This window comes from Chrysemys picta, unplaced genomic scaffold, assembly GCF_011386835.1.
Source record: "Chrysemys picta bellii isolate R12L10 unplaced genomic scaffold, ASM1138683v2 scaf114, whole genome shotgun sequence".
NCBI lineage: Eukaryota > Metazoa > Chordata > Testudines > Emydidae > Chrysemys > Chrysemys picta.
In genome coordinates this window covers 1-71,557 of record NW_027052821.1, presented here as the reverse complement: position 1 = coordinate 71,557, position 71,557 = coordinate 1, and the positions used below count along the sequence as shown (strand labels likewise).

General features: G+C 50.2%; 1 long non-coding RNA gene and 1 pseudogene across 1 annotated transcript; one reads left to right on the top strand and one right to left on the bottom strand.

Annotated features, from left to right (window-relative positions):
- Positions 1-19,955: 19,955 nt before the first annotated feature.
- Positions 19,956-66,272, top strand: LOC135978093 (class I histocompatibility antigen, F10 alpha chain-like; annotated as a pseudogene).
- Positions 65,706-66,566, bottom strand: LOC135978094 (uncharacterized). The gene is made up of 2 exons (XR_010595518.1): positions 66,171-66,566; positions 65,706-66,119 (listed from the first exon to the last, which is right to left on the bottom strand). It is a non-coding gene; the product is annotated as an uncharacterized LOC135978094 (long non-coding RNA).
- Positions 66,567-71,557: the final 4,991 nt, after the last annotated feature.

The following is a 71,557-nucleotide window of genomic DNA, read 5'->3' as shown; positions in this document are numbered from 1 at the left end:
AACTAGGAGAAGAAGAACTTGACTCAAGCCAGGCTCACTCTCTGCTCTGACTCTGCCTCCCCAAGAGGAACACTCCTAACCCACAGCCCCTGCAGCAGCAGATCCTACAGCCCGTCGGAGCCAGCCCACCTACCCCTGGAGTCAGGAAGCTGGGGTCAGAGGTCACTTACGTCAAACTCAGGGAGGGTGATGGTGGATCTGAGCAGGGCCGTGCTGCTCTTAACGGCCCTGGCTCTCTCTCGCGGCACCCTGGACACGATCCAGTAGTTAATGTGCTGTGAGGAAAGGAGGCATTGCACTGACTGCCCTGACCAAGGATGCCCACTGGGGGCCCGGCTAGGAGGACAGACTGGAAAATGGATCTAAGAGTGAAGGTAAAATTTCCCCCATCCCTCTCATCGGGCTCACCTCCAAGATGTATTGGAGCCTGTCGGTGTCTGGGGACTCTGCCAGCAGGTTCCCCAGCATGGCGTCCAGGAGGTCTGGCAAGACCCTAGGCAGATCCTGAAAGCAAGGGAGAGCCATAGGTCAGTGTTAGGGAAACTGGGGCTAAACTTGCCACAGGATGGGAAGTGGGGTCTCTGGGAAGCACTGGTGAGACCCCCAAACACATATCCGGGCCTCTCTCATTCACATCCCACTGCAGGCAATTAGCAAGGATTCATGGCAGGATGACAGCTGGCTCTTCTATCCATGACTTTAGCATGATCTACCTGCACTTGGGTGGTGTCCTTCTCCATGTCCAGGGTGAAGACGGCGTGCAGGGCAGCTCGGAGGAGGTGGGTCTCCAGCTCTGGCTCCACGGCAGGTGTCATGGTGCTGGCAAGAGAGAGGAGCCGGTATTAGACTGTGCAGTGCGGGGATGGGACTGGCACCAACACGCAGGTGAAACTGCAGGGAAATAGGCACAGGCTGGCAAGAAGGGAAACTGAGGCACCGAGCCAGGGAATGACAAGGCCAAGGTTTCTCAGACAGACAGTGGCAGGGCAGGAATAGCACCTGTTCCCTGGACCCTGCTGCCCCTCCTGTATCTGATCTTGGGAGTGAGCCTCTCCCCAAAGCCAACTCCTTCAGGAGCCCATAGCAAAGAGACCCCCCCAGACTGTCCTGGACTCCCTGAGAGGTGCCTCCCCCCAACTGGAGCACCAAGGACCAAAGTGGCAGCATCTAGTGTCAGTGGGGTTCATGTGGCTCAGGCCAGACCCCTGGGCTGGGGACCCGCTCCCATAGCACTGATCGAGGGCCTGGGCCCAGGGAGTTCACAGCCCCGCCCTCACCTCTCCCTGAGCCCAGCCTGGCTCCTCACCTGGAACAAAGCTGCGGCGCCCATCGGCCTCGCTGCTGCCTGAGTCCCAGGCACTGCTGCTGTCCCATGGGGAGCGGGCCGAGCTGCTGGTGGTGGGACAGGGATCCTCCACCTCCTGCCCTGGGGAGGCTGGAAGGTCCTCAGTGACCGGGCAGGGCGATGCCTCCGGCTGGGAATCAGGGCTGGGCTCCTGGGGCTGCTGCTGCCCACACAACATGCCCCAGAGTCACCCTGTCCGGCTCCCCTCCTGCGCTGGGTCCTGCCTGCCCAGCCGCAGCCTGGCCCAGCTCCATTTCGACCTGGCCTCTCCCACCTCGGCGCCTGCGCTGGGAGCGGGTTTTCTCCGCCAGAAGGCTGGGCACTTCCACCTCCTGGCCTGGCCGGGAGCTCCTTCCCCGCCAGTGGGGACGGAGGAGCCGCTGTGCTCCTGGGGAAGATGGCAGCTGCTTCCCTCAGGCTCTGGGGCCACCTGCAGAGCCTTCTTCCTGAACCTCCTCAGGAGCCTGGCCATCCTGGAACCGAGCGGGGAGCGGGCGTGAGTCTGGGGTCAAGGCAGCCTCTCACTAACCAGCCTGTTTGGTCCCTCCCCATCCCTGCCCCAGCCAGAGCAGCTCCTCCTCCCCGCACAGGGATGCATGTAATGCAATGTACACGGAGTTCATTGCATGATCTGCTTCCTGCTGTTTGGTTCTGGGCTGTTGGAGTACGGGCTTGCAACCATCTGTGCACACATATTATACTAATTGCATCTAGACCACATCTCCCTAGTTTGTTTGTGAGAATGTCCTTATTAACACCAAGATGGATCACATCTACTGTTTACCCACTTCCACTAGGCCCGTAACCCTGCCAAAGAAGGAGCTAGGATTGGTTTGGAATGATTTGTTCTTGACAAGTCCATGCTCACTAGTCCTAAGAACCAAATTGTCCTGTAGGTGCTGACAAACTGATTGTTTAATAAGGAGTTCCAGTATCTTTCCAGGTATGTTAATGGATGGGAAGACGTTCTTTTTCAGGGATCTCTGACGAGAACTGGGGCACAGCACTTAGTTTGTTGAGGCCATAAAATGGAGACAGGCACCTCTTCTCTTCTCCCAGCACCCCAGATACCTAAAAGGGTGGGACTCACATCCCTCAATGGGCTTTAAAAAAGACAATGGTTACAATGTGGCCCCAACCATTTCTGGTTTCTGCAGACTAGATGTTTTAGCAAAGTTTAGAATTCCTTGGTGCTCAACACCGTGAAACTCCCCTTTCTCCTTCACAAAGGGCTTTTACACCCTTTATCTCACCCAGGCTCTCGACTGCCCAAAGTTGGAGAATTGTCCCTGTTCCCACTGCAGAGCACCCCCCACGACACACACACACAGTCCTCCTGGTGGTGGGAGGGGAACAGAGGAAAGGACAGAAGACGTAAGAGATGAAGAGAAAGGAGGGAGGGATGGAGGAAAAGGTAAAACAAAAAGGACAAACCCTAATGTCCCCAGTGATTCTAAGGGACAAAATCCCAGGTGGGGAATAAAATTCGACCACCTTAAGCTAGTGTTTTCCATGCCTAGAATTCAGCTGGCGCCAGATGCATCAGACTGAACAGGTTCCAAACCTCTCGGAGGCTCTTACCTTCTAAACAGGGACGTCTGTTTTCTAGTAAAATCAGGAAAAAGAAAAGAGAAAACTCAAAAGAGGTTCCTCCTGGCGCTCATGTACGTGAACCTAAATACTCTCTCAGTCCTCAAAGAGAGACCTCAAGAAGGAGACTTGCTGAATCAAAGCTACAGGGGACTCTGAGGTTTCCCTGGCCCTGCGCCCCTGTCCTGCCTGGCTGATGTCAGCATCTCTCTGTGAGGTCACCACCTCCCCAGCACCTTCGACCAATAGGCTGAGGTCCTGCAAATGGCCTTTGTGATGTCACTGCCACACCCACTCCTCCCCTGCAGTGTTAATGTCCTGCCACAGGGCAGACACTTTGGAGGTTTGAGCTACACAAAGAGGAGACACTTAGATCTCAAAAATTAGATAAGATGTTTCAGTCTGAGCTAAGTAGTTGCTGCTCTTAACAATTGCAACATAATAAAATACAAATAAAATAGACTATTTCAGCCATTCTATTATGTCATAATCTGATCTGAATAAACACGATAGGACACCTCATCTTATGCACTGCTCCTAGTGACACTCTCCAATAGATCCCCATCCTCCACCCGCCGGGAGGTAGGTAGGAGCGGATTGTTATCCCTACTTGAAAGAGGGAGAAGCTAAGGCTGAGAAAGGAGAATTGACTTGTCTTAGGTCACACAGCCAGTCCGTGGCAGAGTTGGGAATAGGACCCAAGAGCCCTGATTTTCAAACTAACCATCGGATCTTGAATTTCAGACATTGAATGATCTGAATAAAGTGCTCTCAAGTGAGTTCCAGACCAGCAAGAGTTCATAGTAATTATTCAGCAAGTATTTTAGGAGAACTGGAATGGTAGAGAAAATAATGAACTGCAGAGAAGCAGCAAAATTTGTCGAACATATGACTGGTTATGACTATTTACTTGGTCTTAAAAGAAAACAACAGGGACCTGAGTCTCCTCCCTGTCAATAACCCCCTGCTCAGCCAATCAGGGTAGAGACCGAGGGGCGGGAGGATGAGGGTTCTCACCAGAGAGCCCAAAGGATGGCCCAGGTCACCGCTGGGGATCACTGTCTGAGCACTATTTCAGCCCCACATTTTTCGGTGGACCTCCCACAATGGGAGTTGTAGAGCATCCCCCACGACACACACACACCCCTCCTGGTGGTGGGAGGGGAACAGGGAAAGGACAAAAGAAGTAAGAGATGAAGAGAAAGGAGGGAGGGATGGAGGAAAAGGTAAAAGAAAAAGGACAAACCTTAATGTCCCCAGTGATTCTAAGGGACAAAATCCCAGGTGGGGAATAAAATTTGACCACCTTAAGCTAGTGTTTTCCATGCCTAAAATTCAGCTGGCGCCAGATGCAGCAGAGTGAACAGGTTCCAAACCTCTCGGAGGCTCTTACCTTCTAAACAGGGACGTCAGTTTTCTAGTGAAATCAGGAAAAAGAAAGGAGAAAACTCAAAAGAGGTTCCTCCTGGTGCTCACATACATGAACCCAAATACTCTCTCAGACCTCAAAGAGAGACCTCGAGAAGGAGACTTGCTGAAGCAAAGCCACAGGGGTCTCTGAGGTTTCCCTGGCCCTGCGCCCCTGTCCTGCCTGGCTGATGTCAGCATCCCTCTGTGAGGTCACCACCTCCCCAGCACCTTTGGCCAATAGGCTGAGGTCCTGTAAAAGACCTCTGTGATGTCCCTGCCACACCCACCCCTCCCCTGCAGTGCTACTGTCCTGCCAAAGGCCAGACACTTTGGAGGTTTGAGCTACTCCCTGTGGATCACCCCACTCAATGAGTGTTCATTCTAGGAAGCAAGCCGGCTAGACAGTAAAACATCACGAGTTGCTCCCAATGCTACACTCGGTTTCTCAGAAATGAGTAGAATTTATGGGCAGCAGAGACCGTTAGAGCATCTAATCTGACCCCCTGCATATCACAGGCCTCCTGTCTACCACAATAGCTACTTTTGGGGCAAACACATTCTGGAAAGGCATCTAGTCTTTATTAATGAGATCAAGAGATGGAGAATCCACCACTTTCCTTGGTAGCTTCTTCCTGTGGTCAATCATCCTCGCTGTTGAATATTTGTGCCTTATTTGTCATAGGAATTTGTCTCTTTTGCCCTTCCAGCCATTGGGTCTTGTTCTGCCTTTCTCTGCTCGATTAAAGAGCCCTTTAATACCCAATATTTTCTCTCCATTAAGGCATTTCAACACTTCAGTGAAGTCACCTTTCAATCTTCTTTTGATAAGCTAAACAGGTTGAGCTCTTTCAATAGCTCACTAGAAGGCATTTTTCTCCAGCCCTCAGAACATTTGGTGGCTCTTTGCTGCCCCAGCTCCAATTTCTAGGACCATCTTTTTCAAAGGAGGACACCAAGACTGGAGGCAGTATTCCAATAGCAGTCTCACTGCTGCTGTGTCACCTCCCTATCCTACTCACGGCTCTGCTCCTACGTCTAATGATGGCTTTAGCCCTGTTCACCACAGCATCACATTGGGAGCTCATGTTGAGTGGCTTCTCCACTCTGGCCCCTAAATCCTTTTCAGAGTCACTGCTTTCCTGGATACACGTCCCCATTCTGGAGGTGTGGCCGGCGTGCCTTGTGGCTACGTATAGGACCTTGCATTGGGCTCTGCTCAAACTTGTTTTCTTTGAATGGGTCCAGCTGGCTGAATGAGCCAGATCGCTCTGTATCACTGCCCTCTCCCCATCAGGAATTACCACTCTGCCTGTAATTTGTCACCCCCCAATCTTATCTGCAGTGATTGTATGTTTTCTCACAAGTCATTGATAACAATTATTTTAAAAAATTAGTCCTTGAGAGCTTCTTCAGACCCTTAGTACCCAGGACCTGCTCCCCACAGCACAGTGAGAAATGCTGTCCAGCCCTGCTTGTACATAGGGGATAAGCACAGAACAAACGTACCTTTAGGAGCTGTGTTGTCCATAGGCTCTGAACAACATGTGGGGGTCAGCAGATTACAAACGCACGACAGACCTGTAGTGTAGACAGATCCCAACTGTGTCTCCGTTTCCCACCCTGTAAAATGGGGAGAACAAACAAAACCTTGATTAGCTCCATTTGATAGCTGGGGAAACCGAGGCACCCAGCGGTGCAGAGACTCGCTCATGGTCCCAAAGCTAGGAATAGAAAACAGCAGATCTGATAGCCAGGCCTGGGACCTAGCCCCAGTTATCCTGGCCTTGCTGCTCTAAGTTTAGTCACAGCCTCCATGTCTTTTCCCCCGTGTCCCTTAACCCCACGTCACTGCAGAAGAGAGATTTTCTGGTAGCCAGCTGGCTCTCCTGCATGTGGATGTCGTTCCAAAAGACGTGCTCTGGCTCAGTCCCATGCTATGGTTGGCTGAAGGAACCACTTGGTCACATTCTAGGCCCTGAGTTATACAGGAGGGGCGACTAGATGCACAGAATGGTCCTTTCTGACCTGAACCTCTATCAATCGCTACATTTTCTGCTGCCAGGAAGAGAACTCTGGACCTATTTTCTCTCATTCACTTTCAGTCGGAATAATTTCAATCCAGGCCAAAGGATTTCCTCTTCCATTGTGTCTTCAGCACCTTTGCGAGCAACCAGTTACTGTTACCCACAGGTTTCCAGTTTCAACCTGTCCCAGGGTGAGATGGCCAGGAAAGGGGTTGGAGCTCAACTGCACCTGGCCCAGGTGATGCAGCTCCCTAGGGTGAAGGGAATAAGTGTGGGGGTCACGTGACAAGACGCAGCCTGTGACTAGGACCCAGGCCTGCTGAGATAGAAGGGCAGCCTGTGCTCAGCCAGGAGAGAGACCCCAAGGGAAGCAGGCATGGGAGGGGCTTGGAGCGTCCTTTAAAGGTCAGGGACAAGCTGGGAAGGGGCCAGGCTGAGCACTAAGGACAAGGCCCTAGGAGGGAAAGACAGGGCAGTATAGGAGATGGGGCAGATAGTCCAGTTGGTTTCGGCTCCCAGGACCAGACACCCAGAGGTGAAGGTGATTGTCGGGGCTTCTGTCCTTCTTCCCCAGTGTAGATTTGATAGTGGAGAAGACTGATGCCGTAAGGGGGAAGTGAGTTACCCCCAAGGTCACCCAGTGAGTTTATATCACAAATGCATACTCGGAAGGATCCAATAGAAACATGGATTTTCCAGTCTCTTCTTTTCCAGTCCCCAGGGCTAAGGTAAAACCCCTGCGGCCCCTCCCCATTCTGCTCACCTCCAAGATGTGCTGGAGTTTGTCTGTGCTGGGGGTGCTGTCAGCAGGATCGAGAGCTCGTCATCCATGTTCTCTGGGCAGGCCTTGCCGTGAGCACCCCCATGACCCCAGCCCACACCCCCAGACCTCTGCCCTGACTCCTGCACCCCCCACACATATCCAGTCCCCCCACACCCCATGCCCTGACTCCTGCACCCCCTCACAAACCATCCCGATGTGTAGAAAGAATAGTAAATATGGCAGGCGACCAGCTTGGCTTAACAGTGAAATCCTTGATGATCTAAAACACAAAAAAGAGGCTTACAAGAAGTGGAAGATGGAACAAATGACCAGGGAGAAGTATAAAAATATTGCTCAGGCATGCAGGAGTGAAATCAGGAAGCCCAAATCACACTTGGAGTTGCAGCTAGCAAAAGATATTAAGAGTAACAAAAAGGGTTTCTTCATTTATGTTAGCAACAAGAAGAAGGTCAAGGAAAGTGTGGGCCCCTTACTGAATGGGGGAGGCAACCTAGTGACCGAGGATGTGGAAAAAGCTAATGTAGTCAATGCTTTTTTTGCCTCAGTTTTCACAGACAAGGTCAGCACCCAGACTACTGCACTGGGCAGCCCAGTATGGGGAAGAGGTGACCAGTGCTTTGTGGAGAAAGAAGTGGTTCGGGACTATTTAGAAAAACTGGACGAGCACAAGTCCATGGGGCCAGAGGTGCTGCATCCGAGGGTGCTAAAGGAGTTGGTGGATGTGATTGCAGAGCCATTGGCCATTATCTTTGAAAACTCATGGCAATCAGGGAGGTCCTGGATGACTGGAAAAAGGCTAATGTAGTGCCCATCTTTAAAAAAGGGAAGAAGGAGGATCCAGGGAACTACAGGCCAGTCAGCCTCACCTCAGTCCCTCGAAAAATCCTGGAGCAGGTCCTCAAGGAATCAATTCTGAAGCACTTAGAGGAGAGGAAAGTGATCAGGAACAGTCAGCATAGATTCACCCAGGGGAAGTCATGCCTGACTAACCTAATTGCCTTCTATGAGGAGATAACTGGGTCTGTGGATAAGGGGAAGGCAGTGGATGTGTTATTCCTTGACTTTAGCAAAGCTTTTGATACAGTCTCTCACAGTATTCTTGCCAGCAAGTTAAAGACGTATGGGCTGGATGAATGGACTATAAGGTGGATAGAAAGCTGGCTAGATGATCGGGCTCAACGGGTAGTGATCAACGGCTCCATGTCTAGTTGGCAGCCAGTATCAAGCACAGTGTCCGAAGGGTCAGTCCTGGGGCCAGTTTTGTTCAATATCTTCATTAATGAACTGGAGGATGGCATGGATTGCACTCTCAGCAAGTTTGCAGATGACACTAAACTGGGAGGAGTGGTAGATATGCTGGAAGGTAGGAATAGGATACAGAGGGACCTAGATAAATTAGAGGATTGGGCCAAAAGAAATCTGATGAGGGTCAACAAGGACAAGTGCAGAGTCCTGCACTTAGGACGGAAGAATCCCATGCACTGCTACAGACTAGGGACTGAGTGGCTAGGCAGCAGTTCTGCAGAAAAGGATCTAGGGGTTACGGTGGATGAGAAGCTGGATATGAGTCAACAGTGTGCCCTTGTTGCCAAGAAGGCTAATGGCATTTTGGGCTGTATAAGTAGGAGCATTGCCAGCAGATCGAGGGACGTGATCATTCCCCTCTATTCGACACTGGTGAGGCCCCATCTGGAATACTGTGTCCAGTTTTGGGCCCCACACTACAAGAAGGATGTGGAAAAATTGGAAAGATTCCAACGGAGGGCAACAAAAATGATTAGGGGGCTGGAACACATGACTTTTGAGGAGAGGCTGAGGAACTGGGATTGTTTAGTCTGCAGAAGAGAAGAATGAGGGGGGATTTGATAGCTGCTTTCAACTACCTGAAAGGGGGTTCCAAAGAGGATGGATCTAGACTGTTCTCAGTTGTAGCAGATGACAGAACAAGGAGTAATGGTCTCAAGTTGCAGTGGGGGAGGTTTAGGTTGGATATTAGGAAAAACTTTTTCACTAGTAGGGTGGTGAAGCACTGGAATGGGTTACCTAGGGAGGTGGTGGAATCTCCTTCCTTAGAGGTTTTTAAGGCCCGGCTTGACAAAGCCCTGGCTGGGATGATTTAGTTGGTGTTGGTCCTGCTTTGAGCAGGGGGTTGGACTAGATACCTCCTGAGGTCCCTTCCAATCATGATATTCTATGACTCAACACAGTGAAGTGCCTGGGTACTACAAGCCTAAACCCCTGGTCACTAGGGAGAGCAATGTGGGTCTCTGCCCAGAGAGCCATGATGTCTAGATGCCTGAGAGGATTCCTTTAGCATAGCTCGCTGGAGGGTCACAGGGGCAATTACCGTGAAACTGTGACACCTGGTAGGAGGGGAGGGGAATTGGGGCACCCAGAACCCTTGGTGGGAGGGAGGGGGAATGGAGGACATGGAGAGAAGTGACAATGGGGGTGCAGACATCCACACAGGGCTGCTCGCATGGTGGCGGGGAGAATTGTGGACCCTAGTAGAGGAGAAGGAGGAATGAGGGGACACAGAATCCCTGGCAGGGGGGAGACTGAGGGAAGTTGCAGGGAGTCTCTGAAATAGAAGGGGATGGGAGGGTGGCACACAGTAAGCTTGTGAGGGGGAACAGAAGGATGCAAGTAGCCCCTGGGATGTGCAACGAGCACGGCCTACACAAGCTACGGAGTGTGCAACCCCCTAGCACATGACATTAATGTTTCTCTGTCTTTACTGGAGATACCTCGCCTGATGCATCCTAAAGTTACATTTGCCTTTTTTATGGCTGCATCACATGGGTGGCTCATAGTCATCTTGCAATGAACTAATATACTCAGGTCTTTCTCCTCCTCTGTCATGTCCAACTGATAAGACCCCACTTTATAGCAGAAATTCTTGTTATTAATCCCTGAATACATGACCCTTCACTTTGTACTATCAACATTTCAACCCATTTCTATTACTCCCGGACTCTAGGTCATCCAATTCTTCCTGTATAACACAACAATCCTTCTCTACATTGACAATGTCTCCTACATTTGTGCTATCAGCAAGTTTCATTAACTCTCTCCTACTTTTTGAAAATATAATGATCCCAAGACTGATCTTTGAGACGCTCCATCATTAATCTTCCTCCAGCCCAACAGTTCTCCCTTCAGCACAACCTGTTGTGATCTCCCGTTGGACAGTTTAATACAAGAACTAGAAGGCGGATAATGATCTCCATATTCCCCAACTTAACTAGTAATTTCACATGTGCTACCATGTCAGATGACTCACTGAAGTCCAGATAGATTAGATCTGCTGAATTTCCCTTGGCTAAGAACTCAGTTATTTTATCAAAGAAAGGTATCTGGTTAGTCTGGCACGATCTACCTTTGGTAAATCCATGTTGCATTTTTCATTTACCTCCATGTCTTTAATAATTCTTTTCTTCAAAATTTGTTTAAAAGCCCTGCATTCTAGTGAGTTCAGATGAAGGGGTCTGTAGTTGTCTGGATCATTTTTTTGCCCTTTCTTAAATATAGGTATGATGATAAGGTACTGCCCTCAATTTGATAGATTTATTAAAAATCCTTCTTAACTCCTTTTTAAAAAACTTACACACACTCACACACACTCAGCCTGCTCCTGCTCCCACTGAAATGAATGGCAGCAAGACTGGACCCCGAACCAGACATAACAAAATAGTGAGATACAATAATAGAGTAAATATGAATGTACAAATGTAGGGCTGGACTAGGGCTTTATGGAAGTTGGTTGCAACCTTCGCCCTGAACACACTAGGTGACACTCCCCTGTCCTGCCTGCTGTCGTAGGGATGAGCAGGAGGAGGGCCTGGCTATGCCTGCTTACAAGAGGTATTTGATCGTCCAGGGAATGGTGGTGGCAGACATTTCTATGGGAGCAGAAGCAGCAAAAGAACTCCACTGAATTGCAAGGTAACATCAAACAGTGAGCAGCACAGTCACTGTCCCATCTTTTCCACAGGAAGGGCACCAAAGGCAAGAGATAGTTCAGTGATTCTCCAACGTTTGTACTGGTGACCCCTTTCACACAGCAAGCCTCTGAGTGCGACCCCCCTTATACATTAAAAACACTTTGTTATATATTTAACACCATTATAAATGCTGGAGGCAAAGCGGGGTTTGGGGTGGAGGCTGACAGCTCATGACCCCCCATATAATATCCTCACGACCCCGTGAGGGGTCCAGACCCCCAGTTTGAGAACCCCTGAGATAGTTGATGTCTCCGGTAAATTTGTGCAATTGGCAACATTCTAGCTCCTCTTGTTCACACCTGCGAGGAGGGCACCAGAGGGTGTGAAACAAGCAGTAGCTCTTGGAATGATTGGGATTTGGAGGACTATGTGTTGTGTGTGGGTGTGGGGGGGCTTTGATTCCATCTGAATTACCCCAGAGGCAGAAAGACAAGGCTCTGCTGTCTTTGCATTTTTGCCTCCTAAAGGAACTGGGCTACAGTGTGTTTAAGGGCAGCTGCTGTGATGGTAGAACCAACCGGAAGGGAAAGAGTTTCTCCTGCCTGGTCATTGCAGGAAATGTAGCAAAAGCTGCTAGTGCTCCAAGGGGCAGACAGGGCAGGCCGGCTTTGCTGAGGTAAAGGTGACTCTTACAGACTGCCATGAATTCACAGCTGAGATACCAGGAAGCACTAGGACAATTCTGGCTCCAGCTGTGCTGAAACGTCTGGTCTAGAAGACTGACAAGATGAAGTAGGTAGGTGGAGCAAACACACAGAGGGATGCTTTGACTCGCTGGCTGTGGACAGCATTTGACTGAGACACTTGGCACATGCATTAGCTGCCGGTACTGGTGCAAGACGTTGGTGCAGCGGTACTGAACAACAGACACATCCAAAGGTCCCTGCTACGGCTGTCATTCACACCATTTGCCATTTCACGTGCTCCTGCTACATATCCCTGGGCAGAATCCTGCACGATGTGCCAGGAATCCAGTGATACCTGGGGGCATACTGTGTAGTATGGAAGGCACTTGAAGAAGGGTTTTCAGTGACTGAGAACCAAGGCGTGTGTCTTCAGGAAAATGAATGTGAGTTCTTCATGTTACCCGTGGAATCTGAAAGACATCACAATAATGCTTGTCGCCTGTGCACATCACCTACAGCAGAAGAGTCTCTCTTAATGCTCCAGCACCACAAACAGGTTTTTGCCTAACCTAGCAACAGGTAATCCTCCTTGACCCATTGAATATCAAACCAAATCAGTTAGCACAGCAAATTCCGATTGTGCCTCCAGAGAAAAAAATTAATTCTTGCCCTTGTCAACAATTATCAGCGTCTGGTTGATAGAGATAACTGTGTTGCTATAAAATCTACTTGGTCTCTGTAAGGCATTTCAGGTAGAACCACGTGACATTCTGAATAAAAACTAGCACTATACAAAGGCCATATGGCATATATTCAGTGAATTAAAAGCTGGCTAACTGACAGATCCCAAAACATAGTTTTGAATAGAGAATCCGTGCGTGCATTTCGAGTCGGGTCCCACAGTACTAGGCCTGAAGGTATTAAATATTTTATCAATGATGTGGAAGAAAGTATATGATCATTACTGGTAAATGAGATGACACAGAGATTGGGCAGGTGGTAAATAATGATGAAGACAAGTCACTGTTACAGAGCAAACTGGACTGCATTGGTAAACTAGGTGCATACAACATAGAAACGGAGGAATATACGGCTGGAAGGGACATGGAGAAGTCACCTAGTCCAGCCCCCTGGGCTGAAGCTGGACTAAATATATCTAGACCATCCCTGACAAGTGTCTGTCTAACCCGTTCTTAAAAACCTCCAATGAAGGGGATTCCAAATCTCCCTTGGAAGCTTATTCCAGAACTTAACTATCCTTGTAGTTAGAATTATTTTCTTAATATCTAACAAATTTCCATTGCTGCAGACTAGGCCCGTTACTTCTTGTCCTACCTTCAGTGGATATGGTGAACAATTGATCACCATTCTCTTTATAACAGCCACTGCAGACAAGAAATTATCGCATGTTCATACACACTGGAAGCATAAAATCAGAAAACCTACCTGGAGATCAGGCAAGAAACCCAAAACAGTTATAAAAACATTGGATGACAGCTATCCAGCACAAAAATGAAAAGCATAAAAAGGAGTGAAAAACACTCAAAGATCACAAAATCAAAATCACAAAATAACAAAATTGAAAAATTAATTTTGAGTTAACTGAAACATTTTGGTCAATTCAAAACAATTTTTAGAAGGCTACGGAGTTGTTGCTGTACCTGTGAGGCCTGTCAAGCCTGAAGATGGGGGGTCCCTAAAAGGGAGGATCCCTGCTCAGTGCAGGGGGGCCCTCTGAAGGAGCAGGAGTGCAACACAGAGCCCTTTGGCCCCTGGAAGCAGGGATTGCAGATCAGGGGAAAGGTTTGAGAGCCTTGTCCACCTAGGCCCCCTCAGAAAGGAGAAGCGCCAGGTCGTTTCTTTCTTTGGCTTCCTCAAGGTCTCAGACGATGCTTTTTGTGGGCTGCAGAAGCATGCTGACTTTTTGTTGGCACAAAAGGGGGCTGATGCCTTGAACAAAACAGCTGTGGGGCGGTGCCCTGGACTCTGAGACAGGAGCAGTGGCCACCCTTTCCCTGAGGGGTGCTAGAGACGTATATAGTCTCTCTATAGAGACGTATATAGAGGTAGTGCTATTTGGTTAACAGTGTATTTGTTCCAATATATTGACAATACTCAGAAATGGGAGGTGATGGTACCTGAATACACTTTTGCATAAATCCGGCTTTATTGAGATAATATCTTAAATGTGTACAACTTGCCCTTTCACCATTCAGAGAAACCAGAAAGAGAAGCAATGATCTGTATGCTAAAGAAATGGAAGAATCACAAAACTAGGTGGCAGCAAGAGACCAATTGCCTGTTGATGGACCAGGCCGCTCAAGACCGCACTATGTTGCGGGAACTGGTAAACCAAGTGAAGGCCCTTACGGAGATGAACCACAGCCATGATGGAGCGCGGCACATACGGGCCAGCAATCGGCTGCAGAAAATGACATGGGAGGATGATGTAGAGGCATATCTCCTGGCCTTTGAGAGGACAGCCCTACAGGAGGCCTGGCCTCGAGATCAGTGGTCTGGCAACCTCGCCCCATTCCTGTGTGGGGAGGCCCGAAGTCCTACTATGATCTGCCTGAAGAGGCTGCAGCAGACTACCCCCAGCTGAAAGCAGAGATCCTGGCCAGATCTGGGGTAAGAACCGCAGTGCGGGCCTAGCAGTATCATGAGTGGAGGTACCAGGAAGACAAAACCCCGCGGTCCCAATTATATGACCTCATCCATCTCGCACGAAAGTGGCTGCAAACTGAGTCCCGGAGTCCAGAAGAGATACTAGAGATTCTGGTCATCGACCGATACATGAGGGGACTACCGCCAGACCTTCGTGCATGGGTAAGCCAAAACGAACCCTCCACCTATGACGAGATTGTGGCAATGGTAGAGAGGCGAAGGACGGCAAGGGAACTGACCAGACCAGATAAGGAAGAGGCACCCGGGTTAAACTAGCAGCACCAGGCCCTAGAGTTCGAGTGACTGGGCCACCAGGAGGGCCCAGGTGGAAAAAGAGAGGGGCTGAAGGCCCACCAGAGGCCATAAAGAGTCAGAGCACTGAGGGGGAAGAAGATTGTGATGTTAGACTTCCCAAACCAAGAGACCGGGGAACACCCAGGGTTCCATACAGATGTTATGCCTGCGGGGAGTGGGGACACATAGCTGCACAGTGTCCCAATGCCGAGGAGCCTATGTAGTGTAACCTGGGGAACTGGGCAGACCCATGCTCCCTAATCCACCTTGTGGGGGTCTCACTAACCCCACATATGTATACCAGACCAGTGAAACTAAATGGGGTAGAGACCACGGCACTGGTTGATTCGGGGAGTGCTATCACGCTTATCTCAGGGAGGTTTGTGAAGTGTAGTCAGTTGCTGCAGGCTAAACGTACGGGGATAACCTGTGTCCATGGGGCAGTTAGTTACTACCCCACCATCCCAGTAAAAATCGAGATCCAAGGGAACACTACTGAGGTAGCAGCAGGTGTAGTCCCTATACTCCCATACCCAGTGCTCATAGGGAGGGACTTCCCAGGGTTTGGAGACTTACTCCCAGTAGGGGGATTGGAGAAAGATGGGGACCCTAAAATTTGTGAGGCATCCACAGTGGACTGTCAACCTCCAATCTTCTCTGAAATATCCCCAGATTTGTTCTCCACTCCCAGACAGGGTAGAAAGACGAAAAGGGAAAGACGGGCAGCTAAGGCCTTGGGAACCCGAATATTGACCCAAAGCCACAGGGTTGCTCTCATAGGTAGGCGGACCCGAGCAGCTGAACAGGAGGCCGCCCAGGAGAGAGAAGCACTTGAGTCTGACCCCCACCCTAATGCCTCTGAACCAGTAGAAGCAACAGAGATTGGCCCCCTAGATCTCGGGCAGATTAGCCCCGGGAGAGGAAATTTTGGACGGGACCAGGCTGAAGACCCAAGGTATGACAACATTAGGAAAGAAGTGACCAAAATAGATGGGGTTCCCATGGAAGGAAAAACCCAAGGACCTGGACCCTACTTCATAATGAAGAAGGATCTCTTATACCGGGTCGCCCCAGTATAGGGGCAGAAGGGACAGCATAGATTCATAGATTCTAGGACTGGAAGGTCCTAGTACCTCAAAAACACCAGAATGCTGTATTAAGCCTTGCCCATAGTCATCTTTTTAGGGGGCATTTGGGGGTAGAAAAGACCCTGGCACAGGTCCTACGACGATTTTTCTGGCCCGGAGTACATGAAGAAGTGAGGAGGTACTGTGTGTCCTGTCCAGAGTGTCAGCTGCACAGTCCCTGTCCCCATTTGAGGGCACCTTTAGTACCCCTTCCCATCATAGAGGTCCCCTTTGAGCGAATAGCCATGGACCTAGTGTGACCCCTGGAGAAGACGGCTCGGGGTCACCAATATATACTTGTTGTTTTGGACTATGCTACTCACTACCCAGAAGCCATCCCCCTGCGGAACACGGCCTCTAAAACAATAGCCAAAGAACTGGTGGGGATCTTTGCCCGAGTGGGGCTACCGAAGGAGATACTAACAGATCAAGGAACTCCATTTATGTCGAAGCTAATGAAGGACCTCTGCACGCTGCTCCATATACATACCCTGAGAACTTCAGTCTATCATCCGCAGACTGATGGGCTGGTAGAAAGGTTTAACCAAACCCTCAAGGCTATGATAAGGAAGGTGGTAAATCGGGACGGGAAGGACTGGGACACCCTACTGCCTTACTTTATGTTCGCTATCCGGGAGGTACCTCAGGCCTCAACTGGGTTTTCCCCCTTCGAGTTATTATACGGGCGCCACCCCCGTGGCATACTAGATATCGCCAAAAAGATCTGGGAAGAGGAACCCAGTGAGGGGAGAAATATAATAGAACATGTAATGCAGATGCGAGACCGGATAGCCAGGGTCACCCCTATTGTACGGGAACATTTGGAGAAGGCACAGGAGGCCCAGCGAACCCATTACAATCGCCAGGCAAAAGTGCGACAGTTCCAACCAGGGGATCGGGTTATGGTGTTGGTACCCACGGCAGAAAGCAAGCTTCTGGCCCAATGGCAGGGGCCCTATGAGGTGGTTGAACCCGTGGGGGAAGTAACCTACAAGGTGCGGCAGCCAGGATGCAGAAAACAAGAACAGATTTATCACGTTAACCTTCTGAAACCCTGGCATGCACAAGAGGCATGCACAACGGTCCAAAAAGACCTAACCCAGGAAAACAAGCCTTCCAAACAGGTGAGAGTGTCTCCCGATTTAACACCAGACCAGAAGAATGAGGTGTCTGAGATGATCTTCCGTAACCAAGATGTGTTCTCGACAAAACCGGGTCGAACAACCGAGACATATCACCACATCGTCACGAACCCTGGGGCCAGAGTAACAATGAGGCCCTACAGGGTGCCAGCAGCCAAAAGGGAGGAAATAAAAGCAGAAGTACAAAAGATGCTGGAGTTGGGGATCATCAAAGAATCCCACAGTCAGTGGTCCAGCCCAATCGTGCTGGTGGCCAAACCTGATGGCAGCACAAGGTTTTGCAATGACTTCTGGCGACTAAACGAGGTATCCCAATTCGACGCGTACCCCATACCGCGCATAGATGAGTTAGTGGACCGTCTGGGCAATGCCCGGTGCTTGACTACCCTAGACTTGACAAAGGGGTACTGGCAAATTCCCCTTGCCAAAGACGCAAAGGAAAAGACTGCGTTCTCTACACCAGAGGGTCTTATTCAATATATTGTCCTCCCTTTTGGACTACATGGGGCCCCAGCTACCTTTCAGCGCCTCATGGATAAGCTACTACACCCCCATAATCATTATGCTGCTGCCTACCTGGACGATGTGGTCATTCATACCCCAGACTGGGAAACCCACCTCGAAGGTGGAGGCAGTGCTCGATACCTTCAGGCGAGCTGGCCTTACAGCTAACCCTGCTAAGTGTGCTGTAGGGTTTACGGAGGCCAAATATCTTGGCTACATTGTGGGAAAAGGTTTGGTAAAACTCCAACTGAACAAGTTAGAGGCCATCCAAAATTGGCCCCGACCACATCGCAAGAAACAAGTCCGGGCATTCCTAGGTGTGGTGGGGTATTACCGACGATTTAGCCCCCACTTTGCCACAAGGGCAAGCCCCCTGACAGACCTACTGAAAGCCCACGGACCTGATCTGGTGAGATGGTCTGACGGAGCAGAGAGAGCATTCACAGACCTACAGACTGCCCTCTGCAGTAACCCCGTACTGATAGCCCCAGATTTTACCAAGGAATTTATCCTGCAGACGGATGCATTGGAAGTAGGGTTAGGGGCCGTTCTATCACAGATGGTTGGGGAAAAGGAACATCCAGTTCTCTACCTCAGTAGGAAACTCCTTCCGAGGGAACAAAAATATGCTGTGGTGGAGAGAGAGTACCTCGCTGTAAAATGGGCCATGGAAACGTTGCGCTACTACCTGCTCGGGCGCAGATTTGTCCTCGTGACCGACCATGCCCCTCTTCAATGGATGCAACGGAACAAGGAGAAGAACACTAGGGTGACCAGGTGGTTCTTATCCCTCCAACCTTTCCAGTTCCGTGTGCAACACAGAGCAGGGAGCCATCACGGCAATGCCGATGGCTTGTCACGTGTGCACTGTCTGGCGTCCCAAGCTGCCCAACCCCTTGGTGTTGAGCAGGGGGGAGGGATATGTGACAGACCCAGACAAATGGGGTACAGAAGCCTTGTAGAAGGCAAATATACTGGCCATTGGATGAATAGTTTTCTGTTCTCTGAGTGACCAGAGCAGGGGCTGCACTAGAACAAGCAGGAACTTTCTTGAACCAATTTAAGGCAGGCAGGCTAATTAGGACACCTGGAGTCAATTAAGAAGAACCTGCTAGACTCAATTAAGGCAGGCTAATCAGGGCACCTGGGTTTAAAAAGGAGCTCACTTCAGTTTGTGGTGGTGTGTGTGAGGATCTGGGAGCAAGAGGCACTAGGAGCTGAGAGCGAGAAGGCGTACTGCTGGGAGATCCTTTTTTAAGAACATTATTGGATTTCTGTGTTTTAAGAGGTCTCTGCATGTTTTTCAGTTAGCTGGTGGCAGCAGCTGATTTCTTTTCCTTTTTTCAGTTCTTCCCCAGACAGGGGGGGAAGAGTTCGGGGGTACCCCACAGGAAGGAATTCCCAAGTGCGCCTTCCTGGGCTCTCAAAGGGGTGGCAGCATTTACCAATCCACGGCCAGGGGGATCTGTAACCTTGGGAGTTTAATACAAGCCTGGAGTGGCCAGTATTAATTTTTAGAGTCCTTGTGGACCCTCCCCCCCCCTTCTGCACTCAAAGTGCCAGCGTGGGGAATCAGCCTTGACAGCATCCCAGCTGGGGAAGTTTCCCATTAGCCTGGCTCCCCAGACCAGGAGAGACCGGCCCAGGGCAGTATGCAAAGCCCAGTGATACTAACGCCCACAGTGACTGTCCTGCAGCACGGGGCAAAGGTCTCAGGCCCCAGAGCCTTGGTACCTCCTCTGCTCCCAGGAGGAGACTAACGAAAAATAATTCCCCGAAATGAGGTAAACAGCCCCATGACTTGCAAAAGCAAATAAAATACAGGAGTTGGGTCACCATCTCCTTGTGCTTAGATCAGGGGGCTGGAGCCAGGACTCCTGGGTTCTAGCCCTAGATTTGCTGCTTCCAGGGCAAATCACTGGGGGCAGTGAGGCTGTAGGAGTGCCAGGGGTTGTTGTGGGGTCACTCCCCGCAAAGGGAGAGGGGCGGGAAGGGGTTAATTCATGAAATCCAGAAAGTGATTAAAGTTCCCAGCCGGACAGACAAGTCCCTGAGCTCCAGGAAGGGGTCTCGGGCCTGGGGGCTGCAGGTCCGACTAGAGCTAAGGGCGCTGCTGGGTCACTGTGTGTAGTGGGGGGCTGAGAGCCCCTGAGCCGAACTGTGACCCCTTCCCCTAGTGCCACCCGCCCCCAGCCCGGGGGTGCGGCCCCCCGAGTTCCAGCCTCGGAACACACGGACCAGCTGACCCCAGAGAGGCGGGGCCAGAGACCGGCCGAGCTAATGGCGGCTCCGCCCATTACAGCCCCGGGGCCCAGGTCTCATCCCGCCCCCCCGGCTCAGACATTCGGTTCCCCTTCGCCAGCCGGCCCAGCGGGTTCTGCCCAGCGACCGGTGACGGAGGCGGGGCTGCGCGCCGCTATTGGCGGGATGGTCCCCTCTCAGCCAATCCCTGTAGACTGGAGGCTCACACGGCCAGTAGCTGGGAGCTGGAGTCCGGTCTCAGCGCCCCGCGGGGTTCTCGGGTTGTGGGGCCGAGACCGGGCATGGCCCTGGCGCTGCGCCTGCTGCTGCTGGGGGCTGTAGCCCTGCCGGGGGGCCACTGCCGTGAGTATCGGGGGGAGACCCCGGGGAGGGGGGAGCTGGGTGTGGGGGGGGCAGTCGGGCTGGGGGGCGCAGGGAGGGGGAGCTGGGTGTCGGGGGACAGCCGGGGAGGGGGGAGCTGGGTGTGGGGGGGCAGCCGGGCTGGGGGGTGCAGGGAGTTGTGTGTCGGGGGGGGGGCAGTCGGGCTGGGGGGCGCAGGAGGGGGGAGCTGGGTGTCGGGGGGCAGTCGGGTTGGGGGGCGCAGGGAGAGGGGAGCTGGGTGTCGGGCAGCAGTCGGGCTGGGGGGTGCAGGGAGGGGGGAGCTGGGTGTGGGGGGGCAGTCGGGCTGGGGGCGCAGGGAGGGGGGAGCTGGGTGTGAGGGGGGCAGTCGGGCTGGGGGGCGCAGGGAGGGGGGAGCTGGGTGTGGGGGGGCAGTCGGGTTGGGGGCGCAGGGAGAGGGGAGCTGGGTGTCGGGGAGCAATCGGGCTGGGGGGTGCAGGGAGGGGGGAGCTGGGTGTGGGGGGGCAGTCGGGTTGGGGGTGCAGGGAGGGGGGAGCTGGGTGTGGGGGGGCAGTTCTGGGCTCTGCTTTCAGAGGTGTCAGGATAACCACACCGCTCCCCCCACCCCCCAGCACTGAGCGATCACTGACATGGAACGGTGACGTTGCTATAGTGACTGGGGGGTCCTGGCCCCCTTGTGCCAGGTGCTGCCAGGGTCGCTGCTGGGACACTGTGTGTAGTGGGGTGCTGAGAGCCACCGAACTGTAACCCCTTCATCTAATGCCAACCTCACCCAGCCAGGGGATGAGGCTTCGTTGGGGCCAGAGCACCCATGGGTGCTGCACACACTGACAAGCCCGTCGCAGCCCCGTGAGGTGCTCAGACTGGGAAATCCCCGGGTCCAGGCAGTGCCCAGGCTGTTTCATTCCCCGCGTCTCAGGGCAGGGCGGAGCTTTCAGACATGATTCTTCCTGTTTGCAGAGCTCAGGTTGAGGGAGAGGGAGTAAATTAGACGACCCCACCCCCACACACACCCATAGACCAGGGTTAAATGAAGGGAAAAGGCTTCTTGGATCTCTGACCTTTCATGGCTCCCAGAAGGTTCTTCACGCTGGGTTTCACCCCAGTGCCTGGAACTCCTGAGTGTGGTTTGTCCTTGGCTACGTACGGCTAAATTGTGTCAGCACCAGTCCAGTTGTACTCCCAGTCAGCAATGGCAATGGGTTGTATCTGTAGTGGAAGAAGGTCGTTAGAGGTGTCATCCTAGAGAGGAGATGTTAACTCCCCTCTGTCTCTGGTGGTGTTTTAGCACCCCAGGGCGAGGGGAGATCTAGAACCCTGGATCTGTGATTAATCAGGTCTTAGTTTGGGTGCGAGCTCCCGTTGCAGAGCACAGAACAGCTGCTGCGTTTGTACTGTTAGGATCTCCCGTAGCTGCCGGATAAAGAGCTTCCGGATCCCAGTAGGATGGGGTGAGGAGAGGGGAAGGCACATCCTGCTTTTCCTGGCATGGACTTGAATTTCCCTTGTTCTCCATGAGGCAGCAGCTCAGACGCTGGGCAGCTCAGCAGCCCGTATTGATCCGGGTGAGGCTGCGGGGTGGATTTGGGGTTTGTTTAAAATGGCTTAAGGCACTTTGGTGCCCTTGTGACACCTCAGTAACAGGTGTGGTTTGACCTAAACAGGGTTAGGCCCCAGTGCAGCCTGACCCTACTGGGTCATAGAAGATAAGGGTTGGAAGAGGGGAAAAGGACACTGCCCAACTTACTTGGGGTTTGCAAGAAGGCTGGCTAACCTAGTGAGGAGGGCTTTAAACTAGATTCGTTGGCGGGGGCGGGGGGTAAGGAGACCAAAGCCCTGAGGGAAGTGGGATACCAGGAGGAAGCACGAGCAGGAGAGCACAAGAGAGGAGGACTCGTGCTTCACACTGAGGGTATGTCTACACTACGAAATTAGTTCGAATTTATAGAAGCCGGTTTTATTGAAATCGGTTGTATACAGCCGATTGTGTATGTCCACACATAAAATGCTCTAGGTGCTCTAGTCGGCAGACCGCGTCCACAGTACGAGGCTAGCGTCGACTTCCGGAGCATTGCACTATGGGTAGCTATCCCACAGCTATCCCACAGTTCCCGCAGTCTCCGCCGCCCCTTGGAATTCTGGGTTGAGATCCCAATGCCCGGATGATGCAAAACAGTGTCGCGGGCGGTTCTGGGTACATGTCGTCAGGCCCCTCCCTCCCCCGTCACAGCAACGGCAGACAATAGATTCGCGCCTTTTTATCTGGGTTACCTGGGTTACCTGTGCAGACAACATGGAGCCCGCTCAGCACAGCTGAGCTCACCGTCACCATATGTCCTCTTGGTGCCGGCAGACGTGGGACTGCATTGCTACACAGCAGCAGCTGCTAACTGCCTTTTGGCGGTAGACGGTGCAGTAGACTGGTAGCCTTCATCGGCGATCTGGGTGCTGGCAGCCGTGGGGCTTGCCTTTTGGCAGTAAATGGTGTATTATGACTGTTAGCCGGTCTATTACAAGTCGGGTCATCGCACGTTAGCAGAGTCTTCCCCGAGCAGCCGATTGTGCAATAGGCCTGAAGACCATCGTCATACACCGCCCCGTATTTGCTGCCAAGCACCCAGAAAGATGCCGAGGGCTATCAGTCACGCTGCACCGTCGTCTTAAGATGTAAAAAAATAGATTTTCTCTGTATTCATTTGCTTCCCCCTCCCTCCGTCAAATCAACGGCCTGCTAAACCCAGGGTTTTCAGTTTAATCTTTGGGGGGGACCATTCTGTGTGACAGTTGTTTGTGTCTCTCCCTGATGCACAGCCACCGTTCTTTATTTTAATTCCCTGTGCCTGTACGCCATGTCGTCACTCGGCCCCCCTCCCTCCTTCCCCTAGGCCGTCAGATACTACGTTTGCGCCACAGCTCGAGCCGAGAAGCGGTTCGCGCCTTTTCTTTGAATTCTGGGTTGAGATCCCAATGCCCGGATGATGCAAAACAGTGTCGCGGGCGGTTCTGGGTACATGTCGTCAGGCCCCTCCCCCCTCGTCACAGCAACGGCAGACAATAGATTCGCGCCTATTTACCTGGGTTACCTGTGCAGACAACATACCACGGCAAGCATGGAGCCCGCTCAGCTCAGCTGAGCTCACCGTCACCATATGTCCTCTGGGTGCCGGCAGACGTGGGACTGCATTGCTACACAGCAGCAACTGCTAACTGCCTTTTGGCGGTAGACAGTGTAGCATGAGTAATAGCCGTGGGGCTGGCAGCCGTAGTGCTGCATTGCACCAGCCCCTTCCAGGCGATGGCATATTATGACTGGTACCCATCGTCGTCATACTGGTATGGCTGTCAATCATGGCCACCTGGGCAGACATGCTACTGTTTTGATGATGACGGTTACCAGTCATAATATACTATTTTCTGCCAATTGCCCAGTATTGTCTGCTAAGCACCCAGAAGAGGCCGAGGGCGATGCTGGGTGCTGGCGGACGTGGGGCTGGCAGACGTGGGGCTGCATTGCTACACAGCAGCAGCCCCTTGCCTTTTGGCAGATGATGGTATTTTATGATTGGTAACCATCATCGTCGTATTGGTATGGCTGTCACTCATGCTGCAGCGTCGGCTGCCACCTTAAGATGTAAAAAATAGATTTGTTCTGTGTTCATTTGCTTCCCCTTCCTCCGTGAAATCAACGGCCTGCTAAGCCCAGGGTTTCCAGTTTAATCTTTGGGGGCACCATTCTGTGTGACAGTTGTTTGTGTTTCTCCCTGTTCCTGTACCTGTACGCCATGTCGTCACTCGGCCCTCCCTCCCTCCCTCCCGCCCTCCTTCTCCTGGTCCATCAGATACTACTTTCGCGCCTTTTTTCTGACCAGGCGCCATAGCTAGCACTGGGATCATGGAGCCCGCTCAGATCACCGCGGCAATTATGAGCACTATGAACACCACGCGCATTGTCCTGGAGTATATGCAGAGCCAGGACATGCCAAGGCGAAACCCGGACCAGGCGAGGAGGCGATTGCAGCGCGGCGACGAGAGTGATGAGGAAATTGACATGGCCATAGACCTCTCACAAGGCACAGGCCCCAGCAATGTGGAAATCATGGTGTTACTGGGGCAGGTTGATACCGTGGAACGCCGATTCTGGGCCCGGGAAACAAGCACAGACTGGTGGGACCGCATCGTGCTGCAGGTATGGGACGATTCCCAGTGGCTGCGAAACTTTCGCATGCGTAAGGGCACTTTCATGGAACTTTGTGACTTGCTTTCCCCTGCCCTGAAACGCCAGAATACCAAGATGAGAGCAGCCCTCACAGTTGAGAAGCGTGTGGCGATAGCCCTGTGGAAGCTTGCAACGCCAGACAGCTACCGGTCAGTCGGGAATCAATTTGGAGTGGGCAAATCTACTGTGGGGGCTGCTGTGATCCAATTTGCCAGGGCAATGAAAGACCTGGTGATAGCAAGGGTAGTGACTCTGGGCAACGTGCAGTCAATAGTGGATGGTTTTGCTGAAATGGGATTCCCAAACTGTGGCGGGGCCATAGACGGAACCCATATCCCTATCTTGTCACCGGAGCACCAAGCCACCGACTACGTAAACCGCAAGGGGTACTTTTCAATGCTGCTGCAAGCCCTAGTGGATCACAAGGGACGTTTCACCAACATCAACGTGGGATGGCCGGGAAAGGTACATGATGCTCGCGTCTTCAGGAACTCTGCTCTGTTTCGAAAGCTGGAGGAAGGGACTTTCTTCCCGGACCAGAAAGTGACCATTGGGGATGTTGAAATGCCTATCGTGATCCTTGGGGACCCAGCCTACCCCTTAATGCCATGGCTCATGAAGCCGTACACAGGCAGCCTGGACAGGAGTCAGGACCTGTTCAACTACAGGCTGAGCAAGTGCCGAATGGTGGTGGAATGTGCATTTGGACGTTTAAAAGCGTGCTGGCGCAGTTTACTGACTCGCTCAGACCTCAGCGAAAAGAATATCCCCATTGTTATTGTTGCTTGCTGTGCGCTCCACAATATCTGTGAGAGTAAGGGGGAGACCTTTATGGCGGGGTGGGAGGTTGAGGCAACTCGCCTGGCTGCTGATTACGCGCAGCCAGACACCAGGGCGGTTAGAGGAGCACAGCAGGGCGCGGTGCGCATCAGAGAAGCTTTGAAAACGAGTTTTGTGACTGGCCAGGCTACTGTGTGAAACTTCTGTTTGTTTCTCCTTGATGAACCCTCCAACCCCCCCCCCCCCCCGACCCGGTTCACTCTACTTCCCTGTAAACCAACCACCCCACCCCACCCTCCCCTCCCCTCCCGCTTGCAGAGGCAATAAAGTCATTGTTTTTTCACATTCATGCATTCTTTATTAGTTCCTTACAGAGGTAGGGGGATAATTGCCAAGGTAGCTGGGATGGGTGGGGGAGGAGGGATGGAAAAGGACATACTGCATTTTAAAACTTTAACTCTTATTGAAGCCCAGCCTTCTGATGCTTGGGCGATCATCTGGGGTGGAGTGACTGGGTGGACGGAGGCCCCCCCACCGTGTTCTTGGGCGTCTGGGTGAGGAGGCTATGGAACTTGGGGAGGAGGGCTGTTGGTTACACAGGGGCTGTAGCGGCGGTCTCTGCTCCTGCTGCCTTTCCTGCAACTCAACCATACGCTCGAGCATATCACTTTGATGCTCCAGCAGACGGAGCATTGCCTCTTGCCGTCTGTCTGCAAGCTGACGCCACCTATCGTCTTCAGCCCGCCACCTCTCCTCTCGTTCATGTTGGGCTTTTCTCATCTCCGACATTGACTGCCTCCACGCATTCTGCTGTGCTCTATCAGCGTGGGAGGACATCTGCAGCTCCGTGAACATCTCGTCCCTCGTCTTACGTTTTCTCTTTCTAATGTTCACGAGCCTCTGCGAAGGAGAAACATTTGCAGCTGGTGGAGGAGAAGGGAGAGGTGGTTAAAAAAGACACATTTTTGGGAACAATGGGTACACTCTTTCATTACAAGGTCGCATATTTCGGCTTGCAGGCAGCCATCGTAGGCCACAGTGTTTTGGCTATTTTAACCTTCTTAGCATGCGGGAAAGGTTGCAAACAGCAGCGCATTTCCCATAGCAAGGATGAATTGGGTTGTCCATTTAAAATGGGGTTTCAATGTAAAAGGAGGGGGCTGCGGTTTCCCGGTTAACATGCGGCACAAACACAAGTAAAGCCCCCCCCCACACACACACACACGATTCTCTGGGATGATCACTTCACCCCTCCCCCCCACCGCGTGGTTAACAGCGGGGAACATTTCTGGTCAGAATAGCAGGAACGGGCGCCTCTGAATGTCCCCCTTAATAAAATCACCCCATTTCAACCAGGAGAGCTTTCTGGAGATGTCCCTGGAGGATTTCCGCTCCATCCCCATACACGTTAACAGACTTGCTTGCTTTTTTTTTGTAATGTTTACAAATATTTACAAAGTTACACTCACCAGAGGTCTCCTGTGTGCCCTGAGGGTCTTGGGTGAGTTCGGGGGTTACTGGTTCCAGGTCCAGGTCCAGGGTCACAAACATATCCTGGCTGTTGGGGAAAACGGTTTCTCCGCTTCCTTGCTGCTGAGAGCTACCTACAGTACCTCCATCGTCATCTTCCTCGTTCCCCGAACCGTCTTCCCTGTGTGTTTCTCCAGTGAGAGAGTCATAGCACACGGTTGGGGTAGTGGTGGCTGCACCCCCTAGGATCGCATGCAGCTCCGCGTAGTAGCGGCAAGTTTGCGGCTCTGCTCCGGACCTTCCGTTTGCTTCTCTGGCTTTGTGGTAGGCTTGCCGTAGCTCCTTAATTTTCACGCGGCACTGCTGTGTGTCCCTGTTATGGCCTCGGTCCTTCATGGCCTTGGAGATCTTTTCTAATACTTTTCCATTTCTTTTACTGCTACGGAGTTCAGCTATCACTGCTTCATCTCCCCATATGGCGAGCAGATCTCGTACCTCCCGTTCGGTCCATGCTGGAGCTCTTTTGCGATCCTGGGAGGACTCCATGACGGTTACCTGTGCTGATGAGCTCTGCGTGGTCACCTGTGCTCTCCACGCTGGGCAAACAGGAAATGAAATTCAAACCTTCGCGGGTCTTTTCCTGTCTACCTGGTCAGTGCATCTGAGTTGAGAGCGCTGTCCAGAGCGGTCACAATGAAGCACTGTGGGATAGCTCCCGGAGGCCAATAACATCGAATTCCGTCCACACTACCCCAATTCCGACCCGCAAAGGCCGGTTTTATCGCTAATCCCCTCGTCGGAGGTGGTGTAAAGAAACCGGTTTAAAGGGCCCTTTAAGTCGAAAGAAAGGGCCTCGTTGTGTGGACGTGTCCAGGCTTAATTCGGTTTAACGCTGCTAAAGTCGACCTAAACCCGTAGTGTAGACCAGGCCTGAGAAAGCAGGACGATTGGCGAGTTATCTTAAGTGCCTATACACAAATGCAAGAAGCCTGGGAAACAGGCAGGGAGAACTGGAAGTCCTGGCACAGTCAAGGAATTATGATGTGATTGGAATAACAGAGACTTGGTGGGATAACACATGATTGGAGCACTGTCATGGATGGATATAAACTGTTGAGGAAGGACAGGCAGGGCAGAAAAGGTGGGGGAGTTGCATTGTATGTAAGAGAGCAATATGACTGCTCAGAGCTCCAGTATGAAACTGCAGATAAACCTGGGAGTCTCTGGATTCAGTTTAGAAGTGTGAGCAACAAGGGTGATGTCATGGTGGGAGTCTGCTATAGACCACCAGACCGGGGGATGAGGTGGATGAGGCTTTCTTCAGGCAACTACCAGAAGGTACTAGATCACAGGCCCTGGTTCTCATGTGGGACTTCAGTCACCCCGATATCTGCTGGGAGAGCAATACAGCAGTGCACAGACAATCCAGGAAGTTTTTAGAAAGTGTAGGGGACAATTTCCTGGTGCAAGTGCTGGAGGAACCAATTAGGGGCAGAGCTCTTCTTGACCTGCTGCTCACAAACAGGGAAGAATTAGTAGGGGAAGCTGTGACGTTATTGACATAAACTGGGACCATGTAGATCATTGTTGCAACCAAGGTCCTGTAGTGGCACCCAAATCTTGTATAAAGGGGGTCAAATGGGGTGTCTAGGACAAGGTTATGGTTTACTGGTTATGATTATGCTGTCTATATGTGTGTATCAGTTTTGTAGTCGAAGTTATGAATATTGGCTCTATACTGTCTGTATGGCAAACTTATGCTATGCTTCTGGGTGACATCCCAGACAAGCTGAGATTAGCTCTGCCTAGCCTGCTTGATGGCCCATTAAGGACCATCAGCTATACAATGGACCCATTGAGAGAAGGCAGATACGCCTTGTACCTCAGCAAAGTATGCAGGGACTGGCCCATGTGACTCCAGACTCCATGTTGCTGTAATTTTCCGCAGTAAGATCAAAGAGGTGTTCTTACACCTGGAAAAGACTATATAAGGCTGATGCCTGATCTCCATCTGGTCTTCAATCCTGCTTCTTACCTCTGGAGGAACTTTGCTACAAGCTGAAGCTTTGAACAAAGGACTGAGGACCCATCCCAGCGGGGGATGTATTCCAGAGACTTGATTTGAACCTGCAGTTTATTCCATCGCTGCTGCAAGCCTGAACCAAGAACTTTGCCATTACTGTATGTAATTGATTCCATTTAACCAATTCTAACTCTCATCTCTATCTTTTTCCTTTTATGAATAAACCTTTAGATTTTAGATTCTAAAGGATTGGCAACAGCGTGATTTGTGGGTAAGATCTGATTTATATATTGACCTGGGTCTGGGGCTTGGTCCTTTGGGATCAGGAGAACCTTTTTCTTTTACTGGGGTATTGGTTTTCATAACCATTTGTCCCTATAACGAGTGGTACTGGTGGTAATACTGGGAACTGGAGTATCTAAGGAGATTGCTTGTGAGACTTGCAGTTAGCCAGTGGGGTGAGACTGAAGTCCTCTTAGTCTGGCTGGTTTGGTTTGCCTTAGAGGTGGAAAAAACCCCAGCCTTGGGTTGTAACTGCCCTATTTGAGCAATTTGTCCTGAGTTGGCACTCTCAGTTGGGTTCCGCCAGAACCGCATTGTCACAGTGGCGTAGTCGTGCTTGGATCCACAGAACCAGGTCAATTAAGCTTTGGGTCAGAACCCCACGCTATCCAAATTTGAATTTTGGGATTGAGAGTTTTGTTGGTTAAAGAGCTGCTGCAATGGCTGAGCAAAGAGCATATGAGGGACTTGGGAAAAAAGCCCTGGAAAATTTGTGTTCAGAAAAGAGGATAAGCTTTAGAAAGAAAGCTACAAAGGAAGAATTGAGAAATCTGCTAATAGCCAGTGATCAGGGGGCAAGAGCACAGCCCTTACCTGAGGCTGCAGAAGATGCAGAAAAAATTAGGATGCAAAGGGTGACAAGTAAACTGCAATTTGAGCATGAACAGAAGCTAGCAGATCTTCGATTGCTGGAGAAGCACAAAATAGCAGAGTTAGAAAGAGAGAGAGAGAAAGAAGCTGATCAAAGAAAGAAGGAGGCTGATGAGAGAGAAGAGAGAGCTCGTAAGGGGCGTCTAGAGCTGCTCGCTGCGGAACAGGAGACTCACAAGATGGAACAGGAGACTCACAGGATGGAACAGGAGACGGCCAGACTTCAGCTCCAAGTAATGGAAGAGCGGAGAAAGTCATCCCCACCTGGTACTCCACTTCCCCCCCGCCATGAGAAAAACTGGGAAAGGATGTGTCCCATTTACAATGATACTGAGGATATAGAGGAGTTTTTGTCTACCTTTGAACGCCTCTGCAATCTGTACCAGATCCCTGAGGGTCAGCGAATGCCTGTCCTGCTAACCAGACTGACTGGAAAAGCCAGGGAGGTGTTTAATGACTTGGGGGAACAAGAAGCATTAAATTATGAGCGGTTTAAGGATTCTGTGTTAAGGCGATTCAAGGTTACTCCTGAATCTTACAGAGTTAAGTTTAGAGAGTTTAAAATGTCTAAGGATTGTACTTTTGTAGAATGTGCTCATAAGCTGATGGGTTTTGTTAAAAAGTGGGTTATGGGAGCCAAGGTTCATGGGAGTTTTGAAAAACTGCTGGATTTAATAACTTTGGAACAGTTCTTAGACATTGTGCCTGACAATGTGAGAGCAGCTGTGTGTGACAGGGACCCTGAGTCAGTCCTACGGGCGGCAGAGATTGCAGATGCCCATACCCAAAACAGGGCTCGAGAAGGGTGTAAAACCCCGGGGAAAACTGATCACCATTCTCCCCAGTTCAAGAGGAGGGAAGGATTTAAAAATAAACCTGACTCTTCTAAAGGAGTTCAAGGGGGCCCGGAGGGTAGGAACTCACATCCCCAGCAGGTTACATGCTATCGCTGTGGTATGCTGGGCCACATGAGACCAGACTGCCCGACACTGAAGGGCAGCCCAAAACCAGCAACCCCAAATGCCACGGCCAATGCTAACCCTGTTGTTGTAAACTCACAGGCAAACCACACAGAGCCCAGCATTGGTGCCCTGTGTGCAAATGCTGTTTCTGTGGTCTCTGAAGGATTTGACCTTAAAACTCACATTAAAGCTAAATATGGGGGAAATAATGCAGAGTTTATTAGCAGTGCAGAAGTGAATGGAGTGAGGTGTATGGCATGGAGGGACACCGCAGCAGATATTACTCTGGTTAAAGCAAGTCTTGTCAGGAAGGAAGATTATTTGCCAGGTGAAGATGTAACTGTTGTAGCCTTATCTAAGTATTTTGTCAGGGTGCCTTTGGCTAAAATCCACCTGAAATGGAAGGGATTGGAGGGCACCATGGTTGTGGGAGTAAAAGACATAATCCCTAAGGATATTATGATTGGAAATGATATTAAAGCTATGGTCAGTCAAGTTAATACAAACCAGGCACAAGAGAGGATTGATCCTAAGGTTGTGCCTATGGAGGGTTTCTCCAAAAGTTTGTCTTTGGAAAGTAGCTGTTTGGCTGTGAATGAAGTTTCTGAATGTCTATCTAATGTCTCAGAAGTAAATCTGGAATTAGATCAAGCGAAGGGAGAGGAGAACAAGGAGATTTTGGATGAGCCTAGGCAGTCTTGTGAGCTGATGGCTTTATCTAGTCAGCAGTTTGGGAAGGCAAGGAGAGTGGAAGATGAGTGTCCCTATACCTTATCTGTTTCCTGTGCGAAGAATAGCGACAGTGAAGGAAATGTGCCTGTGTCTGTCAGGGGTATTGACTTGCCTATGGAGGAAGCTACCCCAGTCTCCAAGCAGTTGTCTGTGAACAGCCCGGTGTGCTGGGACAAGGGAAATGAAATCCCAAACAGTATGTCTAGTAAAGGAAAATGCGTCTCCAACTCTTTTTTGTCTGTGGAGCAGACAGAAGGTGCCTTTCGGCCTGTGATGGTTGAGAGTAATTTAGTTGTCTCAGAGTTGGTTCTGGATTCAACTAAAGCCCAGGAAGGGAATGGTCCTAAGTTTGCATCTGCTGGGGAGAATGGCCCCGTAACTAGGTTGCATCCAGTTAGTGGCTTAGCAAAATCCCAGAGACCAAACAATTCTGGTGCTTGTATTTTGCCTGTTGCTCATGTGTGGTTGGAGAAGGGGGTAACAACTCTGTCTGATCAGGGTGATACCCTAGCCAGGGCACAAGGAGAGCAGAAAGGTAATTTGGTTGTGTTACCTACGGACAGTTTAACAACTTGTAGCAAAAAGGAAAAAATTCCTAAGCTTGTGTGTGGCAAAGAGAAGGGAAGTATTTCTAACCTTTTATCTAGGAAGTCTATGGGTTCGCCTGAAAGGGGATTGTGTAGAGATCTGCCTGATGGGCCAAAGGTGATCCTGAATGTAAGTAAGACCCAGACAGAGTCTGTTGTTGCTCAGGAAAGTGTGCCTTTAGAGCAAGCCCTAAGTGAAGAGGGTAAGGGCAGAATTTCTGTGAGGGGTGAATTGCTGCTTAGAAAAGCTCCTGGAGAAAGGAATCCTCATGGTACTCGGTGCAAGCAGTTCCCTGCAATTGCAGGGTGTGAGAGTGATTTAATCAAGGAAGTTTCAGTTCCTAGCAGCCAAAAATTGTCTGTTGTGAAGGGATCCACTAACTTTCCTTGTAAAAGATCCAGTGTGGGTAGCTTTGAGAAGGTCTCAGAGGAAGTAAAAGTTGTTAAGGAATTGAGGCATCCCTATAACCAAGTGGCTGTGTGGGGCCAACTTGTTGGGGAGACAATGGTGTTGGAACAGGAATGTCTCCTTTCTGATTCTTTAAATGAGCAGTTTGTGCTTCAGGGTTTGAGGACAGATTTGGTTACTGATGTGTCAGAGCAGAGCAGTTTTATGGCTAAATGCTTGAGGATGCGGGGGAGAGGAAGCAAACTCTCACCCGCAGACTCTTTGGATTTGTGTGGTATCTCTTTAAGACAGAGTCCAGCCTTGGAGATGATAGCAGTTACGAATATGAAAACTGGTGGACTGGCTCTGGTCTGGGGTAGTGCAAATTACTTGCCTGGCTGGGAAAGGAAGGACTTGCTAATAGCTGTTAGCAAAGAGGGCCCACCCCATCAGCCAGTGAATTCTGTTAAGCAAGAGAAATCAGGGTTTGATCCTGCAGGACAAGGAGGAAAGAGAAAACTGAATTTTGCAAAGGGAAGCCACAGGTTAACCCTAAAATGCCCAAACTCCAATGGTATTGAGCCAAAGGTGTGGCATGACAAACATGACTGTAGATGGACACTTGCAATGAACTTGTTGTTATTGCTAAATTTTGTAATTAATGTGTTGCTATTGCCACAAACTGTAAAAATATACAATGTGCCTAATCTTTTGGAGAATCCCTTGAACATGTTAAAAGGAATACATGAGAACACACGTTATGTTGAAAGGCCTTGTTACACTGGGGTTTCACAGGCAATGCATATAAACAATATGGGAACTTTTCACAGGGGAAAGGACATTCCAGACCTAATGTGATGTATGAAAAGGAAGACTGAGGCACACTACCATATTGCTTTCATGGCTAAATGCCAAGATTCCTGGACTATGAAGAACATTAATATCTGCATTTATTCGATGTTAATTGGGTTCCAAACATTGGCCCGAGCTTGTATGGATAAAGTAGCAGTTTTCTTTAGCTCTTGGCAAGATCACATGGCACACACAGGAACCATGCTGCCAGAGCAGATCCAATCCACTATTGTTCTAACTAAGTGTTACCTTGAGTTTGTAAAGAGGTTCAATCATGTGGTTGAACATGATTTTGATAAACCATTTCTGTTATACACTGGTATGGCTTCTAACCCAATACTAGCTGTAGTGAGACAGAACCCAGGATGGGGAGCTCTTGGGATGCAGTCAGTGATGTTTGTGTCATCCCTTCCTGCATCAATTTTGCGTTGGGGGTGTGACGTTATTGACATAAACTGGGACCATGTAGATCATTGTTGCAACCAAGGTCCTGTAGTGGCACCCAAATCTTGTATAAAGGGGGTCAAATGGGGTGTCTAGGACAAGGTTATGGTTTACTGGTTATGATTATGCTGTCTATATGTGTGTATCAGTTTTGTAGTCGAAGTTATGAATATTGGCTCTATACTGTCTGTATGGCAAACTTATGCTATGCTTCTGGGTGACATCCCAGACAAGCTGAGATTAGCTCTGCCTAGCCTGCTTGATGGCCCATTAAGGACCATCAGCTATACAATGGACCCATTGAGAGAAGGCAGATACGCCTTGTACCTCAGCAAAGTATGCAGGGACTGGCCCATGTGACTCCAGACTCCATGTTGCTGTAATTTTCCGCAGTAAGATCAAAGAGGTGTTCTTACACCTGGAAAAGACTATATAAGGCTGATGCCTGATCTCCATCTGGTCTTCAATCCTGCTTCTTACCTCTGGAGGAACTTTGCTACAAGCTGAAGCTTTGAACAAAGGACTGAGGACCCATCCCAGCGGGGGATGTATTCCAGAGACTTGATTTGAACCTGCAGTTTATTCCATCGCTGCTGCAAGCCTGAACCAAGAACTTTGCCATTACTGTATGTAATTGATTCCATTTAACCAATTCTAACTCTCATCTCTATCTTTTTCCTTTTATGAATAAACCTTTAGATTTTAGATTCTAAAGGATTGGCAACAGCGTGATTTGTGGGTAAGATCTGATTTATATATTGACCTGGGTCTGGGGCTTGGTCCTTTGGGATCAGGAGAACCTTTTTCTTTTACTGGGGTATTGGTTTTCATAACCATTTGTCCCTATAACGAGTGGTACTGGTGGTAATACTGGGAACTGGAGTATCTAAGGAGATTGCTTGTGAGACTTGCAGTTAGCCAGTGGGGTGAGACTGAAGTCCTCTTAGTCTGGCTGGTTTGGTTTGCCTTAGAGGTGGAAAAAACCCCAGCCTTGGGTTGTAACTGCCCTATTTGAGCAATTTGTCCTGAGTTGGCACTCTCAGTTGGGTTCCGCCAGAACCGCATTGTCACAGAAGCAAAAGTGGATGGGAACCTGGGAGCAGTGACTATGAGATGGTCGAGTTCAGGATCCTGACACAAGGAAGAAAGGAGAGCAGCAGAATACAGACCCTGAACTTCAGAAAAGCAGACTTTGACTCCTTCAGGGAACTAATGGGCAAGGTCCCCTGGGAGACTAACATGAAGGGGAAAGGAATCCAGGAGAGCTGGCTACATTTTAAAGAATCCTTATTGAGGTTGCAGGAGCAAACCATCCCGATGTGCAGAAAGAATAGCAAATATGGCAGGCGACCAACTTGGCTTAACAGTGAAATCCTTGCTGATCTTAAACACAAAAAAGAAGCTTACAAGAAGTGGAAGATTGGACAAATGACCAGGGAGGAGTATAAAAATATTGCTCAGGCATGCAGGAGTGAAATCAGGAAGGCCAAATCACACTTGGAGTTGCAGATAGCAAGGGATGTTAAGAGTAACAAGAAGGGTTACTTTTACAGCTATGTTAGCAACAAGAAGAAGGTCAAGGAAAGTGTGGGCCCCTTACTGAATGGGGAGGCAACCTAGTGACAGAGGATGTGGAAAAAGCTAATGTACTCAATACTTTTTTTGCCTCTGTTTTCACGAACAAGGTCAGCTCCCAGACTACTGCACCAGGCAGCACTGTATAGGGAGGAGGTGATCAGCCCTCTGTGGAGAAAGAATTGGTTCAGGACTATTTATAAAAGCTGGACGAGCACAAGTCCATGGGGCCGGATGCACCGCATCCGAGGATGTTAAATCAGTTGGCTGATGTGATTGCAGAGCCATTGGCCATGATCTTTGAAAAATCATGGCAATCAGGGGAGGTCCCGGATGATTGGAAAAAAGCTAATGTAGTGCCCATCTTTAAAAAAGGGAAGAAGGAAGATCCGGGGAACTACAGGCCAATCAGCCTCACCTCAGTCCCTGGAAAAATCATGGAGCAGGTCCCTCAAGGAGTTAATTCTGAAGCATTTGGAGGAGAGGAAAGTAATCAGGAACAGTAGCATGGATTCGCCAAGGGCAAGTCATGCCTGACTAACCTAATTGCCTTCTATGATGAGTTAACTGGCTCTGTGGATGAGGGGAAAGCAATGGACATGTTATTCTTTGACTTTAGGAAAGCTTTTGATACAGTCTCCCACAGTATTCTTGCCAGCAAGTTAAAGAAGTATGGGCTGGATGAATGGACTGTAAGGTGAATAGAAAGCTGGCTAGATCATCGGGCTCAACAGTGATCAATGGCTCCATGTCTAGTTAGCGGCCAGTATCAAGCGGAGTGCCCCAAGGGTCGGTCCTGGGGCCGGTTTTGTTCAACATCTTCATTAATGATCTGGAGGATGGCATGGATTGCACCCTCAGCAAGTTTGCAGATGACACTAAACTGGGAGGAGTGGTACATACGCTGGAGGTAGGAATAGGATACAGAGGGACCTTGACAAATTAGAGGATTGGGCCAAAGGAAATCTAATGAGGTTCAGCAAAGACAAGTGCAGAGTCCTGCACTTAGGACGGAAGAATCCCATGCACTGCTACAGACTAGGGACCGATTTCCTACGCAGCAGTTCTGGGAAAAGGACCTAGGGGTTACAGCGGATGAGAAACTGGATATGAGTCAACAGTGTGCCCTTGTTAGCTTTTTTGGCAACATCCTTTTGGGTTGTATAAGTAGGAGCATTGCCAGCAGATCGTGGGACATCATCATTCCCCTCTATTCGGCATTGGTGAGGCCTCATCTGGAGTACTGTGTCCATTTTGGGGCCCCACATTACAAGAAGAATGTGGAAAAATTGGACAGAGTCCAACGGAGGCCAACAAAAATGATAAGGGGGCTGGAGTACATGACTTATGAGGAGAGGCTAAGGGAACTGGGCTTATTTAGTCTGCAGAAGAGAAGAATGGGGGGGATTTGATAGCTGCTTTCAACTACCTGAAAGGGGGTTCCAAAGAGGATGGATCTAGACTGTTCTCAGTGGTAGCAGATGACCAAACAAGGAGTAATGGTCTCAAGTTGCAGTGGGGGAGGTCTTGTTTGGATATTAGGAAAAACTTTTTCACTAGTAGGGTGGTAAAGCACTGGAATGGGTTACCTGGGGAGCTGGTGGAATCTCCATCCTTAGAAGGTTTTTAAGGCCCTTCTTGACAAATCCCTGGCTGGGATGATTTAGTTGGTGTTGGTCCTTCTTTGAGCAGGGCATTGGATTAGATGACCTCCCAGGTCTCCTCAAACCCTAAATTTCTATGATTCTATGATCTTACAAAACTGGGTGACTGGGCAATAAAATGGTAGGTGAAATTCCGTGTGGATAAATGCAAAGTAATGCACATTTGAAAACATAATCCCAGTTTATACATATAAAGTGGTGGGATCTAAATTAGCTGTTACCACTCGAGAGATCTTGGAGTCATTGTGGATAGTTCTCTGAAAACATGCATTCAATGTGGAGTTTCAGAGGGGTAGCCATGTTAGTTTGTTTCTGCAAAAACAAAGGGGAGTCCCATGGCACCTTAAAGACTAACAAATTTATTTGGGCATAAGTTTTCGTGGGCTGGAACCCACTTTGTCAGATGCATACACGAAAGCTTAGTCTTAAGGTACCACAGGACTCCTCGTTTTTTCAATGCGCAGTGGCAATCAAACAAGCTAACAGAATGTTGAGAATCATTAGGAAAGTGATTGATAGTAAGACAGAAAATATCATATTGCCTCTATATAAATCCATGGTATGCCCACATCTTGAATACTGCATGCAGATGTAGTCATTCCATCAGAAAAAAGAAATATTGGAGTTGGAAAAAGTACAGAAAAGGGGAACAAAAATGGTTAGGGGTATGGAATGGCTGCTACATGAGGAGAGATTAATAAGACTGGAACTTTTCAGCTTGGAAAAGAGATGACGGGGGGGGGGGGGGGATATAATGAAAGTCTATAAAATCAAGACTAAGGCTTTGGTTTTTTTCCACAGAGGTTGCGGAAGTCATGGGATCTGTGACTTCCAGCAAACGCCATGACTTCAGAACACGGCGGCCGGAAGCTGTGCGGTCCCCCTGCCACCTGTAGCAGCCGGGAGCGGTGGGGCGGCCTCCGTGGGTTGTGGGGGAACCAACTGCTCCCAGTTGCTGTGGGTGGCAGGGGGACCCGGAGCTCTGAGTGGCCTGCAGTTGCCTAGCCCGTGGGTGGTGTGTGGGTCACGCAGCTGAGCTCCCCATTTTGCCATGGATATTTTTAGTAAAAGTCACGGATGGGTCACGGGCTTCCGTGAGCTTTTCTTCGTTGCCCAGGACCTGTCCAGGTCTTATACTACAAATATCCATGATAAAATCATAGTTTTAATCAAGACTGGTATGGAGAAAGTGAATACCGAAGTGTTATTTACCCCTTCGCATAACACAAGAACTAGGGGTCACCCAAATAAATTAATAGGCAGCAGGTCTAAAACAAACAAAAGGAAGTATTTCTTCACACAACACACAGTCAACCAGTGGAACTCCTTTCCAGAGGACGTTGTGAAGGTCAAGACTATAACAAGATTCAAAAAAGATCTAGCTAAGTTTATGGAGGATAGGTCCACCAATGGCTATTGGTCAGGATGGGCAGGGATGCTGTCCCTAGCCTCTGTTTGCCAGAAGCTGGGAATGGGCGACAGAGGATGGATCACTTGATGATTCCCTGTTCTGTTCATTCCCTCTGGGGCACTGGGCATTGGCCACTGTCAGAAGACAGGAGACTGGGCTAGATGCGCCTTTGGTCTGACCCAGTCTGGCTGTTCTTATGTTCTGAATAAATTACAGTAAATTCTGTGCACAGCCGGTGTCCTGGCTCCCACCTGTAGCTTGGACACATTCCCCTGCCCACCTTGCCTTCCCCAGCTTCAGCTCCTGCATCTCCTCTCCCCCAGTCCTCCTGCCCCACCCTCTCCCATAACACCCCCTTTCCTTTTCCCCACACCGCACTCCAGCCCTGCCCCTCCTCCTGGGCCCCCTCTCCTGCCTCACACTCCCCTGTACCCCCAGTACACTGTCCCCATATGCTCCCGTACTCCTCACATGCTCCAGCCCCCCTGTACCTCCCTACCCCTTCCTCTCCTCACTCCCCCTCCAGCCCTGCCTCCCTTTCTCCTTCTACCCCACCGTCTCTTTCTCCCCGGTCAGGCCGTTCTGTGAGCCCTTCCCCAGATCTCCCTCCCACAGGAGCCCTCCTAAGGGATGGCGCTGCCTCTCGCATATTGCCAGGGGCTCCTGGCAGGGTCTGGTTCGGTCTGACTCTCCCCTCCCCCAATCTCCCCCCTCAGGCCTGCACTCCAGGCGCATTTTGGACACTGTGGTGTCGGAGCCTGCCCCGGGGCTGCCCTGGTACAGCCGTGTTGTGTATGTGGACGATCAGCTCACCTATGTCTACACCAGTGGGACGAAGAGGGCGGAGCCCTACACACTGTGGATGGCGCAGAACGAGGGTTCGGAGTTCTGGGACGAGGTGACCTGGTGGGGACAGCGCTTCCACAAATGGTACAACGCGAGTCTGAACACCCTGAGTCAGCTCTACAACCGGACCGAGGGTGAGTGAAGGACACAACACGACCTAGGGATGCAGGGAAATGGGGTGGGGGTTGGGAGTGTGGTTGATGTAAACAGGGTGAAGGGACACCGGGATGTGTGTTGGGGATGGGGGGAGGGGACAGAGTCCGAAGGCGCATTTTCTCGCTGGAGTCAGTGTGAATGTGGGGGACAAAGGGATATGGGATGGGGGGAGGGGATGGAGGGTCCATGCGAAGGAGATTTTTTGACATCCTCCAAAGTGGGACTCTCAGATTGTCCCCTCCCCAAACAGCCCAGACTTCTGCTACCAGTCCCACTTGCAGCTGCCTCTGCTGCCCTTCGGGGGGCCCCCTCCCACCCCCGCCCTTTCCCAGACATATATTTCCCAGACAGAGTGGCAGAGGTGCAAAAGCCAGAAGTTCCCAGCAGACCCGGCTAGTCCGACCTCCTGGTGACGCAGGCCAGAGAATCGCACCCAGCGATTTCTGGACAGGGGGGTTTGTTCCTCTGGCTACAACAGTGACTCTGTCAGACCCTAGAGCTAGAACAGGGTTATGAGATGTCTTGTCTCAATTCCCAGATATCGAGTGATGGGGAACCCCAATATCGACAGCCCCAAGTGTTCAGACATCACGAGTCAGACCCCCAAAATCCTGAGTTTGGCTTAAGCGTTGTAAGTATTTTGGGAATAATACTGGAGCTTATTTTTATTTGCCCTCTGGTTTGAGCCCTTAGGGGACACATTTCTGGGGTTTTCCCTGCTGCTAGAAGGACTAGAAGTTACTGCTGTAAGAAAAGAGAGCTGAGACTTTCCCCTAATCCCATGAGTCCAGGAACTGGGGATTTATTAAAACCACCCACTATCATGAAACGCACAGTAAAGTCACAAGAGCAGGCAGTGCTGCATTCACCCCAGCCCTGGGGAGAAGCTGCTCACCAGTGAGCCTCCTTCATTGTTCACTTTGTCTTATTTCCAGAGTGAGTTTATCTCAGGTCAGACTCCGCAGAGTGTCATCAACTTTGGCTGGAGAGTTAGTGAGAGAATCAGCCCCTGCAACGTGCAGATTTCAGAGTAGCAGCCGTGTTAGTCTGTATCCGCAAAAAGAACAGGAGTACTTGTGGCACCTTAGAGACTAACAAATTTATTAGAGCATAAGCTTTCGTGGACTACAGCTAAATTTGTTAGTCTCTAAGGTGCCACAAGTACTCCTGTTCTTTTTGCAACGTGCAGAGACTCCCGGGCTGCCTTACTCCTGGCAGCACAAACCCAGCACGGAGCCCCCGGGGTCAGGCAGGTTCCCCTGCGCACTAACGATAGACGTGTACAGAGCCGTTCTTCCTGCTCAGTCCCTGATGTGGGGGGCTGTAGTCACCTGGCCAGGCCCCGATTGTGGTGTCTCACTTAGCACGGGAATGATCCATAAGCGTTCAGTGCCTGGCGCTGCTGAACTGTCCCTGGCAGGTGACGGTCTCTCTGACGTAATTGCTCCTCCCTTCCTGACAGGGGACTCGCAAGTGACAATCCCTGTTTTCCCCGTGTCAGTGGTACTGGCCTGTCACATTGGTGCTCACCCAGGAGTGTCCCCAGCCCCTTGTAGCACCTCCAATCCCTCCTGGCTCCCAGCACTGACAGCAGCAATGAGAACTAATTCCTGTCCTGCCCTGGACACCTGGGTTTCTGGTGGCCCTGCCCAGGACTAAGCGACAGCATGGAGGGTTGCCAAGTGTCTGCCCCCCAGCCCGCCCCCTCTGTAGCTAATTTAACCCTCTCCTGACTAGTCTCACCCATTGGTCCCCTGCTGCTGAGCCTGTCCAGCCTGATCTGTTCACACGGACACCAGCCTCCCCAGTGCTGAGAGAGAGGCTCTGCTCGCCTGTGCTGGGGAGCTGCTGTTCTGTTCCCACTGCCCCCTCCCCAAACCACTGTCCCTCCTGCCCTCCTCCCCCCATTTACCCCTCTTCCTCCCCCCGTCCTGGGGCTGCCAGATCGCCAGAGACTGTCCTGAGTCCTGCATCTTGACCACCAAGTGTTCTCTCTAGCTGTGTCTGCCTCCAACATGCACATGGGGGAATTCGGGGTCTGGTCCCTCTGAGACCTCATCGGTGCCCTGTCACGGAGTGTGGGGGAACTCAGGGCCCTGCACCCCCGGCTTCCTGCGATTCACCATGACTCTTAGTCAGCCAGTAAAGCAGAAGGTTTATTTAGATGACAGGGACACAGTCCAAGACAGGTCTTCCAGGCACAGACCACAGGATACCCCTCAGTTAGGTCCATCTTGGGGTCCTCAGGCACCCCAGCCCCCTTGGGAGGTCAGAGCCCTCTCTGCTTCCCAGCCACCTCACAAGCCAGCTTCCGAGACTCTCCTTCAGCGACCCCTCCCACAGCCTTTGTTCAGTTTCCCAGGCAAAGGTCTCACCTGGCCTCTAACCCCTTCCTGGGTTCTCATGTTACATGCTCAGGTATTCTCCGTTGGTCAGTCTCCCATCCCCCCATTGCAGACTATCCTAGCCACACTCCCCTGTCAGCAGTCACAGACCACATTAAGAACAGTCCCAGTTCGTCACATGCCCCACCCTGCTTATCCCTGTGGAGTGCAGCACGGAGGAGAAGAGGGGTGGGTGGGGAGGGCTGACCCACCCCACTCCTCTCGGGCACCTGGCTTGGGATCTCTGCGTGTCTGTGACCAGCCGCCCTGCATCTCTCCAGATTCTCAGTGGTTCTCTCAAAAAGAACAGGAGGACTTGTGGCACCTTAGAGACTAACAAATTTATTAGAGCATAAGCTTTCGTGGACTACAGCCCACTTCTTCCCTTTTCACCTCAGTTGTTTTCTCACTTTTTGACTTTAGTTGATTGGTATAAATCAGCAGTGTCCAATAGAAATTCGATGCTAGCCACACTGCTAGCCTCACTTGTGGTTTTGAATGTTTCTTATTAGCCACATTACAAAAAAGCCACATGCATTAGCCACAATTCAATAGCCTATTAGCCACCTGTGGCTAGTGGCGAACGTATTGGACACCACTGATATAAATAGTTAGTTGGACTCTTCTAGCAGAGTTTCTTCTGCTCCTGAAACTGGGCATGTCTCGGTCTCCGGGCTTCAAACCCGGTGCCTCCTGTAGCAAGCCCATGCCTTTGAGCGACCTGCACTCCAGCTGTCTAAAGTGCTTGGATGAGACTCCTATTGCGGATCGCTGTCAGCTCTTCCACCAGTTCAGTCCACATCTGAAAAAGGACAGGGAGGCCAGGCTGAAGTTGTGACGCGTTTGGTCACAGAGACTCCCCTTGAGACTGTCACTCCATGTCCTGGGATACCACTGAGAACAACCCTCCTACCCGAACAGGTTTCCCTCCACTCCCGTCTTGCTGAGTTAGACACACCAGTCACCTCCAGCACAGACACAGAGGTTGGGCCACAGAAACAGTTTCACTCAGCCCAGGGGCTTCTCAGTTAACAGGGACTTTCCCAGCACTCAGTATTCAACCTTTTAGGAGCCCAAACCCCAAATAAATCCCTTTTACTCTGTATAAAGCTTATACAGGATAAATTCCTAAATTGTCCACCCTCTATAACACTGATAGAGAGAGATGCACAACTGTTTGCTCCCCAGGTATTAATCACTTACTCTGGGTTTATTAATAAACAAAAGTGTTTTTATTAAGTATAGAAAATAGGATTTAAGTGATTTCAAGTAATAGACAGAACAAAGTAAGTAACAGAGCAAATTGAAACAAAACACTCAAGTCTAAGCCTAATACATTAAGAAACTGATTACAGGAAATATATCATCCTCAAAGATGTTCCAATAAGTTTACTTCACAGACTGGACTCTTTCCTAGTCTGGGCCCAATCCTTTCCCCTGGTACAGTCTTTGTTAGATCCAGCAGACATCTCATTTGATAAGCAGGGGTTTTCTCATGATTGGCACCCCCTTTTATAACCTTGGCACAAGGTGGGAATCTTTTCTCTTCTGGGTCCCTGCCCCTCTTGCTAAATGGAAAAGTACCAGATTTAAGATGGATTTCACTACCAGGTGACATGGTCAAGTCTCCATTCCTCCTTGGTTGGCCCCCATGTACACAGGAAGGCTTTCAGGTAAATAAATCATTTACCATCAATTGCCCTAATCAATAGGAGCCATCAAGTTCCCAATGCCCCATTGACGGCCCTCACCTGGTGTGACTACAACAGTGATACAAGTTTCATATTTCCCCAATTCCAGACATAGAAATAATACATGAAAACAAATAGGATGAACACACTCAGTAGATTACAAGCTTTCTAATGACATCATACAAGAGACGTTTTGCATAAAGCATATTCCAGTTACATCATATTCACATTCATAATCATATTTCCATAAAGTATGTGGAGTGCAACGTCACGATCCTTAATCCTGAGTGCGAAAGTGGGTCTCTGACCCATTCTAGACCTGCAACATCTCAAAGACTGAAGTTGTGCATTGTCTCCATCATTCCTTCCCTGGATGTAGGGGACTGGGACGCCACCCTCGATTTGAAAGATGCCTATTTCCACACCTCTATTTTCCGAGGCCACAGAAGGTTTCTTGGGATTGTTGTGAACCAGACTCATTGCCAGTTTACCATCCTCCCGTTCAGCCTGTCAGCAGCCTAATGGGTCTTTATGAAATGCTGGTAATAGTGGCAGCCTTCCTGAGAAGGTGAGGGGTGCATGTGTATCTGTACCTCAGTGACTGGCTGGTCAATGACCAGTCCAATCTCAGGTGAAAGCCAGCATCCACCTCGTCCAAACAACCTGGGCCTGCTGATAAACGAGCAGAAGCCAACACTCCTCGCGGCTCAGAGGATAGTGTTTATCGGAGCGTTGCTCAATTCTACCCAGGCCAGGGCCTTCCTCCCAGGAGCCCACTCAGGCTGTTGGGTCACATGGGTCGCGTGCCTATACGAGGTGTGGTATGCGAGGTTGCACCTCAGACCCCTACAGGCTTGGCTGGCCTCAGTGTACCAGCCAAACAGCCATCATTTGGACTCGGTGCTCACAGTGCCTGCCCATCTTTGGCACCTCACGACACAAGGTCAGTGGTCCCGGCAGCAACTCTTGCTATGGATAAACGTCAGAGAGCTCAGAGCGGTTGGCCTAGCATGTCAGGTGTTGTTACCCACCATCGCAAGCAAGGTGGTGCAAGTTCTTACAGACAATATGGCAGCCATGTTTTACATCAACAGGCAGAGAGCGGCCCGCTCTTCTCCCCACTGTGTCAGGAGGCCATTTGCTTGTGGGAGTTCTTCATAAAGCACTCAATCCACCTCAAAGCTTCTCCCCTTTCGGGAGCCCAGAACAAGCTGGCAACTCAGATCTTCTCACCATGAATAGTCCCTATGCCCCAACATAGCAAGGACCATTTTCCAGTGGTGGGTACTCCCCTCGTAGACCTGTTCACGACCAGACAGAACAGGAAATGTCAGCCGTTCTGCTGTCTGCGTGACTGCAACCCGGCTCACTCACAGATGTCGTCTACTCCCTTGGAGAAATCACCTGTTCTGCGCCTTTCCCCTCCCCCCCAATTCCTTTTGTGCACAAGATCTTGCTGAAGATCAAGAGCGAAGGTTATTCTCATAGCCTCAACCTGGCCACATCAGCACTAGTTTGGCTTATTTCTAGACCTGTCAGTAGCAACTCCAATGCCGCTCCCTCCCCTTCTGGACCTGGTCTCGCAAGTTCGCGGCCAAATGCTCCATCTGCCTGACGGGTCCATGTTTAAACCTGCAGAACTGGCCTGTTCGGAGCAGGTCTGCTAGGTTTTGCTAGGCAGTAGGAATCCAATTACCAGAGTTACTTACCTTGCCAAGTGGAAGCGTTTCTCCATTTGGTCTACCCTGCAAGGCCTCTCACCGGGGTGCCAGAATCTCCCTATGAGTGTGGGGGGGCTACCGGTGCTGAAACTGTGACTCCGCCTCTTCCCCAATTCCCGTCCCCCCCACTTCACTTCTTCTCAGGCTCTGCCCACGCCTCCCCTTCCCCTCCCCCCGCTCTCACCTGCTGCTAAAGTGGCAGGGCCATGGCCCCTTGGTCCCCCTGTTCTGGCACCCCTGCCTCCTCACCCACTGAGTCATCTTTCAGATGAAGCAGATACTCCAGAACCGTCTGGGAACAGCCAGGTCTAGCGATTTCATCCGTTAAGGTACACCTAGGAGCGATCTCCGCATTCTACCCCTGCTGGGTGGTCAGTCAGGTTTTTCACATGAAATGTCCATTCCCTTCCTCGAGGGCTTTGAAAGGCTGTACCCACAAATCTGGGAACCCATCTGTGATAAATGAGTGGGGGTAGCACCCCAACCATTCAGTAGCTATAGAATCCTCCTTAGCAGCTGTACCCTAACTGCCTTACCTGTAAAGAGTTAAGAGGTAAGCTTAAAATGAGTTGGCACCTGACCAGGGGAACCAGTAAGGAAGCTGTACCCTCTCAAAGTGGGGAAAAGTGCTGGGTGTGTGGGTCTTTTGTTCTCTTGGCTGCAGAGGGACAGGGCAGTACTTATGCCGTAAAAAGCTCTGGGCCAGGTATGAAAAATCATCAGGATCATACCTAGAAACTACTCATTTGGAACCACCGATATGGAAGTTGTCAGGGTTCCCTCCCCACTCTAAACTCTAGGGTAAAGACGTGGGACCCGCATGAAGAGCTCCTAAGCTTTTTCTACCAGCTTAGGTTAAAACCCCCAAGGTACAAAATTCCCTGCACCCTGAGAAATGCTTCTCTCACGGCCACCATCAAGTGTTTTAAACAGGAATCCGGGAAAGGAACCACTTGAAGTTCCCCTTCCCCCCCAAAATACCCTCTCAAGTCTGTACACCCCCTTTCCTGGGAAGCTTGAGAATAATCTCCTAACCAATTGGTTACACCGTGATCTAAAAACCCACTCCCGGGGTTTTAAAACCATAGAAAACAGTCAGGTTCTTAAAAGAAGGATTTTATTAAAACAAAGAAGGTAAAATCATCTCTGTAAAATCAGGATGGTAACTATTTTACAGGGTACTCAATTTCCAAACTCAGAGGGATTCCCCCTCTGGACAAAACCTTAAAGTTACAGAAAAAACAGGAATAACCCTTCCCTCTAACACAGGGAAAGCTCACCAAGCAAAACAAACAGAAACCTACTCTCAATGCTGACTAAACTTACTTTAGAAAAGTGAGGTTTGGTGAGAAGATGACTGGTTGAGGAGATTGATTTTCTGCAGGGACTGCTTGTCTCCCAAGATCACTCTGACTCAGACAAAGAGCCACACACAAAGTTTTCCCCCCTCCAAGATTTGAAAGTATCTTGTCCCCTTATTGGTCAGATGCCAGCCAGGTCAGGTGTCAGTCTGGCTACCTGAATTTCTTAACCCTTTACTGGTAAGAGGATTTTATAGCACTGCATCAGACCCTCTTCCCCCTCCCTTTATATTTATGACAGAAGTAGAACAAGAAATGTTCAGGTAGACACGATTAGGCCGATCTCTTTTTATGGCTTGTGGATTCCTGTGTGCTAATCCCACGTGGTTTTGTTTTGTTGTAACCTTTAAACTGGATCCCAAGAAAGCTACTCTTGGTGATTAATCCTTGCAGTTGCTCTTTTAAGATCTAGCAATAACCTAAGTTTTCCAAGGGTGTTTTCTTTCTTTTTTTTTAAATAACATTTCCTTTTTGTAAGAACATGACTGGATTTTTGTGTCTTATGAGGTAAAGAGGTTGTGCATATATTAATCAGCCAATACAACCGCTGGGTTCTCCTTTTCTTTTGTTTCCTTTCTTGGCTTTCCCAAAGAAGGGGTGGAAAAGCCGAGGGGCCCCAGAAAATCTTCCCAAGAGAGTTCTTCTGGATTGGCAAAAGGCAGATTTTCACTTGGGTGGTGGCAGCATTACCAGGCTGGAGTGGCCAGTATTAATTTTTCGAGTCCTTGCACGCTCCCACCTTCTGCACTCGAAATGCCAGAGTGGGGAATCAGCCTTGACAACATCCCCCTGAGGGACTTAAACCTGGTCATGTCAGGGCTCACGGGGCCTCCCTTTGAGCCTCTAGCATTGTGCCCTCTGTTGGACCTTTCCTAGAAGGTCGCCTTTCTGGTAGCAATTACCTCAGTCAGGAGGGGCTCGGAGATTAGAGCTCTTATGTCAAAACCTCCATATACAGTGTTCTTTAACGACAAGGCAGTGGCGTAGCCAGGTTAAGAACACGGGGAGTGGAGCTAAAAAAAGGCACCGGGAGCAAAAAGTGTCGGGAGAAAAAAAGGCGCTGGGAGCAAAAAAAAAATGATCCACTAAGTAAGTAGAGCAGGAGCAAAAGGCGTCGAGCACAAAAAAGGCACAGCTTCTGCTCAGTGGGGGAGTGGCCGCTCCCCCTGCTCCCCCCCAACCCGGCTACGCTACTGCGACAAGGTACAACGTTGCCCCCACCCCGTGTTCCTCCCAAAGGTAATCTTGGAGTTTCATAGTAATCAGGGTATTTTCCTGCCCATTCCCTTCCTCAACTCGCACAAGAATAGGGAGGAATGACATCTCCACCCTCTGGATGTTAGGTAGGTGTCCTAAGCTGATCCATAAATCCACACTGCTCTGATAGGATGAAAACCCTACCCCTTTTGGCTCAGAGAATTTCATTGTGGATTACATTGTGCATTCACATGTGCTACGAGCAGGCAGGTGTCCCACCACCTGCCTTCCTTGCGGCCCATTCTGTGAGAGCACAAGCTTGCTCAGTGGCGTTCATGGCCCAGGCCTGATCCAGGACATTTGCAGAGCAGCGACCTGGGCCTCAATACATACTTTTTCTTCCAACTACGCCATTACCCACCAAGTGAGAGATGACACTGGGTTTGGCTGGGCAGTGTTGTAATCCATGTGTCCATGAACTCCGAGCCCACCTCTTACGGTATTGTTTGGGAGTCCCCGAACATGGAAGGGACATGTGCAAACAGTTGAAGAAGAAAAAATGGTTACTAACCTTTCTGTAGCTGTTGTTACTTTTAATGTTTTCCACAAGTGATTAGTGATTTTTGGGTGTCTGATGTTCAGAGGCTGGGTGCTCCCACTTTCTGATCAGGCCCCTTTAAAGGGTCTCAGTTAGGCACCCAAAATCACTAGTCATTGCTGAAAATCTTGGCATTTACCTCGATGTATCTAATGCAGGGTGAGGGAGGGGTGAAAATATTTGGGACCCTGTGAGAGTTATTTTTGTGCCCCAACATTCTACCCAGTTTGCCAAGCTAGGGGTCTGATCCTTTCCCCACGTTTCAGTCTTCCTCGTGATCCCCACACTGTTCTCTGTTCACCACAGCCTCTCTCCTGCTCCCCTAAATTCTCCTTCCTGTCCCCATCCCCCTTCCCTCCCCCCAGTCTCCCTCCCTGCCTCCTATCAGCCCAGGGGTGGCTCCATTAACTGAGTCTGCTCTTGGTTGTGTGCGAGATGGGGGCCGTTGTTGTGAAGATTAGCCTGGCTGTAGGAAAATGGTGGCTAGCTGAACTAAGGGCCGTCAGTGGCCTGATCCTCACAGGGAATCACCTTGAGACAGTGGCCATGTGAAAAAGAGGCCAAGCATATGAAGTTGGTTCTTTGCCATTCCTAGACTGAGGTGGGGGCACGGAGAAGATGGGGCAGGGAAACAGAGTGACCCTGGGCATTCTGTGAGGTCATTAAACCAGAGCAGAGGTTAGTGTGGGGGACAGACCTGTACCCCCTCCTCACAGGGGAATGGGGGTACTGTCAATGATGGAGGTGGGGGACCAAGTGATCCTGAGGACCCTGCAAAAGTAATACAACCAGAGCAGAAGAGAGTTGGGTACAGACACCCTGAACTCCCTCTCTTCTCCAGATTGACCCTGACTACGAGAACTGTGGGGATCCTCAGAGAGCAGAAGAGAGTTGGAGGGGATAGATCCCTGCAATATCTGGAGTACTCCCTTTGGGATTGTGCCACCCTGCTCCTCCTGCAGGGAACATACAAGAACAAGCAGCAGTGAGGTTTTCCTTGAAGGTTGTGAGCTCTCTGCAGTGGGGGCTCTTTAGTGTACAAGACCCAACAGATGGAGAGGGTGCCCCCTGTGGGTTTGGGTTCCCTCCTGAAAGGAGCTGGGAGGGTGTAGGACCCAACAGCATAAGTGGGAGCCGCATTTCTCAGGGGAGGGAGGGCCCAGTAGCAAGAAGAAGAACCACTGGGCTACCTGCAGTGGGCTCTTGGTGAGATTTTCAGAGAGAGACTGCTTCTGACCCTCAGCTGTGTTTCAGGGTTTCACATCATCCAGACGATATACGGCTGTGATCTCCGGGAAGACAACAGCATTCAGGGGTTTTACCAGGATTCATATGACGGACGAGACTTTCTTACCTTCGATAAGGAGACCATGACTTGGGTAGCAGCAGATATTGGGGCTCAGATCACCAAGAGGAGATGGGAGGCTGAAGTAAATGACAACCAGCAGTGGAAACGCTACGTGGAGGGGAATTGTATTTCCTGGCTAAGGAGTGCTCTAGAGTACGGGAAGGAGACTCTACAGAGGAAAGGTAAGGCGGGGGACAAGCCCCACCTAGGGGGACACTACTGGCTACATCTCCATTCCCCAGTTCCAAACTGGAGCAGGTGGGTAGGGGGATATTCAGCGAACCTTGCACCAGGGATAGGTGGGGAAACAACCCCTTCCCCATCAGTTCTGCTGGAAAAAAGGATAAGAAATTGAAAATGTTAAAAGCAGTTCACTGTAGAGAAGCTGCATCTCCAGAGCCACTTGACCAAATGAGCGCAACTTCACATCACAAATTCTACCTCTTCCTCTGATGTGACACAGCTGTTATCAAGGCAATCTGCCTGTGCTTGTGCATGTTAGAGCACTTTGCTTAATTATGGAAGTGCCACTTCTATGGACACCAGCTTCATTCACCATGTAATTCTTCCCCATTCACTGTCTGTACCATCATATTTCTTGTGTTGCCCCCAGCCCGTGTTCCATCAATGATGGTAGCTTTGTCCTTGTTGCCAAACTTCTCCTACAGTCATTTATGTGCTTCCTTCCATGCCATTCCCTACATGTGGAATTGCCCTCCCCATACTAACCTGGAAGAAGGCTCCCCTTGTCCTTAAAGTTTTCCCCCTCAAGACCTACCTTTGCTGCAACACTTTCATACTTACTTTTTGATTCTTTTATCAATAAGACACCAGATAATCACACTCAAATTTATTACCAAAGCTTTTTAGTTAAAGATTAATCACAAACATAGAAGGGAAGAGGTTAAATGCTTTAACACTCCAACTCAGGAGGACAGTCTGCTTCAAAATGTTAACTCACTATTACCCGTTTATGTACCTTGTCTGTTACCATATACACACATTTCCCAGATTAGTTAGCATCATTACACACCCTGATCTTTCCCTTCCCAAACAGTTTGCACTTGCTGTTCAAGGTTACTTGAAATTTCTACCCAGTTTTTTGCAACAATTATACTAGTTGCTTATTTCCCTCACAAACCTCAGCAGAACATTATCTTGTCCTTTGCCATCTTTACAAATGCCAACAAGAAAAATCCATACACAGCATTGTAATGTGTATTTCAGTGCCAGGGGGCTGGGAAACTGATTTTTCAACATTAGCATAATTCCTTTTGAAATCCATAATATTGGGGTAAATAGATTTGGTAACAACCTACAAGAAATTAGCCAATTCAAATTAGCTCGTTTGAGGGGCAATTTAGCACTGTGTGTCACTTTTTGTTTAATGGGCCCTTTCCATCTCTAATTGGTCAGTTTATTCAATCCAGTTTTTGCTCCCTGGCCAGGGCAAGATTCTTCACTCTTTGAAATCCAGGGACTGAGAGGAGATGGGTACAAACCTAGCATGTGATTGACACCTGTATCTGGAGTTTAGTGAAACCTGTCAAGGTATTTGTGTCTCTGTGGTTTGGAGCAGAGGCCAGGTCAGGGACCTGGATTCAGGATTCACCGTTGCTGATGCTGTGAATTCGGCACAGAAATCCTCTAACATGGTGGTTCTCTCTCATCAGAGGGATTCTGTCTCATGGACTCTCATCCTCCCCCACTGCTCAGGTCTCAGAATTTCATGCTGCAAAGCTCTAGAAAATGCTGCCTGGATTAGAGCTTGAAAACACCTAACTTGAGTTTCTTCTTTTTCCCAGTGTGCCCAACAGCTAGAGTGAGCGACAGGTCATCTCGTGACGGCCTCACCACCCTCTCCTGTAAGGTCAGTGGATTCTACCCCCGCGACATCACCGTGACCTGGCTGAAAAATGGGGAGAGCAGACAGCAGGAGACCTACTCTGAAGGCATCCTACCCAATGGGGATGGGACCTACCAGACCTGGGTGACAATGTAGATTGATCCCAAGATCAAAGCCCATTATTCATGTCACGTGGAGCATGAAAGCCTGTTAGAGCCACTCTCTGTCTCCTGGGGTAAGGAGTTTGTGTGTTTGCCTGTTTTCCTAGTGGGAGAGGGGGAATCCATTAAACTCAACCCCTGAAAAATTCTCATTCGGATTTATAGGCTGAAGCTGGACTTTCTCAGGGTCTGTGAGGCCCTGTCCTCTTTGGCTCTGTCCCCCTGCAGTCAAGTTCTTGTGCTAGAGTTGGGACCCACAGTGCCTGGGGCTCATGTCTTGCTCTCCAGTTTGCTGCCTCTGGGGCTGTTGGATACATCTCAGCAATACAGTGTCTCTGAAGGGAGAAGATTAACAACGAGACATTAAGGCCTGAAGGGACCATTCTAATCATCTGATCTGAGCTCCTGCCTAGTCCAGGGCAGGGGGGAATCACAGTCTGGTCATCTGTGGGCAAACTAGCGCTGATCCTTCAGAAAGAGATTTCCATTCCAGATGTAGTCTCCAAGGGATGGAGAATTTATCACATCCCAGGAGAAGCTGAAATCTGCCCCTTATTTCCAGACAGAGTTGGTCTTGCTTCAGCTTCCAGCCCGTTCTCAACTTCATGCACTCGTGGTCCTGCCATGAGTGCAGGGGACGGGACTAGATAAGCTCTCGAGGTCCCTTCTAGTCCTAGGATTCAGCAGGTTCTCAGAAACAGGACTTTATGGGCCCATGTGGCCAGAGGTAGAGGTTTAATGTTGGGAGCAGCTTGTTTCTGTGCGCAGTGATGCTGAAAGAGAGGGTCTGGCCTTGGAATGGAGCGAGGAGGCAGATTAGAGCCCTGCATCGGGGGAGAGTCTCCTATGCCCCTAGCACAAGGAAGTCGAGAGAGAATTTATTACCCATCTTTTTGCTTGGTTAATTGGGATGTGGAAAAATGCAGCATTTGGAAGTGCAAACAATTTCTAAAAGGGCAGCCTGCACTGGAAATCTAGTCAACAGATTTCACATCGTAATCCTGCTACTACGTCCCCTGCCAATTTTTGTGTCATAAACCACATTTCCTTATTCTCTTAGAAATATTTTTCTTTTTGCTGTATTATTATGTGGATCTTTCAGACAACAGGAGAAGCTGATTAATGAAACTTAAAGTGTATACAGAACTTGGGGTTTAACAGGTTCATATAAATCAAGAACAGTATTAAAATATCTCTATCGTCCCCTCTTCACTTCCTGCCCCCTCAAAAAACACGCATTGTATCTAACTATATTCATGGCAGGGAAATCCAGAGCTTTGAGGTCAGTTTCCAGTTTGTCACCAGAATCACACAATGGGACTGTGTTCCATTAGTCATGAAAGTCAGGGTGGTCAAGGGGGAGTTAGGGGCTGGGAGCCAGGACTCCTGGAAGGGGAGTGGGGGCAGGTGGGTTAGGGGAGGAGGGGCTGGAAGTCAGGATTCCTGGGGTCTATTCCTGGCTCTTTCACTGCCTCTGTGTGATCTTCAGCAAGTCTCCCCCTTTCCCGTTTAGGGACGATACTGACATTCATTCTCTCCCATAATTAGGTTTATGAAGATTGATTAATGTTATAAAAGTCTTCTATTTTAAGTGCTAAATATTTATTATGAATTGAAGTGGTAGAGGCTGGGTCTAGTGTCCAGGACTTTCTGTGGTGGGGTATAATGCCTGGTAGGTACATGGTGGCTGCATTGGAAGGGGTGGATGGTTGCAGGATTCAGCCCTTATCTGGGGAGCTGACTGACTGATCCCTGCACTGGGATGAAAGGGGGGTTTTAGTGGGGGATTTTTCCCCATTGCTCATTCTCTCCATTCCATTTCAGAACCAAATAATAGTCTGATTCCCATTGTGGCTGGAGTTATCACTGCAGCTGTCCTGATTGGTGTTATAATCGGAGTATTCTTCTGGAAAAAGCAATGCCCAGGTAAAGTGGCTGGGTTGGGGGCATTCCCTGGACTTGTCGGGCCCTGCACACCCACCTAAGGCCAACAGCAATACAGGAGCCAGTGTCAGTACTGTGTGACTGTCCCACTGCGGGACTGAGCTAATGACCCCCATGGGAGCTGCTGGAGGGCCAGACCCAGAACCTTGGTGCGGGTTACAGTTTATATGAGGCTCGGTTTTCCAGCGAGCCCAGCAGCCAGTGGACTGAGATCTTTGGAAACTGTCTCGTGTCTTTCTCTCCTGCCGATCGTGAGCGCCTGGGACCTTGAGTCCATTACTGGTGCCAGGGGTCCTGTTTCTGAGCTGTGGATACAGATCGGAGTCGGTTCCTATCTCGGGAGCGGCATTCACTGAAATTTGCCTTCTCTCTGCAGGGAGGACGGGAGACGGCTACGCTGTAGCTCAGGGTAAGTGACAAGAGACCCATCGCCTCTTTTCAAGTGACCATCTCTGAACAGCCATCAGTATTTGCTTGTGGATTTTAGCCTGGAGCCACTGACAGGAGATCATCACTCCTGCTCATAGGCCTTGTCTACAATGAGGCTTTTCGGGAAATCTCCATCTATTGCTCTAGTACCATAGAATCCTAGAACTGGAAGGGACCTCGAGAGGACATCTAGTCCAGTTCCCTGCACTCAAGGCAGGACTAGATATTATCTAGACCAGGGATCCCAAACTCAAATGAGCACGAGGGCCACATGAGGACTAGTGCATTGGCCCGAGGGCCGCATCACTGACACCCCTCCCCTGCTGCCCCCAGCCCTGCCCCAACTCTGCCCCTTCTATTAGGCCCCGCCCCTTCCCTGCCTTTCCCACCCCTTCCCTGCGGCCATTCCAACCCCTTTCCTTGAAGTCCCCACCCTAACTCCACCCCCTCCCTGCTCCCAGGGGGTGCAGGAGGAGTGCGGGGTGTGGCCAGGGCTCAGGGCAGGGAGTTGGGGTGCAGGAGGAGTTTGGGGTGCGGGCTCCGGCCCAGCGCTGCTTACCTAGAGCAGCTCCGGGGCCAGGACAGGCTCCCTGCCTGCCTGCCCTGGCCCAGCGCCACTCCGGGAAGCAGCCGAAACCACATGCCTGCGGCCCCTGGGGAAGGGGCCACAGGGCTCCGTGCACTGGCCTTGCTGCTCCTCCAGATACCTCCCCCGAAGCTCCCATTGGCCATTCCCCGTTCCCGGCCAATGGGCGCTGCGGAGGGGCGGTGCCTGGAAGGGAGGGCAACGCACAGAGCCCTCTGCCCCCACCCCACTCCCCGCCGCCACAGGGACGTGGTGCCGGCCGCTTCAGGGAGCAGCGCAGGTCTTGCGGTGCCACGGGAGCTATAGTTTGCCCACCCCTGGCCTGGAGGGGGTGGGGAGTGGGCCACGGGGAGCTTTGCAGGCTGCAGGAACTAGCCCCACAGGCCGCAGGTTTTAAGACCTCTGATATAGACCATCCCTGACTAACCTGCTCTTAAAACCTCCAATGAGAGAGATTCCTCCACCTCTCTAGGCAATTTATTCCAGTGCTTAACCACCCTGACAAGATTTTTTTCCCTAATGTCCAACCTGAACCTCCCTTGTTGCAATTTAAGCCCATTGCTTCTTGTCCTGTCCTCAGAAGTTGATGAATACAATTCTTCCCCTCCTCCTTGTAACAACCTTTTATGTACTTGAAAACTGTTATCATGTCCCCTCTCTGTCTTCTCTTCTGTGACTAAACAAACCGAATTCTTTCGATCTTTCCTCATAGGTCATGTTTTCTAGATCTTTAATCATTCGTGTTGCTCTCCCGTGGACTTTCTCCAATTTGTCCACATCCTTCCTGGGCACAATACTCCAGTTCAGGCCTAATCAGCACAGAGTAGAGAGGAAGAATTACTCCTTGTGTCTTGCTTACAACACTCGGGCTAATCATCCCAGAATGATGTTGCCTTTTTTTGCAACCGTGTTACATGGTTGACTCATATTTAGCTTGTGATCCACTGTGACCCCAGATTCCTTTCTGTGGTACTTCTTCCTAGGCGTCATTTCCCAATTTTGATGTGTGCAATTGATGGTTTCTTCCTAAGTGGGGTAATTTACATTTGTCCATATTGAATTTCATCCTGTTTACTTCAGATTGTTTCTCCAGTTTGTCCAGATCATTTTGAATTTTAATCCTGTCCTCCAAAGCATTTGCAACCCCTTCCTGCTTAGTATCGCCACAATCTTAATAAGTGTACTCTCTATGCCATTATCTAAACCCTTGATGAAGCCATTGAACAGAACCAGACCTGATCCCTGAGGGTATGTCTACACTACGAGAGTAGTTCGATTTTACTTAAAGCGAATTTGTGGAACTGATATTACAAAGTCAAATGTGTGTATCCACACTAAGGACAGTAATTCGACTTTGTGAGTCCACACTAACGGGGCAAGCGTCGACATTGGAAGCGGTGCACTGTGGGCAGCTATCCCGCAGTCCCCGCTGCCCATTGGAATTCTGGGTCGAGCCCCCAATGCCTGCTGGGGCAAAAAATGCGTCAAGGGTGGTTTTGGGTAACTGTCGTCATTCAACCCTCACTCCCGCCCTCCCTCCCTCCCTGAAAGCGCCGGCGGGCGATCAGTTCACGCACTTTTCTGGTGATTGACAGCACGGACGCCACAGCACTGCGAGCATGGAGCCCGCTGCGATCATCGCTGCAGTTATGGCCGTTGTCAACAACTCGCACCTTATCATCCACCTTTTTCAGAGGCAGATGCTGAGAAATCGGGCGAGGAGGCTACGGCAGCGCGGTGAGGACATTAAGTCTGAGAGGGGCACAGACCTCTCGCAAAGCACGGGACCCCGCGCCGTGGACATCATGGTGGCAATGGGTCATGTTGATGGTGTGGAACGGCGATTCTGGGCCCGGGAAACAAGCACGAACTGGTGGGACCACATAGTGCTGCAGGTCTGGGATGAATCACAGTGGCTGCGAAACTTTCGGATGCGTAAGGGAACTTTCCTGGAACTTTGTGAGTTGCTGTCCCCTGCCCTGAAGCGCAAGGACACCCGGATGCGAGCAGCCCTGACTGTCCAGAAGCGAGTGGCCAAAACCCTCTGGAAGCTTGCAACGCCAGACAGCTACCGGTCAGTCGCGAATCACTTTGGAGTGGGCAAATCTACCGTGGGGGTTGCTGTGATGCAAGTAGCCAACGCAATCGTTGAGCTACTGCTCTCAAAGGTAGTGACCCTGGGAAACGTGCAGGTGATCATAGATGGCTTCGCTGCGATGGGATTCCCAAACTGCGGTGGGGCTATAGATGGAACTCACATCCCTATCCTGGGACCGGACCACCAGGCCAGCCAGTACATTACCGAAAGGGCTACTTTTCAATGGTGCTGCAAGTACTGGTGGACCATAGGGGACGTTTTACCAACATCAATGTCGGATGGCCGGGCAAGGTTCATGATGCTCGCGTTTTCAGGAACTCTGGTCTGTTTAGATGGCTGCAGGAAGGTATTTACTTCCCAGACCACAAAATAACTGTTGGGGATGTGGAGATGCCTATAGTGACCCTCGGGGACCCAGCCTACCCGCTAATGCCCTGGCTCATGAAGCCCTATACAGGTGCCCTGGACAGTGAAAAAGAACTCTTCAACTACCGGCTGAGCAAGTGCAGAATGGTGGTGGAGTGTGCTTTTAGATGTCTGAAGGGGGGAGATGGAGAAGCTTACTGACTCACTCTGATCTCAGCAAAACCAATATCCCCATTGTTATTGCAGCTTGCTGTGTGCTCCACAATCTCTGTGAGAGCAAGGGGGAGACGTTTATGGCGGGGTGGGAGGTTGAGGCAAATCGCCTGGCTGCTGATTATGCCCAGCCAGACAGCCGGGCGATTAGAAGAGCCCAGCGGGACGCGCTGTGCATCCGGGAAGCTTTGAAAGCTAGGTTCCAGAGTGAGCAGGGTAACCTGTGACTATTAAGTTTGTTTAAACAGAAGCTGCACCTGCCCCCGTTTCTTTACCCACTTAATGTTGACTATCCTCTCCAGTTACATACCTTGTTCACCCCGTCTTGCCCCTTCCAACACACCTTTAAAAATAAAATAAATTAAACTTTGTTCGTTAACACTGTTTTCTTTATTAAGGATTTCGTGGTAAAGTGTTGAAACTGGGACGCAGACTGGTGGGGAGTGGGTGTAGTGATGGAAAGGACGCTTCTAAACTCGAGGAATGACAGGCTCCTGCTCCTAGAGCGGTCCGCAGTGGTGGACTGGTTGTTTCAACGGAGCCTGCCACCCCTCCTTTTCGGGACTCTGTGTGTGGGGGCTATGTGACTTTGTGGCGGGGGGCGGGGGGAGTTACAGATCCCCTGCTGCGTGGCTCTGTCATCCAGGCTAAGGACCGCTGCATAAGATCTGTAACCACCCTCCCCCGCCACACACTCATAGCCCCCCCACACAGAACATGAAAACCACCTCCCAGCCTGACCAGGGTGCCTAGTGACTGCAATGTGTGTGTGACCTTCCGCTGAACCTGCCCCCGTGTCTGTACCCTGGTAAAGGTGACTGTCCTCTCCAATTACCAACTCCCTTCCCTCCCTTCAAACACACTCTCCTCTAAAAAGCAACAGAGGGTCCTGTGGCACCTTTAAGACTAACAGAAGTATTGGGAGCATAAGCTTTCGTGGGTAAGAACCTCACTTCTTCAGATGCAAGTAATGGAAATCTCCAGAGGCAGGTATAAATCACTATGGAGATAACGAGGTTAGTTCCATCAGGGAGGGTGAGGTGCTATGCTAGCAGTTGAGGTGTGAACACCAAGGGAGGAGAAACTGCTTCTGTAGTTGGATAGCCATTCACAGTCTTTGTTTCATCCTGCTCTGATGGTGTCAAATTTGCAAATGAACTGGAGCTCAGCAGTTTCTCTTTGGAGTCTGGTCCTGAAGACTCCAAGTCTTATCTTGGAGTTATCTCCATACTGACTTAAAGGTGCCACAGGACCCTCTGTTGCTTTTTACAGATTCAGACTAACACAGCTACCCCTCTGATACTCTCCTCTAAAAGAACATGATGGAAACAGTAATTAACAGAAACGTATTTTTTATTAAGAACTACACAGTTAGGGGATGAAACTGGGACAGGGGCTTGGGTGAGGTGCTTGGAGCGAAGGAAAGGACTTATAAAATCTTTGGGAATGAGAGCCTTCTGTTACTTGAGCAGTCTGCAGGGGTGGAGTGACTGTTTTCACAGCCCCTGCCGCCCCTCCTTCTTGGAACTTTGGGTGAGCGGGGGATGGGACTTTGTGGCGGGGGAGGGTGGTTAGAGAGAGAATGCAGCGGGGCTCTGTCCTCCTGCCTCCGGTCCTGCAGAACATCTACAAGGTGCCGGAGCGTTTGCTCCCTCATTAGTCCAAGCAGCGTTTGAGTTGCCTGCTGGTCTTCCTGCCGCCACCTGTCCTCCCATTCGCTGTGTGATCGCTGGTATTGCAACATGTTCTCCCTCCATTGGGTCTGCTGTGCCGCCTCGGCTTGGGAGCAGCCCATAAGTTCTGAGAACATCTCGTCCCGTGTCCTTCTCTTTCGTCGCCTGATCTGCGCCAGCCTCTGGGAGGGGGATGCCGGGGTAGGTCGGGAGACACTCGCAGCTGTGGGATGGGAGAAAGTGAGTGAATTCCTCAGAAAGATACAATTTTGCGAACAATGAATATAGTCTTTCTCTGTGAACAAGACCATGCACAGCACCTATCACATGCGCACTCAGTACAAGGTCGAATTTTCGGCCTTCCCATTGAGTGCCTGGGGTCTTGCTGTACAGATCACACAAGCGGGGCCAGACAACGGAATTCGGCTAGCAGGCGGACATGGTAAGCCGTAGACTTTTGGCTGCTTAAAGCTTAATTTATAGCAGTGCCCTCCTTTCACGTTCCAAGCAATGCTCCTAGCATTGGCCAGTTCCTGCTGCCGGCAATCCGGCCAGCATGAACTCTGCCCCTGTCCCAACCCCCTCGCGGCTGTCCCTGGGAAAGATCCCTCCATGCTGCCCCATCACGCCTCCACCGCATGGCTGTAAACCGCCGGTTACAGTTATGTAAAGGAACAGACAATCAGTCCCAATACTAACATTCCCCTAATTCAAAGCAGGTCACCATGAGTGATATCACTCTGATGACGATTTCGGAGACAGAGAAAGACCGCATGCTGCGTGAATGCCAGCAAGCACCAGGGCCGTATGCCACCATGCTTTGCGAGGCAATGATCCCGGAGTACTTGCTGCTAGCCTGGCACGGAAAAGTTTCCTACCATGGAGGACGCAATAAGGCCGCTCTCCCCAGGAACCTGATGCAAAGGCTTTCACAATACCTCCAGGAGACCTTCGTGGAGATGTCCCAGGAGGATTTCTGCTCTATCCCCGGACATATTGACAGAATTTTCCAGTAGCTGCACTGGCAAGGACTAGAAACTAAAGCGCCTAGGGCAAACTAATCATGAAAAACCCATTGTTAAGATACCATTCCTATTCTGTTCAAAATAAATGTTTAAAACACTTACCTACTGATGTTTCCCCTGATTCACGGTCTGGGTTACCACCTTGGGAGAGTTGGTAGGGGATCTCCGTGAGGGTGATTTCCCCTGGCTGTTGGGGAAATCAGCGTTGAAAGCGCTGTCGACTGCCTCGTCCTCCACATCTCCTTCCTCATCTTCCCCGTCCGCGAACATCTCCGAGGAAGCGGCCGTCGACAATACCCCAGCGTCAGAGTCCACGGACAGTGGTGTGGTAGTGGTGGCGGCCACACCTAGAATGGAATGCAGTGCCTCGTAGAAACGGCATGTGTGGGGCTGGGATCCAGAGCGTCCATTTGACTCTTTGGTCTTCTGGTACCCTGGTCTCAGCTCCTTAATTTTCACATGGCACTGTGTTGCATCCCGGCTGTATCCTCTCTCTGTCATGGCTTTGGAGATCTTCTCGTAGATCTTGGCATTCCGTTTTTTTGATCGCAGCTCCGAAAGCACGGACTCATCGCCCCACACAGCGATCAGATCCAAGACTTCCCGATCAGTCCATGCTGGGGCCTTCTTTCTATTCTGCGATTGCATGGTCACCTCTGCTGGAGAGCTCTGCATCGTTGCCAGTGCTGCTGAGCTCGCCACGATGTCCAAACAGGAAATGAGATTCAAACTGGCCAGACAGGAAAAGGAATTCAGATTTTCCTGGGGCTTTTCCTGTGTGGCTGGTCAGAGCATCCGAGCTCGGACTGCTGTCCAGAGCGTCAACAGAGTGGTGCACTGTGGGATAGCTCCCAGAGCTATTAGCGTTGAATTACATACACACCTACCCTAATTCGACATGGCCATGTCGAATTTAGCGCTACTCCCCCCGTTGGGGAGGAGTACAGAAATCGATTTAAAGAGACCTCTATGTCGAAATAAATAGCTTCGTTGTGTGGACGGGTGCAGGGTTAATTCGAATTAACGCTGCTAAATACAACATAACCTCCTAGTGTAGACCAGGCCTGAGGGACCCCACTTGTCATGCCCTTCCAACATGACTGTGAACTATTGATAACTATTCTCTGGGAACAGTTTTCCAACCAGTTCTGCACCCACTTTATAGTAGCATATAGTAGAATATGAGTCAACAGTGTGCCCTTGTTTCCAAGAAGGCTATATTTCCCTAGTTTGTTAATGAGAAGGTCCTATGAGACATTATCAAAAGCCTTACTAAAGTCAAGTTATACCACATCTACCATTTCCTCCCATACACAAGGCTTGTTACCCTATCAAAGAAAGCTATCAGGTTGGTTTTACACAATTTGTTCTTGACAAATCCAGGCTGACTGTTACTATCACCTTATTATCTTCTAGGTGTTTGCAAATTGATTGCTTCATTATTTGCCCCATTATCTTTCTGGGTACTGAAGTTAAACTGACTAGTCTGTAATTCTTCCGGTTGTGCCTAATCCCCTTTTTATAGATTGGCACTATGTTTCCCCTCTTCCAGTCCACTCTGCCATCTTCCATGACTTTTCAAAGATATTGGTTCAGATATCTGCTCTGTCAGTTCCTTGAGTATTCTAGGATGCCTTTCATCAGGCCTTGGTGACTTGAAGATATCTAACTTGTCTAAATCATTTTTAACTTGTTCTTTCCCTACGTTAGCCTCAGATTCTACCTCAATTTCACTGGTGTTCACTATGCTCGACGTCCAATCGCTATAAAACCTTATGGTGAAAATTGAAACAAAAAAGTCATTTAGCCCTTTCCCCATTTTCACATAGAATCATAGAATCTCAGGGTTGGAAGGGACCTCAGGAGGTCATCTAGTCCCACCCCCTGCTCAAAGCAGGACCAACCCCAACTAAATCATCCCAGCCAGGGCTTTGTCAAGCCTGACCTTAAAAACCTCTAAGGAAGGAGATTCCACCACCTCCCTAGGTAACCCATTCCAGTTCTTCACCACCCTCCTAGTGAAAAAGTTGTTCCTAATATCCAACCTAAACCTCCCCCTCTGCAACTTGAGACCATTACTCCTTGTTCTGTCATCTTCTACCACTGAGAACCGTGTAGGTCCATCCTCTTTGGAACCCCCTTTCAGGTAGTTGAAAGCAGCTATCAAATCCCCCCTCATTCTTCTCTTCTGCAGGCTAAACAATCCCAGTTCCCTCAGCCTCTCCTTATAAGTCATGTGCTCCAGCCCCCTAATCATTTTTGTTGCCCTCCGCTGGACTCTTTCCAATTTATCCACATCCTTCTTGTAGTGTGGGGCCCAAAACTGGACACAGTACTCTAAATGTGGCCTCACCAGTGCCGAATAGAAGGGAATTATCACGTCCCTCGATCTGCGGGAAATGCCCCTACTGATACAACCCAAGATGCCATTAGCCTTCTTGGAAACAAGGGCACACTGTTGACTCATATAGCACACTGTTGACTCATATTCAGCTTTTCGTCCACTGTAACCCCTAGGTCCTTTTCTGCAGAACTGCTGCCCAGCCATTCGGTCCCTAGTCTGTAGCAGTGCATGGGATTCTTCCGTCCTAAGTGCAGGACTCTGCACTTGTCCTTGTTGAACCTCATCATATTTCTTTTGGCCCAATCCTTTAATCATTGAAGATCTCCTGGTTTAAGCCGGTGTGGTCTCTTGCCATCCTTCATTGCTTTCCTGTGCAGTGGGATAGTTTGCACCTGTGCGCTTGATAATGTCTCTTTGAGAACTTTCCAACTCTTCTGAACTGTTTTTCCCCTTAGACTTGCTTCCCATGGGATCTTACCTAGCAACTCCCTGAGTTTGCTAAAGTCTGTCTTCTTGAAATCCATTATTTCATTGTGTTGTTTTCCCTCCTACCATTCTTTAGAATCATGAATTCTGTCATTTCATGATCACTTTCACCCAAGCTGCCTTCCACTTTCAAATTCTCAACCAGTTCCTCCCTATTTGTCAAAGTTAAATCTAGAACAGCCTCTCCCCTAGTAGCTTTCTCCACCTTCTGAAAGAAAAAATGTCTCCAATACATTCCAAGAACTTGTTGGATAATCTGCCCTGCTTTGTTATTTTCCCAGCAGAGGTCGTCTTCAGTAGTGTAGAGTGGCTGTAGACACATGTTCTGTAACCTTGCTCAGGCGAAGTCTAGATGATGCAGTGGTTAAAACACCTGAACCCCATCTCCTCAATTGCTCCACCTTTGCTATCACTGGTGGAATTGCGTTGCTTGCGGGTATGGGTCCCAATTTTTCTAGTGCAGAGAAGGCGATGGTCAGGAATGTATACGGTGGTGTTGGGCAGAATTATTATCCCCCTAGAGCTGTGCTGTGTGTGGCTGAGTGTGACCCTGAAGGTGTCTGACCTGCTTTTAATGTTACACTTCTTTTGACTTACCTGAAAGTTGGTTTGGTGCTTGTGAAGTCTGGGCCTGATCCAAAGCTTGTTGAAGCCAATGGGCGTCTTTCCATTGACGTCAGATCGGCACCAAGCTGTCACCTCGAGGACCACGAGTTCAAATCCCCTCCTCAGTTGTCTCCTGCAATTAGCTTTAGGAACTAAAACTATGGGAAATATTTACATAAATGATGGACTGTCTCAGAGGCCATCTAATGCCTGGCACCAAGAGTCAGTATAAAATGCGTAGATCTGCCGGGCCCTGCTAGGGTGTAGCCGTCCAGCTCTCTCTTTACCCTCTCAGGGGTGTCTCCAGCGGGTACCTGAGGGGGGTTGAGAAGTGCCAACACAACCTCCTCGGAGCACCCCCCTTCCTCCTACAGTTGGCCCTGAGTCGTGCCTCCCTAGCTCCTCCTCGTTACTCCAGAACAACGGAAATTCACATGCAAGAACTTTGTTAACGTGGAGTTAAGGTTGCAGGTGCTCAGCCCTGCCCTGGGCTCCCTGTGTCCTGAGAGTGTTGAATTCCCAGAAGTCAAAGGTTGGCAAACCAGGATATGCCGAGGTAGAATGATGCTTCCCACGCAACTCGAACTCTGCCCCAGTGGGTCTGGGAATAGGAACAGGGAATAGACCAGCACCAGGCCAAACCAAACTCACCCTTGTCTGTGTGCCCAGCACCGCCCCAAATCCGCGTTCCTTTTCATACCATCCACACTGTTCTGTGCAGCGCCATTGCTTAAGGCGGGAATTGCTGTCGATTGGCAGGGTGTGAGGGTGAAGTCTGTGGTCTGCTTGAAGGACCCATTTGGGCACAGACCGAAGGGGGCAGAGTTGAGGTTGTTTGGCCTGAGTATCCATAGCCCAGCATTTCTTAGTTTGCTAGCCTTTAACTGTTGAGTGTTCAGTGCTTCCATTCTGAAGAGACATGAAAAGCACAAGTCAGTGCTGACCTCGTACAATGGTAACGTTTTTTGCATGTGAATAGTGGAAATCCAGGGCAACTGCATTGTAGACTGATCTGTGCACCAACCACCTCACTGCTAGGGAAGAGTAAGGTGATGACTGTTCCCTTTGGATAAGAGTCCCCCATATCTATTAACTACGCTGAAGCCCTGCCTTGTGAGAGATGCTAATATACTCTCTCTTCTCCTCCTCCTCTGCACAGCAAGTGACCAAGGATCTAGTGGCTCTGACAGATCTGCCAAGGGTAAGTGAGGGGGGCTCTAGCCTGGGGGTTCACTGCTCTCACTGAGGCCTCTGGAGAGAGACACCTAGTCCAAATCATTGGACCCTGAGTCTCACTGGCCCGTCCCCTCTAGCAAACCAGCCCCACGGAGCAGAACAGGGGAGTTCTGGATCTCTTATTTCCCTTTTATTCACACAGGTTTGCAGCCAAATCCCCCTTGTTTTCTCTGCGATGAATTTAGGTGTGAAAGACTCTAGTGAGAGGGGTTTCTCTGTGGCTGCTGATAGAGCATTGGGTGAGATTTGTAATGATAAATCCAGCTGCTTCAGAGAACAGTCTCCAGTGAACCTGCAGGAGGGACAGAGCCCAGCACCTGAGGCTCCAGGAACACAGATCTCTGACACTGGAGCTAAAAGCTTTGTCGGCGGGGTTAGAGATTTTGTCCACTAAACATGGAGCCACTAGGGTGACCATCTGTTATGGCAGGTTCCCTTTAATAGACGTTGCCTGTGTTTAACTTCTGCAGCTTAACAGAGCCTGTTGGAGTCTGTGCCACAACCTGAGGGGACCCCAGAGAGGAAGATGGATGAGCTCTGCTCTGTCTCCCTACAAGAACCAATCAACCTCTCCCAGCTTTTCTCTGGCACTTGGAGTGTCCCATGTGGGATTTCTGGCCTCATTTATCTGCTCACTGAACCACGTTTTACCTTTTAGATGTAATAGTTTTCTGTAATAATGTTTTATTTGCACAAAATAATTTCCAAAATGTTAATGGATAAAAACTCTTTTAGTAAGAGTTTAGTATTTGCTAGTATTTAGTGTGTGCACTCAATGCTCTACGCTGCGCAGTGCTGTTTGCACACTCTGTACGGTATGCTAGATACGTGAGCAGTAACTGCTTGTGTGTATATGGTGGGGGACCTATTTTTTTTCTGTAGAATTTCATGATTGTAACATGGTAAATGGCCTGGTCTACTCACAGCTGGTAGCACTGTTGCTATCATCAGCGGAGGAAGTCTGCTGGACAGGAATAAGTGTCTGCATTTAGTTTATAAGTGCCTCTAATGGCCTGTTCACCATTTGTAGAGCCATAGAAATGCTGGGCTAGAAGGGACCTCAAGAGGTCACTGGCAAGACCAAGTAAACCAAGACCATCCCTTGTCACACCCCAATGGCCCTCTCCCTCAAGTCCCCTGGGAAGGCAGATCAGTATTGTATGTTGCTAACACTGGTGTAGTATTCTGGGAAGGGTTAAAGGTGTGAGTGAGTGGGGAATGGAAGGTTCCTTTGCAGGTTTCAGGAGGCCAAAGGAGGGAGAGAGAGACAAGGGAACGGGTTAACTTGACACTCCAGCTAGGCCTGGATAAGAGGTTGACTCCAGCCCAAGGTCACTGCACACAACAGATTCTCTGCTACCTGCCAAGAAAGAGGGGGGCCGAGCTTCCACTCCTGCCCTGCCATAAGAAAGGAGACTCACAGAACAGAAACTGCAGGGGCTGCGAAAACGAGGGAGACTGTGAAGGTCAGCGAATGGGAGAACAGCCGTCTCCCATCCCCTGAAGCTGGAGTGTTTTGGGGAAGCTGAGGAAGCCACCGAAAACCGGTTCAGACTGGGGCAGAGAGCAAAAGCCCTCAGGAACACCTAGGGTAAAAACCCTCCCGAGAGCGGAAGCAAGTTGGAGATTTACAGCGGACCCCGGACGACCTGTGCCCAGGGAAGAACTCCCGTCCACCCTTCCCCCCGCCTTCTTCTTACATTACACCCAGACTTGGGTTGTGCGTTCCTTCCTTCCTCAGAGTGACGTGGGAAACACGCAGCACTCTCCGCTGTTATTTTCTTAATAAAACTTTAAACTTAGTTACTTGGTGTGCTCTCTTCATCTCCACCCCTAAAAATCCCGCTGCCTTAGACTGATCACCTAAGGTCTCTGGCAGCTTGGTAACATAAATCTGTCACACCCTGACAGATGTTTGTCCAGCCTGTTCTTAAAAACCTCCAATGATGGGGATTCCACATCCTCTCTAGGTAACCTATGTGACTAAGTGGGATATTTTCCTAATGTTGCGTATGTATACTGTGTGTGCCTCAGTTTCCCCCATGTGCTGCATGTCTAACCAAGGTGGGAGGAGGGGTGTCTATTGTTGCAGAGGACCAGGTGTGACCCAATCTAGCAGCCTGGACCCCAGACCATGGCCTGGACACTTGGTAACTTAGCAACTGATGACCTGAAGGCCCATCCCAACTTGGAGCCAGCCAGTTATGGGCAGCAGAGAGAACAGAGAGCTGAAGAGAGAGAGTCACCTGGAGATCTGTTTGCCTGGGAAAGAAGACAGAGGTTGGCGGCGGGGCCTTGGAGGGGATATAGGAGGGACCACAGGAAGGAGGAGTCACTTCTGGGCTGGGAACAAGGAGCCGCCTGAGCCCACCTGGGTGGGGCAAGCCCAGCAGGATGGTGCTGAGAATTTCTTGCTCAAGGCCCCTGAGAACTTCCTGTGTTAGGTTCAGACGTACAAGAAGCCCTTCTGTTTTGCACCAGCTGGGAGTCGATGCAGTCCAGAGACGGGGGGGCTGCATTGCTTCTTTTGGGTGTGAAGCCTTCTCCAGGGGTCCAGTCCAAGTAGACTCACTGCGGCGCGGTCACAGCGAGGAAGGCATGCTGAAGCCTCAGAGGTGTGGTACTGGGAGGTGGAGGAGCCTACGGCTTAACCCCCAAGCAGCAAGTATGGTCAATACATTAAAGAGCGGTTCCTCCCATGGGTTGTGGAAGCTGAGAGCGCATTTGCCTGGGGGTCTGCGGCAACCTGTTCCACAGATTAGCTATCCTCATAGAAAGTTTTTCTTAATGTCTAACCCAGGGGTGGGCAACCTTTTTGTCCCGAGGGCCACATCGAGGTTGCAAAATTGTATGGAGGGCAGGGTAGGGAGGGCTGTGCCTCCCCAATCAGCCTGGCTGCCCCCCTCCCACTTCCCGCCCCCTGACTGCCCCCCTCAGAATCCCCGAAACCCCCCGCCCCCGGCTCCTTGTCCCCTGACTGCCCCCTCCAGAGACCCTCCCTGCCCCTAACCACCCCCCCGGAACCCCACCCCCTACCCAACCCTCCCTGGCCGCCCTGCCCCTTATCCACACCCCTGCCCCCGGACAGACCCCCGAGACTCCACGCCTATCCAACACCCCCGTCCCCTGACCGCCCCCCCCAGAACCTCCACCCCATCCAACCGCCCCCTGCTCTCTGTCCCGTGACTGCCCCCTGGGACCTCCTGCCCCTTATCCAACGCCCTGGCCCCCTTACCATGCCGCTCAGAGCAGCAGGAGCTTGCAGCCCCGCCGGAACTAGACACACTGCCCCGCAGAAGCTCACAGCCCTGCATCCTTACCATGCCACTCAGGGCAGCAGCCTGGATGGAGCTAGGCGCGCTGCTCTGCTGGACTGCGCAGCCCCGGCCCCCCGAGCGCTGCCTGGGCGGCGGCATGGCTGTGGGGAAGAGCAGGGGAGGGGCCAGGGGCAGCCTCCCTGGCTGGGAGCTCGGAGGCCAGGCAGGACGGTCCCGCAGGCCGTAGTTTTCCCATCCCTGGTCTCACCTAAATCTCCATCACTGCAAAGCATGCTGATTTCCCCCTTCTTCTATTTTCAGTGCAGCTGGAGAGGAGTTGATCTCAGTCCTCTCCCTAACAGCCCTTAACTTATAGGAAAACTTATCAGGTCCCCTCACAGTCTTCATTTCTCAAGAATAAAGATGTCCACTTTTTTAACCTCCTGTCTTGCATACGACACCTTTGTTAATACACTGCAGAATGATATTTGCCTTTTTCACAATAGCCTCACATTGTTTACACATACTCAGTTTGTGGTCCACTGGAACCCCAGCTCCTGTTCTGTAATATTGGTACCTAGGCTGTTTAATGTATTTCATTTTGTCCTCCTGGCTGAAATATTTGCACTAATCAAGATAAATTCAACAAAGATGGTTTCAGACCAATTCTCCAATTCGTCAAGATTGTTTTGAATTCTAATCCTGTCCTCACAACTGCTGGCCGCCCTTCCCAGCTTGTTCGGGCCTGCAGCATTTCTAAGTACACTCTCCACTAGAGCATCTAAATCATGACTGAAAACGGTGAAAACTGTCAGAGCCAGGACCGACTCTTGTAGGACCCCACTAGCAATGTTATCCCAGCGTGAGAGTGAATCATTGATAACTACTGAGAGTCTTTACAGTCATTTCATCTAGACCTGAGCCATAAACAATGTAGACCAACCTATGTGAGATATAGATGCAGCTGTGGGTTCCCATTCCTTCTGCTGCTGTCTGTGACCTGGGTATCCAGTACAGGAGGGGAGTTTGTACCTTTACTCTGGCTAAGCAGAATAACCCCTTCCCTCCTGTAGCATCCCCTGGGTGTGTGTGTGGTCCCTGTGGGGCTGCCCCAATTCCCCTTCCTCACCCCGCTCAGTGGAACAGATTCGGTTCCACTTGCCCCAACTGAAAAGGAGAGTGGTCCCGGAGTCGGTGCTTTGGAGGTGCAAGATGAGCCAATGCTTGTGTAGGATCTGCACAAAAACAATGCTAGGCACTCCCCCTGCTGGCTATAGCTGCAGAGAAACAAGCCTGTCCTCCCAGAGCCAGGTTGGGACTAGAGGCTGTTCTACAAACACGGCACCCCTCACCCCAACTTTACCCCACCTGTTCCCCACTCCTTCAGTGACTTTACCCAGTGCAGGGGGATCATTTGCTGGGTTTTGCCAGCGTAACCCACAAAGTTTTAGGAAAGAATTGTTATTGATTAGAACAGGGGGCCGGGAGCCAGGATTCCTGGATTCTGTTCCCATTTCTGCTGCTTCCACAGAAAATCAGTCATTTTCCTCTCTTTGTGCCTTTATCCCCATCAATAAAATGGAGCCAACAATGCTCTAGAAGTGCTAGGGATTATTGTATTGCAGTTGCCAAGGTTAGGGCAGGCTGCAAAAGGGAGAGCAAAACTGGTGGTTAACACTGAGGTTAAACTCACCAACCTGTCATAAACTCTGCTTCTCATCCCCCATGCTGGTTATCGAGAAGCTGAAAAAAGAAATCACATTGTGTTTCAGTTTTCTGGCTCCCAATCAGCCCCTAGGTCCAGTACAGTGAAAGTTATTTAAAAACTCTGCTCGTTATACAAAATATTTTGGTAACCCCAAAGGGTCATCCACAGTGCCAGGTCAATATTAAGTTGGATCTTACCCAAAATACCACGCTGCCAGGCAATTCTTTAGTGTCTAAAATGATAGGTTTATTATAAGGAAAAAAGAAAGACAAGAGTGTTAAATGATAAAGCACTCAGATACATACAGCAACTTCAAGGTCCATATATCAAGTTCTTAACAGTACTGGGGAATTCACTGGCTTGAAAGTCCCTCTGGATCACATCCACAGCTCGGATGGGTCATTCAATCCTTTGTTCAGAGCTTCGGCTTGTAGAAAAGTCACTCCAGAGATAAGGAGCAGGAATGACAAAATGGAGATGATGCAGCTGCCCTTTATATTCGTTTTCCAGGTGGCTTGTACTTCCTGTGTCCCAACTACAAACTAACAGCACATGGGCATGGAAAAGCCTTAGGGCTTGTCTACACTGCCAAGTGAGCGACAAAAGTTTTGGTGTTCACCGGTGCTTAAAAAAAACCTTTATAAAAGACGAACATTTTGCCAGTCAGCAGTATGAATGCCACGTTGTCAGCAGGAGCCCGGTCCTGTCAACAACATGAACCCTACTCGTAGGGGGTGGAAATTTTTTGACGGCAAAAGTGCCAACAAAAAAAGTTCACACTGCCAAAGTTTTAGCGGCGGGGTTGTGTTGCTAAAAGCTGGGGAGTGTAGACAAAGCCTTAGAGTCCCCTGTCTATAGACATGGCCCTACAAGTCCTGCTGAGTCATAAGGCGTAGTCCCTGGCCTTTCAATGGGTTCATTGTACAGCTGATGACCCTTGATGGGCCATTGAACAGGCCAGGCAGTGCTGATGCCAGTCTGTGTGTCGGTGTCACTCAGAAACACAGCACAAGTCTGGAAACACAGATATACCCTACGTATCTATAACTCGCACTACAAAGGTGATACAAACATATAAATAAGATTATCATACTTGGCAAATCATAACATTTTCACAAATACCTCACCTGGCATATCTAGCACAATTCATCGCAATTGTATCATACTGGTATCAACAATATGATAAAGTGTCTCCCACATTCCACAGCATCACAGTGCCCCCCATCCACCTGGTTAGCTCTAAAGGAGGTGATCTCCTTATAGGTTTTGATGGACAGTCCTGGGTTCTTCTGGATCCTGCCCTCAGCTCAGTGGGGTTTAACTTCCTTATTTTCTTCCCGTATGAATTTATTTGGCGGTGCCTCCATCCCCTGTGCCCCTTCCTGGCAGGATCATCAGGGCAGCTTAGGAGGGAAACTCTAACACCAGTGTAACCCCCACTTATCTGCCAGATATTTGGAGGCTCCCAAGAAATACCACACACAATTCAACACAGTAATTATATTAACCAAGAGGTAAATATACTGTAACTGGTTAAAACACTATTCTCAGGGTCATTGGTGCCCATGCTGATAATACACCTGAATTTCTCCAGGCACGTGACCTGATATAGCAAATGTAAAATTAGTGTCTTGTTGGTACATGTACTTTGTAGGGGCCCTTCGTGACCTGTGACCACGAGATCTTCTGTGCAGCTGTTAGGAATGTGGCTGACTGGGCTCAGTGCTGCCCGAGTGACTCACACGGGGATAGGGTGATAAATCCAACTGCAGATTTATAGGCAGCAGCAACAGTCTCTGCTCGGACCCCAGGGAAGCACCAACAGCCTCTAAGGCTCCCAGCAGCTTCCCAGCAGCAGCTGGCGGCCAGCCAGGAAGTGTGAAAAATCGGATCGGATCAGGGCGGTGGGAGGGGGGGGTAACAGGTGCCAATATTAGACAAAGCCCCAACTATCAGGACTGTCCCTATAACATTAGGACATCTGGTACCCCTGGCAGCAGTGCCTGGTAGGGACAGAGCCCCCCCTCCCCCAGCAGTCTGGCCCTTTCCCCAACACAGAGCCCACTGCACCCAGGGGAGAACACAGGGTAGTGCAATCTCCATTGATATCCCCCCACACACA